Source organism: Antedon mediterranea, chromosome 8, assembly GCF_964355755.1.
Source record: "Antedon mediterranea chromosome 8, ecAntMedi1.1, whole genome shotgun sequence".
Taxonomy (NCBI): domain Eukaryota; kingdom Metazoa; phylum Echinodermata; class Crinoidea; order Comatulida; family Antedonidae; genus Antedon; species Antedon mediterranea.
In genome coordinates this window covers 23,901,326-23,964,793 of record NC_092677.1, presented here as the reverse complement: position 1 = coordinate 23,964,793, position 63,468 = coordinate 23,901,326, and the positions used below count along the sequence as shown (strand labels likewise).

Below are 63,468 nucleotides of genomic sequence, written 5' to 3'. Positions count from 1 at the left end.
TTATTTAAATCACTCTGTAACTTTATACAGTCTTCTAATTCATGGATAGGTCTTGAAATGGTATTGTCATCTGCAAATTGAAAAATTGAAGATTCTATACCATATTCAAGATCACTCACATACAATAGAAACAAAAGAGGGCCAAGAACTGACCCCTGGTATTACATTCTTCCAATGCGATACTTCACCTCTATAGATAACTCTTTGTTTTCTATTTAAAAGAAAATTCTGAATCCATTTATTTAAACCTTTGTTTAAGCCAATAGGCCTAATGTTAACTTTTTTAATTAGACGCTTATGGGGTACTTTATCAAAAGCAGATGAAAAATCTAAAAAAATGACATCTAGCCTGCTTGCTTACAATATTTTGCATCTAAACTTTGAGCCCATTGTTAAAGGGCAGCATAACCTACTAACATTTGACAACTAATAAATACGAACTCGAGCCTTCGACGCACACAAATTGTTAGGCCTAAAGACTAGAAAAAATGATAGGAAAACTAAACCACTACAAAATCCTGTTTTACATATTAATTATTATTAAAAGAAAATGACTTGCATCATACAGCAGGCAACTTTCTCGACCAATAAAATGGAAAATTGCAAGAAAATATTATATTAGCATAATTATATTGATTGATTGATCACGTTATGTCACAATAAAAATTCCATATATGCAACAAACAATACACAACAGAAAATCAAACTAAACAAGGATTTTTTCCCTTTGGTGATATTTGTAGATCGTAACAGATAGTTGCGGCGGACATGCTTGTAAAAAGAAGGAATTCTCCTCGTGGCAAACATGTTACTAGCACTAGTGCTTGGTAAGCCTAGCAACATTCTCAATGAGATGAGTATCCCCAAAAAAATAAAAGTTTTTTTGTTTTTTTTTGTTTTTTTTTTGTTTTTTTTAAATTTCATTTCAACACATACATAAAAAAGTTGTTACAGTGTGCGAAATTAGCATACAGCAGTACAAATTAGTACAAAAAGACCTGAACAAATTTAACGTTTAGAAAGTGAATTTTTAAAGACAAAATGTAAAATAATCGATTTATATTATTCCAGGCCATATTAATTTAATGACATGCTATAATAATTGATGATAAATCATGTGTACACAATACTAATAGTTGTTCAGCAACTTATATCCCCTGTTATAAGAAAAAGTTTTTCAAATATAGTAACCAATACGATCTTTTAAGTAGATTCACAAACGAAGATCAGTTAAATATTAGACCAAGGCACTAATACGACGATAACATCCCTCTTTTGGTAGTTCAGTAATCAGATTTGTATGTATCTATTTCATCACCCTGATATTAATTAAGTGATTTGTAAATAGACGGACTCGTGTTCTGACACGTGCGCAGAATGCAATGCAATACAACTAACCGACATTCTATATACCTTTTGGTTTCATTAGTCAAACGGATTATCAAACAATGCACGTGTGCAAATAAAATCAATTGGGAAAATTCATTACTACATTATTGCTCAATTTAATCTGTAATCAATAAACGCTACTTAAAAACGTATGGGCCTTTGCCTGCTATCAATCATCACCACATAACTAACTTAGGGGAAATTTAAATTCTTTGTATTTTTTTTAAATTGAAAGATATGTATACTAAATAGTCAAGTGGCCGCAAATTCAAAATATCGGCGCAGGTTCAAGTCTCACCATAGTACTGGTGGTAGAACAAGTCTTTCATTTTTCATTTCATTTATTTTAATTTTTGTCCCCATAAATATACAATTTACCAAACATGTACAAAGAACAAGAAAAATACAACACACAAAACCACGCAGAGACAGGATTCCTAAAAAGAAGAGAACTTCATCACTATCTAGTAGGTCTGCTATTGCACTGATTGGATAAAAAAAACCACATTTGGAGTATAATTTGTATAAGGTCTGATCTTACAATTGAGGTACAGTAAACGAATCCAGGGCATCTTTCGTGAATAGAGGGTTACTCCGGTCTTCTGGTTCAAATTCAGCCCCTGTTGATATTCAACAGTTATGGGAGGTGTTTCTTAATATCAAGTTCACATGTCCAATCCCAGTAGGCCTATGCTACGTTTGAGCTGCAATAGAGATTGACACACAAAGAACCAAGAAAAGATAAATAAAAGACAAATGAAATGTATACAAATTTAAAACTTAATTTGAAACCAAATTGCAATACGAATAGTAACTTTCATTCATTTGGCATCACGGTCTAAAGTCGCAACAGCATTCCCTGAGATAAAACAATTATCAAATCAATTTGAAAAATTTCTAACAGTATGATTGAAAAAGAATGTAGGCTATTATGTACACTAACAATTGAAAACATCATTGTGTGTGAATTCATTTTTTTTTCCATAAAAATATAAGAGAACTTAAAAAGACCGATAAATGAAATTAGAACAATAATACGTTGAATAGTCACGGATAGTATTAACATCATTTATGTGTAAATCATCATGTTTGTTTGATTTTTTTTTTAAACAAGGCCATATACATGTCTCCAGTCACGTGCTCAAGTTAGTGTTCACCGACCGACCAACCGACCGACATAGCGAGCTATAAAGTCACGTTACACGCGACTAAAAATGCAACGAAAATTACATTCAAATGGTTTAAGATCATCATATCTTCATGAAAATGCTGATCGCTGAATGATTAACTACACCTTGCCACTATAATATTAATTTATAATTTTCTAATTTTCTAATTTTAATATTATAGTAAATCATAAAACATGTTTGCTGCCAACTTTATGATTTTCTAACATAAACTGTTTTTTACATTGCTTTTTTATAATAAGAATAATAAGTTAGTCTATGATCAATTATTTCCTTTTTAAAGCAATCAAATTATATTGAAAACTTATTTACCTTAAGCCTGTACATTTTCATCAAAGTCACGTCCAACAAACTTTAAACATTCGAGCGATGCTGCTTTCGCCAACGTATTTGATCAGTGTGTAAACGAAGATAAGTCTGTAACTGCAGCGGATATTTGACTAACGGTGAATCTTACAATGTCTATATTTGCTATCTAGGATGTCTCAGTTCAAAACAAGATCCGTAAGTTCAATTGGTATTTTTCTTATTAGTAATTAATATCCACTTAAACATTAATAGTCAAACACTTTGCAATTTGATTATCAAACAATTGTGTTTGATATTTATTACAACGATTAATCCAATAATCCAATAATGAATGTAAAAACATATTATAGCCTAATACCAATAATTAGCCTAATACCAATAATTTGTCTAATAATAATATAAAAATGATTATTTCAAACGACTAAGTGAAAGATGTCCCTCAAAAACCACAAAAAATGAAGATTAATAAAACAGGACTTTAAATAGGCCATTTAAAGTTAATCACTTCTGTAAGAATATAATGTTTTCACTTATAATGACTTACTTAATTTTAAAATACAAAAAAAAACCAGTTAAAGTCAATCAAAAATGTATTGACTTCTAGTCAATTTGACATTTTTTTGCTTTAAATTTACATTTTTTCAGGTAGTTTTTCGATCCAATTTTTGTAAAAGTGAATAAGTATAATGTGACATTAAACTGCCATATTCAACAAAAATATTTATAAATGTTTTCTTCATGGTGACAAGTTAATCTTTAATCTGGAGAACGATAATTATACACGAGAATGTGTTTTGATGTTGCGGATTGATTTGTATTATAAAAGAGAAAAAGACGAAGGTTTACAATGGTTTTAGTAGAAATGTTTACCTTTGAAACATCCTAAAATAAACTACAGTAATTATTAACTTTTAGCTGTGAAAAAAAAGACCAACATGTCGGATATTTCTTTATATCAATAGTTATTTTTTTTATTTTCTGTGTTCTGCCTTTCGTCGAAAGATGTATTGTTCTCCATTACATGAATAAGATCAAACTTTGAATATGACGTTTGTAGTTTTAAGAAAGTTATTCACTTCGAAGAAAAACAAGGCCATACGGTATAGGAGGGCTGTGTGTTAGTGTTTACCAACCGACCGACCGACCAACCGACCGACATAGTGAGCTAGAGTCCGATAAATTAAAGATTTATATAAAATAAAATTTAACTTCAAAACCGTTGTCTGAGAGTTAATTGTAAGTAAGTTTTAGGGTTTTTTTGACAATAACATGGAAAAATGTGTAGACATATTTTCATTTTACAGAGGACATTATCATTAAAGTCACAATACAAATATGCAGTTAAACAAAATGTATTTTGTATCACTGAAATAAAAACAAAGATGTAAGATTGTAGAAACACGTTTTATTTTTAATAACAATATTAACAACTCAACAAAACAAATTCAACAAATTGAAAAAGATTACTGTTTGGACAAACAAATAAAGGCAAACGAGCTGTAGGCCCATTTCAAAAGGAATTAACATACTTGAATAGAAGTGTCAAAAGTTCAACATTTCGGCGATATTGCAGTATGTCGCTGATTATTTTATTTATAATTCACATTGACATATTATTTCTGTTATATATACAATATTACAATACAATATTATATTACTGTAGGCCTGCCTATTGCTTCTAATTTTCTTACCACTTCTAAAGGTATGTTAAAGTCAAAATACTACCACTATTTTACAGGTTACATCAACTATAGACATTTAGAGAATTAAACATAATATAAACATAATTTTCTTCAGAATTTTTTATTATAGTTTTATTCAGGACTTTTGAATACGACATGTTTTGTGCTAGCAGGGAAAAGTGAAATTACAATTGATTTCACTCTTTCGTCCATGGTGCTAGTTATGTTTCTGTAAATATTTACTTAGTCTATTTGCCACCGACAAACGCAACATAATCTAAGAACCTTTATTTGAAACACCCTCTTCAATAAACTAGGTCTAACAATCAATCATAATAACTATTACAGTACTCTATTAACAATGAAATACAGAACCTTTTGGGCTTCTTATAGGCGATGGAGTGTCTTAAGTAAACCTTCCTTTATACACCAACGATCGTGAATTGACAAAGTTTCCAATACACAACATCCTGAATACACAACAACAATACGTATAACAACCGAATTAAACACTACAAACACTACCGTAACAGCTAAGAAAGTTTTGTTTGACATTCAGACGGGAGCTATGTAATAGCTTTTTAAGTTTATATAGTGATCGGACTATTTAAACTTTGGCTTAGTAAATGCTTCTACCATCATCCATCACTCCTGTGTTTGCAATAATGGACAAAAAAGCACCTGCTGATTCATAATGTGAACATTAAAGAACTACGTCACAATCTAAACATAGGGCATCTATTAAAGATGTATTGTCTTCCAATACAAAATGAAGATTAATTAAATCAGACTTTGAATAGGTTATTTTGTAGTTTTAATAAAGTTAATCCCTTCCGTTAAAAAAAAACCGGGGAAAAAAATGTTTTGTCATAATATAACATGAAAAAATAAATGGTAAAATTCAACCAAAATCCAATTGGCTGGCAGCCAGTTTGACTATTTTTTGCTTTCGAGTTGTCTTGGTAATAGACCTTATCAATGACTTCACTAAAGCTAGCAGATATTATAATAAAACTTAAGTTTGCAAAACCTGAATTTGCCACTGGTTATAATTTGGGTTGCATGTCTCTAACACTAGTTACTGGAAGCATTGTGTTGTTCATATGCAGGGTCATATGATTATAAAACTATTATTTGATTCGCTGATAAAACTTCAGCATACTAGACAAATGGCTTAACTTCTGAAAACTAGTTTTGCCGAAGTTTGTCAACAACTGGTCTACTCTGGTAAAGTGCCAAACTCGAGTTTGAAAATTAAAGTTTGCTGTAGTAGAGACTTAAGACACTAAAAGTAATATTTAATGTATAACTATATATCATAACTCAAACTAAGGTTGATTTAATATCTTCAAACATCTTAAGTTTATTTAAACAATTAGCTGATGGAACTGACTGACTGAAGAATACATAATAATTACTAATATGCAAGTGTAAAATTTTAGTTCAAAACACAATGGTACTGTGACTTGCAAATGCTCAAATTAAAGTTAAACTATTTGCAGATGGTTTTACTGCATTGTGTACACTTTCGGCTAGATCATCAATATAAAAGATGTCTAATCATCTTTGAAATATTGCGTCAAAGGTCCAAACATCATTGATTGTCGTGCGTGAAGCATAAATCTCTGCATAGCCTGAATATCGACTAAACTTGTAGAGTTTTGAATAAACGGTGGAATGCAGTAACTTGGCAGAACAGGCCCACTTGGTCGACATGCTTGCAACACGTTATGTATCTGGGACTCTTGGTTCAGATGGTTAGGATACCTCATTAGTGTGCTGAGGTGGGGATTAAAAGCTGGTAATACGTTACCTGACGATTGGAAAGGTGACCATTGTAAACACATCGGTTCTTCTTTATCTGGTTGTTTAACTGCGTATATCGGGACGGGTCTGACGGACCGAGGACACAACACGGGACTAGAAGTTTGTGTTAACATTGTAAAATTACTCGAACTGCTTTGAACAGATTTGATACTTTCTGGTCGGTAACTTTGCGATAGTTCTGTACCAAGAATCTGATCAATACTGAACGCACTTGAAAACTTTTTTCGGCGTGAAATTTCAGCCAATTGTGGATTACTGCTACTTAATGAAGAGTTGTGTTTAGGCCTACTTTTTATCTTCTTTCGTCGCCGCCGAAATACACCGTCAGCGAAGGTATACTCACTCTTTTCGTTAATTGCCCAATAGTTGTCCTTACCCCAAGGTCTAGTAGGATCACGAAGAATCTTGACAAAACATTCGTTCAATGACAAATTATGCCGAACAGAGTTCCTCCAACCCGTATAAGAACCTCTGAAGAATGGAAACCGATTCATAAGGTATTCGTTGATTTCGGCTAAAGTTAATTTTCCACTTCTTGAATCCTTGATGGCCATTGCTATCAACGCAATGTACGAATATGGAGGTTTAGGATGACGATGGTATGCCGTCTTTGAAGTTAACTTTATCATTTGCTCCTGGTTTCCTTCTGATGTAACTAACTCATTTAGAAGTGAAATATCAGTTTGATCTTTTTTAATGTTTTTTACAGAGTATTTTTCCAAACAATTATTCTCTGCTAGTTTCTGTAACGACGATTTCGAGAGGTCAATAGGCTCAATGCTAATTAAGCTCTCCATAGTTTCAGCAAACTTTTATTCCAAAACTTCAAGAATAAGGATGATGCAGTTTTCTTCAACTGTTTTATCTTAAAGGAGTTTATTATGTAACACCGATTCTAATAAACATTTAGTGTTCCTGAATCTACTGTGAGGTAAACGCTATGCATCTATTTATATATCTTCTAGGCCCATCTGAATATTCATCTCATATCTTTAGCTTGATATCTTCATTATAGAGGTATAAGTCCAATGATTGGAGAAGTTTTCTTTAGTAAATACTTTAGCTCCACCTTATTTGAATTAGAATTACCTGCGCATTGCATGTTATTTGAGTACAGACGCACACTCATGAGATGTTGGCAAACGGATTAACAACAAGGAAGATTCTTGCAATGTAAATAAGATTGCATGTTATTTGATTTTATACGATAGAGGCTTACACTTTGTAGATAGCAAATGTATAATCTCATTGTTGGTTTAACAATTTTATATAACTTATCATCTTTTAATTTCTTCACTAGCTCTGTTATTAAAAAAAGGTAAAATATGGTCATTAATTGATTAAGATGTTACGCTTATGTATCTCTTGGGTGAGTGGGACCGACGTAGGCCAATTCAGATTACATTAAACTGCTGCAGAATCCTCAATGCGGGTGCGTATTAGAAACAAGGCCATATACATGGCTGCAGTCGCGTGCTCAAGTTAGTGTTTACCGACCAACCGACCGACATAGTGAGCTGTAGAGTCGCGTTGCACGTGACTAAAAATGGATAATCCTAAAGCTACAGTTCTAATACGGCTAGCGCCCCGGCATTTGACTGGAGAATCCGGGCTGGATTACCTCTTTCGATCACACACGGACGTTTTATATGGAATCGTCCGAAATGAGTACAGTGCATGCATTTACATGGCGCCATTGAACACGTTATGACTTTCCCCTTTTCCACAAAACGGCTCTATTTTCTAAATTTCATACATTATTCAGAAATACGCCACTCTAATGTGCTATTATTTGTTTTTATATAACACCTATATAAATTCCTGTCATTTGATTGGACGAATGTGGGTCACATGGCGTGCAATAGTACGCACTATTCAACGATCGTTAAATAGTACTTTTTGAAACATTTTTGTTTGTTATTTAGATGTTATATAAAACAAATAATGAATGTTTTGTATTCGTGTAATGGTACAAATAATGGCACTTGGTGAATGATGAAAGGTTATATCAACTCGGCTTTGCCTCGTTGATATAACCTTTCATCATTCACCTCGTGCCATTATTTGTACCATTGCACTCATAAACATTCATTATTTGTATAATATTCCATGTAGCCTAATAAAGTGATTAAGAACCTGTTATATTTTACATACACAAACTAGTTTAATTTCATTGAACTTTACACAAAACAAACTAGGTAAATAGATAATACACACATTCGTTAATAAAAATACATAAAAAAGTCTAATAAAAAAATTTAAAAAAAAAACAATGTTTTTTTTACCTTTTGTTACTTCAAAGCTCTTTTTATTAATCGGTAGGCCTAAAGTGAAGGACAATATAATTATAAAAGAATACAAAAATTATACATTATTATTTATAAATAATCGTTTTGGATGGGAAATAATCGGATAAAAGAATACATTTTTTAATTTAAAAAAATGATACTTTGCAACATTCTTTAATAATAATACGACGACTTTCTGACATGGGTAAAATTGTATCTTAAAAAAGTAACGCCCTCTATGGGTAAACTTTCTTATTTGAATAATAATTATCCATGCTTTCTATAGAGGGGGCTACATTGGAAATTGGTATAATTGTTAGCTTTTTGCTTATTCTAACAATATTTCACGGTTAAAATGTAAAAACCAAATCAATCATGCCACAGAAGGGAAGATAACTTTAATCAAGATATCTAATTAATATCCTATTTGTCACTTTATCTTTGAGATCAGAGGATTGTCATTTTTTCCCCAGTAGTTTGTATTTGGATGTATAATTAATTACAGTAATGTGAAACTTTTTACACTCACAAAGTATAATGTAAAAAATAGGCAAAAGATTGAGGATTGATAACCAATAAATCGATAGATAATAAATTGGGGCGGGTGGGAGTGGGGGCGTTGGTGTATTTATGCAGGATGATAAATAATCTTACAAAATAGCGGTCTTCGAATATTTTTTCCGGTTAACTATACTTTATTGATAACTTCAATGGAAATTGGTTGACAACATAATTCAACGAACTTTGTATAGAAAATCTTCTTTCGAAGAAAACTCACAGCGTTTCTAAGCAGAAACGAACAATCTAAAATGCATCGTTTGTGTTGCAAAGAAAGTGGCGGTAATTTATTAACACGGTTAATAATCGGTTATTGTTTTCTTCGTAGCAGAACAGGACCCACAGAACTGTATTTAAGATATTTAAAATAATAATGAAAATACATTATTCAATCGGTCAGTTAGATTCTTTTCATTTACATAATGTTTATTTATATAGGGACCTAACGTGAACATTGGGTTAAGTTAAGCACTTAAAATGTTTAGGCCTTACACCATTTAGGCCTACTGTCTGTCCAAACATATATTGGCATGTCAGCATTTTGGGGCGATTTTCTTGAAGACATGGCTGCAGTCGCGTGCTCAAATTAGTGTTTACCGACCGACCGACCGACCAACCAACATGTAGCTGTATACACAGGCGCCTATATCCACTTCCTCACTTACTTAACGTACTGCCTAAATTTTGTTAATAGCGCCAACTATCTTTCAACATTCTAAATATTACAATAACAAGCATCGGTCCAGGGACTAGACCTGTAAACTTGATTATTCTTAGTATTCTTATATCCTATTCATTAATACTATACCTGTCAAGTTACCTGTCAAGTTACCTGTCAAGTTACCTGATCCATGTTTATTCTATATTTTATAAAAAAACAAAATATTGCTTTGTTAAAAAGAACTAGATTCAACATAAAATATTATTAGATATATTTTTCATTCAAATCTGCCTTATAATTAGTCGATTTGGTTTTTTTTAAACATAATTGTAAGATAATAGTAATTTATGCAAACTAATATTTTTCACTGTTAATACATTTAATTGCAGCAAACAAAACGAACAAGTATTCAATTAAAATTTTATTGAATGCTTGTTAATATAATGTATAATGTATATAATGTATAAGTCTGGAAAAGAAGTAAAAACTACAGTTGGTCTCTACAGGCTTGTTTCGTGAGTCAGAGACTATGATGACAACAATCAATTACAACGTTGCTTATTTACTTGTAGAATTAGCATTTACAGGTGATGTGTTTTGGAATGTCAGCTGTTATGTAACAATGCTTTCTTTCTGTGCCGGCAGGCGGACACAAGTTTGTTACGTTTGTTTAATGTCGATAATTCAGGGTGGCGGATGACAAATCATTTCTCTTTGAGGCCGCGGTTGCATTTTTACTATGTATATTAGCATAGCAAACAATGTAATTATGATGAATTAGATTAGGTAATGTATAATTGTAAAATTCATAATGAATGAAAACATTTTAAAGATAATGAAATACAAGTGGGAAACCCAAAAACACAAAATAATTTATTTATATTACCACTAGAAATACAATCACCAGTATTACTAAAATAAAGTTAAAATATTATTGATTGATGTCTACGTACAATAAAAAAAACCGTAATATTGTCTCTTGTACTTTTTTGTAATAATATATTTCTTAGCAATGTGCCGAAGTTAATATTAACTTCTATTAATTTGTGGGGCATGTTAGGTGGTTGTAACTAGGTCACTCTCGACCTAGTTCTAACATAATGAAGTATAATGTACCATATATTCAATAATAAAAGAAGTTGCTATATGTAGGTTTGTGCCACTTTAGATTGATCAAAACACTGGTACCCCCACCTGGCGTGCATTCGCCAAAAGCATAAATCTAAGTTCATTAGTTAACATTAATAAATGAAATTATATAATTATAATAAACCTTTTCTGTATCAAAAATGTACGATCAAATACAAGTTTGACAAAAAAAAGTGATGTGCCCAAATATGGTAGTGATATGCCGAAATATGGTAGTGATATGACATCATCATGACCATATATGGGCACATCACATTTTTCTGACACATAAAATTTGATGGTGTAGACAGAGAATACAATTAACCTTTTTCTGTATCAAAAATATGCGATCAAATAAAAGTAAGTAACAGTAGGCCTAATTACCAACATTTTTAAACTAGTTTGACTAAAAAAAAGTGATGTGCCCAAATATGGTAGTGATATGACATCAGCATGACCATATATGGGGACATCTCGTTTTTTGACACATAAAGTTTGATAGTGTAGACAGAGCTTTAGACCTATATAATTATTATTTATGTAAAATGTGAAATTACTTATTATTGTGTTTGTGTATATGGGATACGTAGTACGTAATTACCAATTAAGTAAATCGGCTTAATATTCAGGAATAGAGGATCATCGGTTGCATAAGTTTATTGCACTCACACAAAAAATAAAACATTTAATATACATTTCAGAGTGTGTGGGTGTTGATGACATATTTGAAATGAATGACACAGAAGAGAAATCTTCACAATTGTTGAAAATGACTAAATTATTTTCTTTTATTCAAGAATTGTCTGCTCTACTTGCATTCACTTGGTTTTAATATGGGTTAAGTAGGTTTAATAATAATTTACGACATTATTACAAAAATAGGCTTTCTTGTCTACCATTTGCATAAATATACATAAATTTGCTTTTTTTAAAAAAAAATTAAGAGTTTTTTTAAATACTATTATTATATAGCCACAAACAAAAGTTGAAAATTACATAAGAAGGTTAATTATTATGACGGTATTGATTGATATTTTTGCTCACTCTTTTTTTGCATTTTATTGTTTTATTGCAGTTTTATGCCATTTTTAATCCATTGTTCTTGTTGTGATGTATACATAATTATGTTTACAATGATTTTGACCAAATAATATGAACGAATGATACCTTTGCAGCTCAAAAACCAAAAAACAACGAAGCTATCGAAGAGTGACAAGGAAGCTTCAGAGACAATGTGGAAAACGTATAAATTATACAGAATTGACAATACTTACAGAATCAGGGTTTTTCTAATATATGTATTTCCTAGATTTCCTAGATTATTTAGGTCTGGTATTAGTTTAATGTTTCAAAATAAACATTTGACGGTATGTATACATCATTATAATAATTATGTATATAATAATAATAATAACAAGTGTTCTTTGCCTGTTATAATAATATTTTGTTGTTGTCTTGTGTGAGTTCATCTCACGTTTATTTAAATTCTCATTGGTGAATATATTATATACATATAAGTACATTTGTGACAATTAAAATTAAGTGTTTAAAGTAGTTAAAATACAGGTATATTTACATAATAAGATGCTTGAATTCAGTATTAACCATATTTGTTTTCATTAAAATTTTAGATACGATGTTAATTAAAATGTCAAAATGAAAAATGGCGGTAAAATACATGATTAAAATTTTCTTGTAAAACTATCTTATATTTATGATCTTATTTGTGTTCGAGTAGAGAGGCTATAAACTCAGGGGAGGAAAATGTAGTATCCTCACTTTTCACCAAGATAAAAAGGATGAAATGAAAAAAGAGGGATGCAAAAGTTTGAAAGTTAGATATTTAGAATGATAGCATGCAATGATATATTTATTTAATTTTATAATATTATGTATCATACATCTATCAGAATAATTATAATATCATATTAAAACCCAAACACATGTTTGAAAGAACATTATTCTACCTAAATGTTTTATTAAAATCCTTAACCTTCATAATTATCTAAATCGTTTAATAATTTACAAGTTTTGTGCACGAACAACAGTTAAACAGATAAAATGAAAGCAAAGTGTTGGTAGAGTACCACTTATCTGTCGCATAACGAAATGCATTCGTGTTAAGAGCTTCTACTAAAAATAGGTCATTTTTATAGGTTTAAAAGTTCCATACACTTTTGTATAAAGGCCTTTTCACACAGAACTTCGGCAATATTGCGGTAAGCAAGCCGGCGTTATTGCCGGTCTAGACCCATTCACACAGAAGGTAATATTAAGAGACATTCACAGTATACACGTATACCTAGACCTACTAATATTTTGTTGTTATTCGTATGTCCAGGCTTACAATATTGGAGTCATACGACCTACGATACTTTTTACTAAGTCTAAAAAACCAGAAAATTGAGAAGGATCCAAAATTGGCATTAGGCAGGGAAGAGGGAAATTACACTCTTCCCTGGTTTTAAAGGTTTTTTATTTATTTTTTTTAAATTTTTATTTTATTCAGTCAAAACCAACAGCGATAAATACCGCCACTAACAGGTTTGAAACATAAAACAATACAACATCAAAAATGGTTAACAATAAAATATAGATAAACAATATATATATATATATATATATATAGGATAGATCAGCATGCCATAAACAATTTCAATTTAAAATTCATATTAATCAAACAGGTTATGCAGGCTGTTCAAGAAGAACACATAATCATCCTCTTAAAATAGCCAATGTTAAACCAAAAATATTCAATGTATTAAAAATGGGCCTCAAAATTAATTAATTAGGATTAATTGAGTCTTCTTTATGGTGTATAGTTATTATCCGAGAAGACTTTGTACCATCAGAGTTGATTTCGAATCCATGCCGATATTGTTGGCTCTTCAGTTAGGTAAACGGCGCCCCCTTTTTAATCATACGTAACGAACAGTGTTAACAATTTTAGTATTTATCAACGTTTCTGTATAACAAAATAAGAATGATTCAAATTATGCCTACAGTCCATAATTAGTCCTCTCCATAATATTTGTTTAATTGTTTTCGAGTTTGATTGGAGAGGAGAGAGAGTAGCCTAAGATTACACACTTCTCTGGCATAGTCGGCTGGCTATTTACACATTTTTCACACTTTTCATTCGTTCATTCCTTCATCACATTAGGCCTACCCTGCAAAAAAGAATATTAGGCTTGTCTTAAAATAATGGCCCTAGACATTTCTTGATCTTAGTTTAAATGAAGTATGCCTAAACGTTATTTTAGAATGTCCGAATATAAAACATGGCCTTTAGTATACAGAAAAGAGTGAAATCTAGATGAATGCCATCCTTTTCCAAAGTAAACTGCTAAGCCATAGGCCTACCACGCGAAGATTCTCGTTCGGTATCTCAGTCGTCTACCGACGGTACACACTCAGCAGTATCGTACCTGTTGACGGCTGCAATCCCATACCATATAGCAGCACCTAACTCCTAAATAGTAACTAAACGTAAATTATCTCTCACTAATAGTATCATATATGACGAAGATTGCTGTCAGAAGACGTGATACTGTAAAATGTTTATTGTCGCTAGACATGATGCCGCTCATGTACCTCTCCCGTTAACAGCTGCATGTAAATTGCACACTGACGTTGTCAATCATTTTACCGCATTGTCTGGGAATAATAATTCATATTATAAAATATTCATAAATCATTCAAATTAATGTAAGAATTCGAAACCGGGTTTATTAATTATTATTTATTAATATTACCTTTATTGTATGTTAATAACACCCGATTTGATATAAATCATAATACATTGTCAATTAAGCCTACATAAGAATATTCCTGACAGTTGATCTGTTTCGTATCTCGAATTTGTTTCTTTTAAAATAACACTTTAATAAAATAAGTTTACGAAGAAAGTACAGCACTTTTATTATTCTTTCTATCAGCACCTGATACAGTACTGCCAAACAGATCGTACCGTACTCCATTATAATAGATAATCAAGATGAGGTAGACCCTAACTTGTTGCAAAGATGTCGATAGCATGAGGTTCCAAGAAATAAATGCTAGGCCTACTGAGATATCTTTCACGTACGCCCTATATAACGATTCTTTTAGACGTGATTGCTTTCCTGTGAATGGATAATCATTATTGTAGTCCTAATTAGGCCTAAGCTTACTCCCTACATGAATAATGCTTTATCACGATACGACGCCTATCGACTGATAAACCATGACTATTTCCAGGTCATCAAATCGCCCCTAGATACTGATAAACTGTATAATAATTATGTTTTAAATACAATTAATGGATTGGAGGGCCATTGGTATTGCTGAATTTAACCCCTCGTCTCCAATGTTTGGAACCCCCCCCCCCCCTCCCCCACGTAATAATGTGCTGAAATATAGGCCTAAACATTTGACCGTTTATCCAACAAAAGAGCAATATCGGTATGGATTCGAAGTCAACTGATGGTATTATCAATGATAAACATGGAATCATGTGATTTCATTTATTTTATATGGCCTAAATGAATTCTGGTATGACATTTCTGGCACATTCTCATTAAAAAAAAAATCTGATTATTTTTTATAAAGACATAACTTTTAAATTATGACCTACTTGAAAACTTCAGAATCTTTTCTCTTATCATTATTTATTGAAAATGAATGATTTACTACTCTTTCTGTAACTCCCACAAACGATGCCCATAACCAAGCTAAGTAAATACAGCGAACGAAATTAAAATATCGGCGTAACACTTATTACCTTGTTAGTGAGGGGTGTATAAACAAACATACCCTGTATAAAAAACCAAACAAAATTGGCGATATATTCCTTTCAAGATATTCATACAGATTAGTTTTGAAGCGACGAATTGTTATTGAAGCGACATCTTGCAGTTGGTTATAAAAAAAACAAATTGTATTTATTTACCGTATATTTTTAATGATACCGTAGAACCTCTATTTAAAGAGACACCTTCGGGACCTAACATCCCTCTTATTACAAGCTTCCTCGAATACATTTTCCTACATAGACATGCCAGTTGTTATATTAAATAGCATTTCTATGAGCTTTCTACATAATACATTTTAAAGGTTTTATTTGATCATTTGGTGGGGTTTTTTTTCTTTCGCAAATATACAGTTTCAGGGGCATTTAACTTTTTCTTATATTACCAAGTGGCCTGTAATTTACATAAAGGTGTAGTTGCAGTAACACACCTTCATATTGAAATATACCGTTGTTTAAAGAAAAAGCCTACGTTCAGATACGATTATCATTCAATATCCTTTGTCACGATCTGAACCTGCCTAAATCTTCATTCTAGTTTTTTGCCTTTGAACAATACATATCTTAATACATAAACTTAAGAAAACGCCGAACGACTTCATAAGTTTGAAACAAAAATTAAAAAAGCTGAATTAGGTTTCATTTTATTCATATCATATGAAATGTATTTCTTTTGTTTCAGGACATGGTTCAGAAAATGTGCGTTTTTGCGATTTTTTGTTTGTTTTTTGTAAACTTTGTAAACTTGATTTTCGGAAATACATTTTGAAAAGTATGTAGGCCTACAATCAAATATTCAAATGTTGGAAGATCAGATGAGGAAAATTACGGCCTGTATGTTTGTGAATTGATCAAAAGAGCTTTATTAAGATAAAAAAATAAGAACATTTGAACAAAATTAAGCAAAATGTGACTGGTTCTTGATTTCTGATCAGCTGATTTAGGTCGTAAAACAATGTAGGCCTAGCTTTAATCTGGACTCAACCTGTACGACCTCATTTTGACAACTGACGCGTGATAAGCAGGCCTTTTAAACCGGCCTAATGGAAGCAACGTTGATGTTATGTATTTTCAGTATCTATCCCCAGTCCATCGATCACGATATTAAATACCACCAACTTTCTGTGTGGCCAACCTTTTAAAATCTTGTACATTTCAGAATTCAAACTAACAAAAGAGAGCACGATTCCCACGTTTAACGGCATACAAACACAAATCTAAAAAACTAGTCTCATAATACCCTAATACATTTTTATTGAAATAATACACCTTTAGAAATCAGAAAGAATATATATATATAATTATGAATACTTTAATATACAAATAAATACGGTACTCTGCATAAGCTAAACATTATCAAATTAAAAAGTATGCTATAGGCCTAAAACTTTTGAAATAACACACTTTTTAAAATCCGAAGTAAATACATAAACATGATAACATGAAGTTGTGAACTAATGTCCTATCTCTTGCATCATTTAATGAAAAAAATGTAACACCTTTGAGCAGAAAATTATCAAATTATCAAAATTATCAAAATTATCAAAAAGTTAAAAACAATACAATAAATGACATTTCACATATCGCGTCATAAAATTCATATCATCAAAAGGTTGCATAAACGGCGTTCCATATGTACGCGTTTCATACGAGTATCCACTATCCTAGCATGGGGCATTGTAAACTGTTTAGTGAGGTTACTGACAGGTTGACATTGCCATTGATGCTGGCCAAATGTTACTTTAGCTGATAAAACCACCAATTGACTAATGACATGCCCGCCTACTGTACACCGTATAGTTGTATTGTTTATTTATCATTCTGCTCACACTTCTCAAAAAGGTTCCCAATCAAATTGTTTGTTTTTGTAAAGGTGGTATCCAGCCTGCAATTGTAGTTACAAACTTTATTGTACTATCGCAACTGTATTTTTTTAAACTTTTATTCTTCACAAAATTATTTCTTTATTTTATTATTAAATAATAAAATAAAGAAATAATTTACTTCTACAGAAAAAAAAACGAACAGGAGATAATAATTTTACTTATAAAAATTTTTTTTTTTTTATATAAAACAAGTATTATTTTCTAGATAGATATTTCTTTTTCTATCCAATTGTTAGTCTCAGAGTCATATATTCAACAACAAAATGTTCAGTCAAAAAAACCCAAAAAATAATTGTTTTTTTCTTTGTTTTTTTTGATGGAAATAATCTTCATTTTCACGTTTTTATGGGAACATAGGCTATATTATTAAATCTTTAAAAAATGTTTAGGGACAAAATATATCTTTAATGCGATATACAAATAAAACTAATTCAGTAGACTATTAAATCAGTTCATTATTGAAGAAACAATAATTATGTTGATATTATTTTATTTACATTATCTTAATTGATATCTGTCTATATATAATTTCTCGGTGGGCGTGTTTGATCGTTAAAGGGCAAATCCTCACTGGGATCTAATAAAAAATGCCACTCCCAGTGAATAGTGCAAAATAGATTTCACCCAAAGTTCAATATTTTAACTTTTATAGGTCCTACAGTACGGTTGGATTTTAATAGATATGTTATTGTAACATATGTAGATGATCTATAGAGCCAGGTAATATAAATTATTGACTATCAATAGAAATTAGAGCAATGAAAAATACGGTTTTATAGGAGCAGACGTTATCAAACGATTTCAACAGCAATTACCGAGCCGATGTTTATTGTAGTTAACACGCAAAAGCATGTTCCGGCCAACCATCTCGGTGAACACGCTGGCCTAGCAGGTTTTACGTCCTATTCCTCAACTATACTCGGCAATTATAGGATAATTTATGCCCGAAGTGGATTCATACAGGGAGGTCGCATTTATTCTGTCTTTCTAAATCAGCTAGGCCTCCGTCATTAATTTGTTCTGTCGAGAATTATCACGCTTCCAAGTCTTATGACACGTTACTTAACGTATGATTTACAGAGACTCTGGCTTAATTCAAATCGTCACATATCGTAGGCGATTTTTTTTTTCTCCAGAATATGAAACAATTGAAAGCAAATCACAAACTTGATGAGTTGGATGTAATTAACGAGCCACGATAGACAGCCGCTGAATGATTTAGATTTTTCCCAATCGACAAATAAAAAATGGTACCAATCATTGCCACTCTGTACATGTTAGTTCGACCTTTAATTTCTCCAATGGTAGAATGGATATGCAACGAATGTTACAGATGCCTGGTTCAAGTCTCTTAAAATTAAGAAATATGCCTACAGTTGTATAATACAGAAATATATAAAATGGTGCCAAACAAAAATGACACATATATTAAATGTCTTTAAATAACAAATAAACAAACAGCACAGTTAAACGTAACAAAACATTTCCAATCAATGGGCTTTTCGGTTGATGACCGCAATTTTTTTCTTTAAAAATTCGGCATATTTTGTCAACAAGAAAATAACTTATTTAGTGGAACACATTTTATCTATCTATTTATTATTTTCATAGACGACGACGAAACAGTACTGTATCCGGATCCGCCATAATACTGTAATTTAGTAGTGTACGGTAATGAATTTGGGAGTTGTTAAAGATGTATTGTCCCCCAAAATCATGAAAAATAAAGATTTTTAAAATCGGACTTTGAATAGGCCATTTTGCAGTTTTAATGAAGTTGTTCACTTCCATAAGAAAAAAAACGGGGGAAAAAATTATTTCACCTATAAAAAGACAAAATAAACAGTTAAATTACCCAAAAACTCATTGTCTTCCAGACAATTTGACCATTTTTTGCTTTAAATTACATTTTTCTCAGGTAAATAAATTTTTTTCAGACCCAATTTTTTGTGAGAGTGAATAACTATTATGCGACATTAAAATAACATATTCAACAACAAAAATTAAAAAAATATTTTTTTTAGGGGGACAATATATCTTTAATAGATATTCATAACTATAATAATTATTATTCTTATCATATTCATTATATCATTAAATATCCTGATCATAGGTAGATAATTTGGCCTAGAGGTAATTACAAACTAATCACTATAGGTTTCAAGCGTATTAATAAAGTCAATTAATTTCCTCGCAACAAAAGCTGACACGCCGATAGTCTGGCCGAACAAATTAAAGAAATGAAATAACGAAATCAATCTAAATACTACAAAAATATCTTACATAAACCATACCAAATCAAATCTGAATCTTCGAAGATATTTAATGAATAATAATTCGGGTGGTTGAATTAGCTTAACTTTTTATTTTTTAGAACAAACAATTGCCAAAAAAATAAAATCATTCTAAACAAGGCGAATCCAGTGGTTAGCGGTCCCATCCGGCCAGGTTATCCTTTAAATTTCGAAAAATAGTGGTAAGCTAGTTTCACACTTTTAAAATCGAGGCTAACGTTACTAGACCAATAATGATCTACCTGTATCTGTACCATGATCTACCTTTGCAAGGTGAAAAAAAAGGAAACAAAAACATTCCTTGCTTGAAGATACACTTGTTTGTGAAGCTCTCTATGCTACTCAACGAATTAAAATTACTTAATAAAACAATTATATAATATTCTCATTCTATATTATTTACAGACATACAGAGCCCTCATTTGGTAAGCTGCCTCGCGGAATCTCACCTACAGTAATACATACAGCATATTTCTATCTATCTATGGTCGAGACGTCTAAGTCGCGGACGACAATGGATGAAACTAAGACATGGACCGTCTAAAGCACCTTTGGCTGGTCCTATCATCTCTCGTTCAGTGACCATCTTGACCAGGAGAGGCATTAAGCCAATACGTCTGATATGAGGCATTTACAGTACTATAGATGCAGGGGCTGCCGTAAGAGTCAGCAGTGCTGATCTCAAATTCTTAATGGGACCCCGGCTCCATATACAGCACCCGTTAATTTCAGTTTCACACTCTAACCGGGCCCAATGTTGTGATCTGAAGAGAACAGATGTTTCAACGTGGTAAAGCCAAAGAAATACACCGATTATGATTATGTATGTTGAGAAGAAAGAAACAAAATACGGTGTCTCTACAAGATATAATATGAAATTATACAATTTATCAACCCTCATCATCAGATACATCAACACAATCAACGATGACACCATAATCATTTTATTTATTCTACGTATGTACCTTTCTTATTATTATTTATAAAAAAAACCACTTTTCATCGGCTATTCTTATTTTTGTCTCGCTAGGTAAAATATCTATTCTTATTTTATTTCTGTAGGCCTAATTAATTGGGCATTGGACAAACATTTCTAAGTATGTAATGAATATAATCTGTTTGTTTTAATATCAATTCTTAAACGGTTGTTAGGCTGACTTGATAAAGATGAAAGAGCTCGGTATTTTCGCCAACATTCAGTGAATAGAATGGTTTGGTGGTACAATACTATCAAATATCTTGTATTATCAAATGATATAGAAATTGATGAAATAAATAAACTGGCATCACGTGACCCACGACTCATAAACATAACCATGTAATTTTAATGTTAATAATGAATAACATCCGTCAGTACCACACGGACGGACGAATTCGTTTCTACGAACGCGTCATCAAGCAAAGTTGACTTTTCGACCGGTAAAAACCACTGGCTGTTGTTGCGGTCAAATTTGACAAGCCTAAACATCCATGCATCAATACTTTACTCGTTTTTGACAGGTATAAAGCGTTGTTATAACAAGCTCATATAACCATCATACTCGCGAATATGAACCCACTGCGCTCTAGTGTTACTTTTAAAACTGCTGGCACATTGTGTAGTAAATCGGTTTAAAATAAACGTGCAGAAATATTATTTACTTTAGACAAACGAACATAAAACCAAATTGGCCAGTAAGTACAGTACCGCCCACTGTTATCTGCAGCCCCGGGGTCGACCATGGTATGTAAACGAATATCATGTCTAATATTATGGAATTGAAAGATTTTATCGTATAATTACTTCACTTTTTATGTAACTTAAGTGAGAGTTGGGAATTTTCATTGCAATTTCAATTCTACGAATATCTAATGAGGCCCTCAATTTTTGCTTCATAACGGTTTTATATTTTCATGTTTTAATAGAAAAATGTTGATTTTATTTATTTATTTGGCCAAAAAGAAACAATGAAAACAGGTCAAGAACAAAAGTGACATAGGTTATTATGACTCAATGAGTCAGTAATTCCTTTATACAATAAAAATATATAAATTCGGTAATTATGAAAAACACTTATAAATTAAGTAAAACACAAAAACAACCAAAGTATAATTTTAAGATTTCAGGATGAAAATAAGATTTAAATTAAATTAAAAAGTACAATAATGTTGTTGCGGGTTTCAATTTATCAATGAATAATTGCATTAAAGAAATAGCCCAACAAAAAAATATAAATAATTTCCATTTTCTTATAGAGTCATTTAACATTTAAGAAAAAAAGAACTCCTGCAAAATAATTTTATTTGGCAGTACAGATGAAAATATAAATTCGTTTCTTCCACTTGGAAGTAAAAATCTATAAAATGTTAAAACTTCCAATTCATTAAAAATATACCACCCTGAATGACATGGGCAACATCGATTGTACAGTTACAAATCCTCTACCATGTTTTGAAATGAATCTCTATTTTATTCTAATGAAAGTTTATATTCAGCTTTTTATAAGCAACGGTAAATTACTGGAACCTTTTTGGTTTTTGGTTTTTTTCATGACTTTATATCGTCATGTTTAACTTCAAAAGTTTGAGAATTTTGTTTATGTTCTGAATTAATTGTAATTAACGTTTACGTAATTGTAAAACTTGGCGTTTTCACAAAGTTACAAGATATATTGTAATGTTTATGTTTATAGAATAAAACAATGATTTGATTGATTGATTCACATTATTAATAGTATTGGTTTTTAATCTATCTAGACCATACAGTATTACGCAAGTGCTTAAACTATAGCTACACACATTAATCCACATTTTGAGGTATAAAATTAGATTTTATCTAATTCTAGCTTATACCTCCATGCTTGGTGTAACTGTAGAACAGTTCATTGTCAGATATTTTACAAACTACCGGTAACTTATTTTCCGCCAAATTAAGATTTACAGTTACCGCACCATGCATTGTTTGAAATTACAACCTCTTTTAATATTTACTGTCTTCGAAAACGTTCGATTTAATTACTTTGTCGAGACCGTTCTGAGGATCCCCTGACGGAGTTTGTTTGCCCGTTCATTTTGTTTGTTTATACCAACCTGAACACTTTTCTCCCTATGGTTTCTGATAATGCAATATAACACTGAATCCCAGTTATTAATATTACCATAAGCATGGTCTATTTTGTTAGTTTATCGTTCCGTCAATACGTAATAAGTAAACAGACAGTTATGAGTCTTAATATTATAGCTGATCGCTCTATCGGCAATTCGTACAATATTAACACAAATACTGTAGGGATAGTGATAGATACAGTGCCGCGTGTATCCAAGTTCGTATGTTACGGCACACCCAAAAAAATGATCTCCGAGTCAATTCAGTGGAATAATGGTATTATATAAAAAAACATATATAAAAACACAAGGTTATGTAAGAGATGTATTACATAGCAAAAAATGAAAAAAAAAGTACTTGTATAAGGAAATAAAAGTGGGATGAACCCATGTAAGACAACAAAAGAAATACCGGCAGGCCTAATTATGTTATCCTGTCTAAATATGTTTTAATACATAAATAAAATAAATAAATTATTACTAGCACTTGTTTAAACACACTTTCATGTACATGCCTTTAATAAAGTACAATTTCCTACCAATTTAAATCAGACAGTGTGCTACTCTAAACTTTTTCAAGACTAAAAGTTAAAGTATTTCTTTTTCAAACAAGGTTTTCATTAATTTAAATTATCGCCATTTCTCGTCTATTTTAATTTATGTACATGCGCATTGAGAGCTTGCTTATAATTGTGCGCTATATAAGAATAAACTATTATTATTGAGGATGAACTGTTTGTCTATAATAATAGGCGTAAACGGAAATTGACGATGAAATAAATATCTGAAATGATTACAATATTGAATTACAAAACATCAACTTTCCATAATATAGCTGTAAAGTAGAAGATTTAGAATTGTTTTATACATTCGCCAAAATTATAAATATTATTTAAACATTTGGTTCAAGACATTTACAGTTAGTGAAAGTACACCTATAATTTTTTTAAAGCTGTTTTTACATTGTGTAGAAATATTTTATTATCTCAATAGCGCCAATTGGCAAAAATGGGAGTTGGAAATATATTTTCATATTTGGCATTATAGGGCCTAAATACTAAACGAACATTTTGTGACGAATTGAATTGAATTGAAATACTGTTTTTATACTGGACGACTTTTGACATGAAAGAGTCATCAATAAGGTGAAAAAACCCTTACAAGGGAGAAATCTTTACAACCCACAAAAACGCATCTTCGGCCCCGAACAAACCCTGCTCCGTGACCTAAGCTCACCTTGTCATCAATTATACGAATATTTTATGGTAGAAAAGATGCACCAGCCATTCATGCTGACATTTAGTAGGAAGGCAGTATTTGACTACTCCGTCTTCATCACTACTGGCTACATTAATAAAACAAGATGAAGTCATGTCAATGAGGTAGATTAATCGATCGATGGAGAGAGTCATATTATTATATTGAAAGCTTACTTTGAAGCGTGCAGACGATATCTTGAGAGTTCAACGCGACCGTGTTGTTTATCAGTTTCAATTGAGACGAATTTAGAGAGATAGTGTCCATAAATTTGTGTTAATTTTCATTTATATTGAAATCTAGACAGTATTTATCAAATGTGAAATGTCGATGAAGTCTATACGACATTTATTTGGGACATAATTTCACGAAAACTTTAAGATTTTAAACAGAAATAAAAACAATATTCCAAGGATTACTTTGCACTATTGAAAAGTACGCTAAACATTAAGCTCTGTCTGCACTATCAAACTAGTGCGATGTGCCAAAATATGGCAGTGATATGCCCAAATAAAGTAGTGACATCATCATGTCCATATATGGGCACATCACATTTTTTTCACATAAAGTTTGGTCGACCGTACCGTAGTTCACCACGGAAATACGCAAGAGGCAAAATACTATTCGAAAACATTTTAAAAATGTATACTTTATTAGGCCGACTAATTTAAGAAGTTGGACACAATAAATAGGTATGTTCTATACAGACCACTTTTCCTGACCCGGATGGGCACAAGTACTGTAGTTTCTTTATGAAAATAGAGAAAATTTGTTTGCAGCGACACAACCGGCGTTTGCGACCACGCCGTATTTATTGAAAGTACAAACACTTTTTGTAGAATCTACCCAATATAATATTTTTAATATTCAAATAAATAAACATGCAGTCATTCGTTCATATCTAAATAGAGCGTTCAAAGATTAAACGATCTCTAAAAAGAGGAACCAATGGCAACCCGATATCAGAGGATTAAATGTTAATATACCGGCATTACTGTATGTATTATTTTTCAGCGTATAGTGGAAAATACCGCTGCGCGTGTTATCTATAAATTGAACATATCCTTTGGTTTTCACGGCGAGTCTGAAAAGGGATTACATATTTAATTGAACTTTTGTTTGAGCGTGTGCCTTGATTCCCTAGCCGAGGTAACTCAAGAAATATGTTTAGGTTATACCATTGAATCAGGTGTATTTGTAGACGTCACCGTGTCACTTGCATTACTCGAGGATCAGCGAGCTCGTCCCGCGACTCCTCAAAACAATCCAGGCGTGATTCGCAACAAATTAGAAAAACTTTTTTTTTTATTATCTTCTGTTTGTAATGTGCAATTCTATATCGAAAGTGCATATCAATTCAGTTTGATAACGAAAGAGTATAGTATATTAGAAAATAAAATTTTTATAGATTATGACCTTGATGATGACGTGTAAATTACGTTTACGTCTTAAGAATGGTAGGCCTATACCGTTAATAACAAACATTTACGGCGCAATACAAAATGGAATGATTGGCAGGATTAATGAGAGCCAGAAATACAGTACTTAAAGTGAACAATTATTATTTATATTATAAACTTTCTCAGCTACCGATTCAATGTATGTCGAAGCTGCTCTTTTTAGCCGCTCAATCACATAATATTTATTTAAAAACTAGGCCTACACTTTATACACATTTTTTTATGATTGGTAAACATATTGAGCACTGCTCTTTTTTAAAGTTTAACATTTTATTAAATTATTTATACATATTTAATTGTGCTTGTATTGACCCAGGGTTGGATAACACTTCGTGTTGGGATTCAACCCATGTTAATCTCTCGAACGCACTCTGGTCAATAATGATTATTGTGTCAAAAAGAGCAAAAGAAAAACAATAATTAAAACCACGGATTGTTACTCCATGATTAAAACAAATAAGATGATATTTTTGTTACAATTGTTTTTAAAGCCAATATTTTTTAGTGGCCCATAATTATTTATGTGTCAGATAAGGTTGCTGTTAATTCACTGTTAATTATAGTGATAATTGTTATTACAAACCTCCTGGTTGTAAAATCCTCATAATATGGGTAGCATCTGTGATTAATCTAGCCCTAAGGTGAGAATTGGTAAGTGTTTTTTTTTACGAACGTGTCGCGGTAAATTACCTGATCACCTGGTCCCTTTTTGCCCAGGACAGTTCGTCCTTGATATTGTCAAGGTGTTTTTGGCGAGGTATTCTCAATTACCACGTGGACAATTTAATAATTAATGCACCGGTAACCATTAAGGTTTAAGAAAAAAAACTATTTTCTTCCAACTTCCAATAACACAGGCCCTAATAATATGGGATAAAACAAACAACAATGAAATTCAACAATAAAACCTGCAATTCATGCTTGTATTCGTTCTACAACCTACGCACAAAAAAAATATAATCAAATCAAATCTTTATTCGTTCCATATATAGAAAATGTACATGGAAAATTGTTTTCCTCGATAGAAAAATATGGTAAAACATTCACAATTACATCATACATAGAACAAATTTACAATTTAAAAACATTAATTAAAACATCCATCAACAGTAAAACTTTAAAATATATATTGCATGTGCGCTATTATGATCTAACAATCTTTGAGTTAAAAATATGAATTGAATTTGATACAAAAGACAGTCGGTTTCTTGTCGTATCGTAGCTCTAGGAGTCCGTAGCCGGCCTGACTTGTTCTTATAAAATCTCATATGTAATGGATGTTTCTTATCTTCTAAAATTTTACTTAATTTACTTAGGACCTGTTTTTCATAAATGTATTTTAAATCATTAACCGACCTTTCTTGTGTGTTTCATTTAAATTACCGAACCAAGCAATAAAAGAGATAACTAGTACTGATTGAATAACTGTTTCATAGAATAAGTTCAAAGTAAAAAAGTTAACATTAAATTTATTTAGCTTTCTGAGGAAATATAACCTTTGGTGACCTTTCTTAATTATCTAGGCCGTATTTTTTTCAAAGCTAAGTTGATCATCAATATGTGTACCAAGATATTTGGTTTCATGAACAGGTTCAATTGTCTGATCATTAACTATCAGATAACTTTTCTCATTTTTCTTTTTCCTAAAATCCCATATAATTTCTTTAGTTTTATTAATCTTAATTGTCATTGCGCTATATAAATCCAGGATATTATTATTATTATTTACACATGATTGTAACAGACCAATCACCGAAACAAGTATTAACATTATAAATTCAGTTTTTCTCCATTTATTATTATTCCATATCATTATAGGAATATTCGGTAAAAATTATTATCTCATACCTGTATCATGTAAAAGCCATACACAGACGAGCGGTAGCGCGGTAAACGATAAGCGGAAAACAAAACATATCAATTTCTTGATGATGACCATTTACGCGGTCTGAACCGAAAGCCGCTCAGGATACAGATTCTACGTGGGACGAGACACGCGGTGTAAAACGCTTGTAACGCTATAGCCTATATTATCGAATATTAATATGATACATGTACAGGAGAAAACTATATATAACCAAGTTCCGAGGATTGAGTGAAATCGATCATGTATTTTAAACATGAAAGATCAAGATTAGAAACTCAATTTATTTATTTTGACAAATCTAATGGATTAATAACGCTATGGAGTCATGAATTAACTGACATATTAAATTGAACCTAGAAATAAACTGATTTATAGGTGTGACTAAGGAAGATGAATCCAACTACTGTAGGCCTAATATAATTTCTAATTCGTAAAGCTTTGTCATTAAACACTTCGACCAATGACCCACAGTCGAAACTTTAGACATTAAAGATGTATTGACCCCCTGAAAAATAATGTTTACAACACTTTTTTTTTCATGAGGAAGTGATTAACTTTATTAAAACTACAAAATAAGCTTTTCAAAATCTGATTTAATTTTTCATGTTTTTGGGAGACAATATATCTTTAATATATTCAGTCTTTTAATACGCTAGGGCTTAATAAAGCCCATATAAGCGCTTCACAATATTATTATTCAGGGTCATTTGTAAATCAATGGAAACATACTTACTTAACGTTGCAGCTAATTAAGGACAATATTTTTACTAAAAACAACAAAAAGACCAACTAACAATTATATAAATATATATCATTATTAGTTAATTTTCTCTGCTTGATAGTTTTCATTGGTGAAACATACGCTGAAAGTTTCAATTCTTTGAGTCCAGATCAATTATTGTTAATTTTAGTATATTTGTTTCCCCGAGAAAACCTCATTATTAAGGGGAAAATCTCGGTTTGCTGATAGTGTCCCCTGAATAGGAGTACCTCATAATGTCTTTGGTCCAAAAGGTGTCCCCTTAATAGGACTGTATATTGTAATTATACATTAATATTTTTTACATACATTATGTGAATAATACAAGCATCAGCCTATTGGATATTAGTTACAAACAAAATCATTTATCTTTATGAAAACCATCAGGTATAAATGCGATATTTAAAAATAATGATCCAATAAAGAAAACAAAAACGGGTCTTATTTTACATCTTCCTATCAAAATAAATGGGGAACAAAGTTAATAGGATAGTACAATAATATTTCCCTTAAATGATTGAATTTAGCGTGATAGTTTCCAATCGACAAAGTTGGTTTTGTTGACTATAACTACTGTAATTCAGTAAAATTATTCTAGGCATAATATTATTGGACTCATAATGTAATGTGCTCATGTTATTGCACCCAACAGATTATTTAATGGCCCACCTTAGACGATACAACTTTTTGGGTGGGCTAGCCTCTTATCACTTATGACCAAAGCCCCCTGATACGGAAAAACAAGTAGCCTGTTTGTTTTGCCTTGGTTTTGGCTTGTATACTGCTGAAGTGATATTTTACCACGTACCTGGATTTTCAGTAGTCTTTAATGGGAAACAACTTCCCTCCATTGAAAGCAAGAGAACACAAGGTCTTTGGTCGTTAAACACGTCATTATAGGTATCCCGACATTCTTTAAATGGTAACAATAAAGGAATACTTATATTAGTATTATTATGAAATAATCAAGATAAAAGAAGAAAAAGTTAAGAATACTGATACAAATTGTTTAATGCTTTATCTATACACTATCAAACTTTATGCGACAAACAAATGTGATGTACCCATAAATGGACATGATGATGTCATATTACTACCATTTTTGGGCATACCACTATCATATTTGGGCATGTCACTACCATATTTGGGCACATCACTTTTGTAAAACTAGTTTGATAGTGTAGATAGAGCTTAATATAGGTCTAAAAAATAATAAACAAATCAAAGTTACATAATTTTTGTAAAAAAATAATAAAAAAACAATATTTAAAAAATGTAAAGTTTGTGTCTAAATTAACAGTAAATTGATAGCAAATAATGTTATTATTATTAACTTAAAGATTTATTTATTTTTTTAAAGAAGAGGGAACTATTAATGCATTGATTCATGAGGAATGACTATTTAGCGACAATGATCTTTACAAATCAAAGTTACATAATTTTTGTAAAAAAAATAATAAAAAAACAATATTTATAAAAAATGTAAAGTTTATGGCTTAATTAGCAGTAAATTTATAGCAAATAATGTTATTATTATTAACTTAAAGATTTTTTTTTTAAAGAGGGAACTATTATTGCATTGATTTACTTTGAGGAATGACTATTTGGCGACAATGATCTTTACAAATCAAAGTTACATAATTTTTGAATAATATTATAATATTTTTTGGAATAATATTTGAATATAACATTTATTGAATCTTTTTTTTTTATAATACCATTAATCTTAAAATTTAGAATACCTTTTGTACGCTGACTCAGAATCTTTCTCAATTTTAAAAGCTTTTAATACATGAAGAAAATACTGTTAAAATTAAATAGTTTACCTGAATATGATAGAATAATCATAATCAAATCCCAACCACACTGATTGTACATGATTTACTAGTGTTAATTTACGCCATATTCTCGAATGTAATACATCCGTTACTTGATTTCGTTCATAATGAATGATTAATAGAAGTATTATTTCAACTGTTCGTTCAAAATAATGAAGTCAACAGATTAATATCAGTCTTTCACAATAGATAAACTTTGTTTGAATTTTTTAAAAATCCCGTGTAATTTATACGTATTATTTAGGCCTATATTGTTTGATAGTCAGAGTATACTGTATCTGATAAAAATGTGTTATATGTAAATATAAAAGAAACGAACGAATTTTCTTCATACAAAAATAAATATACTAGTAATAAGTATGGATTGTTATGTGTATGATATACATAACATCAAGTTATGATTTCAGTAAATGTTAACTTTTCATCATGCGTGTCAAGAAGGGTTTCCATAGAGTTAATAATTTGCCACATTTGAGGTGACCGCATGAAGAGGGGACATAAAAAACATTTCAACAGATGACAGAAATTCAAAATATATTACGCCTGTATACAAATAATATTGCTATTAATTATGTATGTCGGACGATTCCAAGTGTTACAGGCCTGTCATGCATTTCGCCACATCTCCGTACATTCGCCGCATCTCCACACATTCGCCGCATCTCCACACATTCGCCGCATCTCCACACATTCGCCGCATCTCCACACATTCGCCGCATCTCCACACATTCGCCGCTTCTCCACACATTCACCGCTTCTCCACACATTCATTGCTTCTCCACACATTCACCGTTTTCCCATACATTCGCCGCGTTTTCCCCACACATTCAACATTGCAGGCCTGGAAACTCAGGAGAGAAGGTGGGGCAGGGCGTGGGGAGGCCGGTGATTCCAACTATCACCTTCACAAACACACGTTGCTATGTTCATGGAAGAGTAACACATTTTACTCTTCTCCTCTATACTATAAATGACATTGTTTACCGTTTTACACCTGTGTCCCCGCCTATGCCTCTTAAAATGAACTCAAATGTCATGATGACCATTTACACCTAAGCCTCGTAAACCTTGTCATAATCATTCACACCCTGGCCTAGGCGTATATCAAACTTATTTATCACCCATACCTAGGCCTAAAAATGTCCTCCAGAATTGTCAAATTATCCTTGAAAACTCACCTGTATCCGTCACACCTACCACGTAGGAATACCAGTAATACCTAATTGCTTGATTCGCTAAATAACAGTCATACAAGTTATGCCATTTGGTTTGCATCCACCTTACTACAAGGATTGCCTTGGTCGTATGTCTTTCTTAATATGCAAATTAGGTATTTGGATATTTGGCATACTGTATTTATTTTGTTAATGGAATAAAACAACTATCCAAATGCAACAATGTTACTGTACTTCCATTCATAGTTTCAAATTGTATTACTGTAGGCCTCTACAAAACATAGTTTTCTAATTTTTCATATTCCTTATCGATATTGATCTAGGCCTAATTGTTCTATAGTTTAACCTTTCCTTTTTAGTTAAGTATGCCTAAGGTGTTATTGTTTTAAACAGGACTCTATTGAAAACTAATTGTACCACATTATTTCTGAATTACTTTATCCTGTATAATCTAATCATGTTTAAAAAAATAGATAAATAAAAAAATGTCAAGTAAAAAGGAAACCATTAATCTTGTTCGTTTACGTTAAAAGAGAAAGCAATATTTAACACACACAGTATTTATTTTATCGTAAATTATTTATACTGTATTTTATATTCGGGCCAATGACCTGTATATAATAAAGTTATAACGTTACCGGGACCTTTTAGGGAACACCCCTATTTAACTAACGATGGGAAATAACTCTCTAGGGACATAAAAGAGAGGTAACTTTTCTGAGAAACGAATGTAAAATATTGTTTTATTACGGCCAACCTGATTCATGTGGAAATATTAGAAAAACACTTGGTGTTCCGTTAATAGAGGCTCTATTACAACAGCATTTGACATTTTGCATAAGAGTAGGCCTATGCGGATTTAAATTGATGTTGAAAATATCCCCAATTCAGGTTTCTTGGTTGCTATCAATTTGTATTTGCTTTTAATTTTTTTTTAATGATTGAAATCAAATAAAGTTACCAAGATATATAATTATAAAAAATATTATATTTTATATAATTGATTGATAACTAATATAACTAATATAATTATCGTCTCTGTCAAATTGTAATAGGCCTATTCTATATCAATAACAAATGAATGAATTGTGAGATGTTTTAATCTCATTTAATTAGTAGGCAAATTAATAAAATTATTCATCATTGTTGTATTGTCTAAAAATATTTTTTTTTTGCTGGTCCACAGAAAAAAATTACATAAATTAATTGAAAATAAACAAGACTGTACTGATTACTATTACCAAAGATAATATTACTCATTAAGTAAGTAAGTTAACTTATTTCTCCATTTGACTTTTGTAAGACGTTGTCTATAATTTTTTAGTCTAAAACGAATTTTGTTGATATATAGTATGAACAAAAGACAAAAATAGTCATGTTGGTGAAATTTATGTTTATTTCTATAGCCACTATACACAGAAAAAGAAATCTAGTTTTACTACTTTGATACGGCATATATTGCTTAGTTGTAATTGAATCTAAATAATTTTAACTAAGAAAGCTCTTATAATGTTCAATAATTTCCGTTGATATGATGCGTCATAAAAAGAAATACATACATCTAACATCAATCCACGTCATCATCATCAACGCGTTTACACATGGTATACATATGATATTTTACATAAATCTAAAAAAACAATATAAAGCTCCGTCTACACTATCACAGTTTAACCAAAAAAGTGTGATGTACCCAAATATGGTAGTACAGTAGTATGCCCAAATGTGGTGGTGATATGACATCATCATGTCCATATATGAGCATATCACATAACATTTAATAAGTGTAGACGGAGCTTAATGAAGCATACACAGACATAAAACTCATCAACCCCACGATTGTTTTATTCTAATTCAGTTCGAATCGTCAGTGATAATAACAGGGAGATATAATACACACCCTTTGAACGGGTGAAGAAAATGGCAATGCCATGGGATCGTTCATTAATAGAATCAAATTACCCGGGGAAAATAACTGAATTAATATTTATATCTTGCCTTATATAAGTGATAACGCAATAAACGATAACCAGCTGATATATTATATACAATGGCACCACTTTGTTGACGCGTCAACGTCGATTCTGACGTTAGAGACGTTTAAAAAATCATTATGACTAAATACGTGAATAATAATATGAAGTTTTAAACTGCACATTCAAAACATTTGGTTCTCAGCTGTACCAATCACTAAATTACAATCGGATAATAGAATACGTTTTTAAATATAGTAATAAAAACCTTGATAGAAATCACCTATTTGAGGTTTGGTAAAAAAAAAACACCTTTAATTTTAACAGTTTATATAAAATAGTTACTTTAACAGTTTGTATTTGTAGTTACAATACTCGATGAATAATATATTTAAACTACTTGTTGTAGTTTTTTAATTGCGGAACATTCTATTACGTCACTTTGTTTTGTAAAACACAATGTATTGATACCGTTCAAAAACTGTTTCTCCCGAACACCATTAAGTGTTGTCTCAAAATACTTCTACCTAATTAAAAAAAAAACACACTATATTGTTGTCATTCCATAGAATCCGTCGTATCAGTATAAAATTCACTATACAGTAATATGATGTCTTTGGTTTTATAATAATCATGATAATATTGAAACATTCTGAGAACCGATAGCCTCTTAAGAAATATTTTAATCTGTTTAATTTTAAGTTATGCAAATGTGTAATTACATATAACATCGACATTTCTTCTTTTTTATAATATAGATTTAACAAAATAACATAATAGTTTATATACCAATGTAAAGCATTATTATAATGCACACTTTAATCATCATTTTAATACTGACTTTAATCTATAACTAACACCTTCTTTTAAAAATATGAAAGAGGGTCACAATCACCGCCTACATACACGGAATGTTTTGGGTTCAACATTGAAAGAAATATATAACATTGGGCATTTCTTAACATGTAATACTGTGAAACTACGTATTAGTTACATGGTAATGTTTTGCCTTTAAAAAACACATTTTCATAATTCCTAGGCCTGATAATTGGTGAAAGCAGTCCCCATAGCGAAACACTGTGCCAGGTTCATCGTTAGCAACTACTGTACTGTATGTTTCTTCTTTAGGCCTACTGTTTTCTTTTTTCTACTTTTTGCGTTTCAATTACGGTCGAGTCTGTTCACATTGAGCATAACATTATCTGAATGTGATTTCTCCCTACCAATTATGACGACCAGTCACCACTAACGTAGATTTCGTTAAATCTTTAAGGCCCATTCACACGAGCATGGTGCCTTAACCGGTATCGTCGCTAAGGTTTTTTTTCAGCATTCACTCTTTCCATTTGGCGCATTCATATACTATGTGTATAGCATCATGACACAAAAGTGTTTGATTATATTTGTAACTGTCTTTTTCCATTAGGTCCGTTCACACTGTGCGTAGTATGAACCGACATTGCCTGTGTGGTGTATCGACGTTGTATTAGGGTGGTGAGATAACATAAACTTGCGTTCACACATTGTTGGACTTTCTGTTAGTTCCTGAGTATTCTGCATGTTGCGCATTCCTGTTTAAAGAAAAAAGAATCACCCTTGAAGAAACTTGTTTTTACAAATAAATAATGACAACAGAACTAGATACAGTAGAATGATTATAACTGGTCGTGTGAACACGGTTAATCTTTTAAGTATTATACATATAAAACGCCATGTGCGCCAAAATATTTATCTTTTATTAATTCTAAGTTGAAATTCAGTCTAGAACCTAAACTAATACCGTACACTAAATACCGGATGTATGTAAATAATTTAAAATGAAATGTTCATTGTAATATACTGTATATTATTTCCATTGGGTTAGTTGGTGTTTTTAATCGGGTATAGAAATATGTATTATTACTATTATTAATTCTGCACGCAACACAATATAAAAACAGTATTATGTTCAATAGTATACTATGAATTTTTACTATACTGCACAATTAAGTTGTTTGTTTCCTCTTTATCGTTTTTACATTTTCCTCCTTACTTTTACAGCATTTTTATAAATAATGAATTTATCGTTTTAATAATTTCACAACTAAAAATGAAACTGTTGGATATAAGTGCTAAAGAATTATTGTTTAGGGTGGTGACCTCCTTGATCAATCAATCATGGTTGATTTCTTTACCACCCATGAAGTCAAGTGTAGAGACGATGCGAGTGTTACAATTTGTGTGGAAATAGGCCTAGCAATTTCATCTCGTATTCTACTTGAATGCAGTTTGGCAAGCTTAAAGCTGTAGGCTTTGTGGTATAAAAAACAAACAGAAGCTTTCGTGTTTAACTATCGGTCAATAGACAATTAATTTAGACCACGCCAACAATTCATAAAATAACCCCTTCAGAAAGAGTAAAGAATATTTTGACTCTTCCCTGATTATAATAAAGAAATTGAATGTTAAGAAACACAATATTTTCATGTAGGCCTAAATATACTGATATATTGTAAAATATAAACACGCCTATACCGAAATATTGAAACGATTCCAAGAGCATAAAGAACAGACGAAAATGTATGGCGCGCAGAAAATGATTTATTCAGAAAATATATTTTGTTTCTTAATCTTAATTGTTGAATTGTTAGGCCTACAGAAAATGTTGAATAGTTTTTTGCTCAACAATAAATCTATCATTATTATTATTTTATTGACTTACAGGTGGCAATTGAAGTCGTATTAAACATTAGCCGGGTCATAATCATATTTCTCATACCACTTCCCCTCCCCCACAAAATTGTTCCCGCGCCACTGTACAACAATACTGTGTTGACATTTAACTTTTTGCAAGCTTCAAATTAAAATAACAAATCTGTTATCAATTCTATTTATGTCTATCTAGTTGATGGAATTTATATTGAGACGTACGTCGCAGTACTAGATTACTGTAACTATTTAAAGATATCAATTTTATCACAAGAACAAAACTAAGTAGTCACAATGCATAAAAGGTTCACTTTAAATGGGTAGAACGTGATTAATGTATCGATACATTAATCACGATATTAAAACACTAAAGTAAATATTAAAACAAATATACTAGTTTTGATTATTAATAAAAAGAAACAAGGGTGCTATTAAAATTGTCAATATTACAGAACACTGAATTAAATTATATATTTGATTTAAGTACAGTAAGATGTTCATCAGATATTATTTTGAAAACACCGAAATATAACTATAATTGGCCTATGTATTATATAAATAATGGAAACAATTACTGTTATGTCAAAGTAAAATATAAAAAATAATTGTCCAGTAGAAGAAATTCCTAGATACGGATCACGTGACGTTATCGCTCACGGATAACATGTGAATGCTGTCAGTGAATGTTGACAGGTTTTAATTTTTACGGTATACGAAATTCGCTTCTTCTTTTAATGTGATTACAAGATAAAACATTCAAATAATAAGAGACCAGAAGAACATCTGACGATGATACACCACAGGTGTGAAGTTATCATGAACGAAGCAAGCCGTGCGCACTGATGATGGCGCAGGTGTATTTTTTAAATCTAACCAGAAACAGCTTAACTCGCAAAAAACCTACACCGATAGAAAAAGAGAGGTACGATATGTCTAAAACAGCAAGGACACAATCGGAGAGAACAAAAGCAACTGGGCCATTTTTCACTGATAGATAAAGACAGGCCTAGCTGGTGGGCCGGTTAGGCAATACACACAACCATTTCACCGTCCGATACAAACAGGGTTAGCAAGTACCAGCTAAACAGCAAAAGCATTATTCACTGACAGAATAGATATGTCATTAGAATTATCATCTAAAGAGAATCAATCAGCCACGCAAAATCATTCTTCATCAATAGATAGGTGCATACCTCCTGACCCGGCATGGTTTGCCAGCCTAAGTCAAAGACCTCAAGTAAAATGGTTTCATAACTTGAACCAAAGGAACCCTTATCACACATTCATGTCATACTGGTATTAATCAAGTGTGGTGATGTCATGCCCTATCTTAATTTGTCTCTTGAACAACATCAAACAAGAGCAAACAACTGAACATTTTACAGTGTATAAACAGAGTTAGCAATATTAGGCCTACATACAAATTTCCAGTATCTAAAGTCTAGTACAGGCAGTAGTATATCGCTTACATTCCACAATTTATAGATCTATTTTTTTGTTTTCTCTTTTGTGGCATCGATCGATCGATTTTTCTTGTAATTTAAAAAAAACCCATTTAATCATTTTGTTATCAGTTGGGGGCCTCTCATGTTTAAGCCTACAACATTTTCGTACAATAGAATATAGATTTTGAATAATAAATGAATGAATGAATGAACAATTGAACGGCACTCAGGCACAACAAAATTCTGAAAAATATTACGGGGAAAAATGTTTACATCTTTAATGTTTTAATTGGATTTTCAGTGATATTTTGCTGTTAACAATAACATTGCACATCCAAAAGTAAAATTTTGGTGAGTTATAATTAAACCTGTAAAATTCTATATTGATATTCAAAACAATTTAACAGCTTATTAATTAATTTGTTAAAACCATTTTCACTTTTAATCGATAATGTGCCTGAATACGAGAGATATTTACAAGTTACCGCCCTCATAGGCCTATACTAATACAAACAACATTCAAGGAACTAAACCACGTACAAACGAACGAAGGAAGGAATTACCTACAACTATGGAATAAATAAATTGGACCTCTAATTTAGGACCATGCTACAACAATGAATTACATTTACCAAACTTAAAATCATTAACGTTTTCGGTACTTTGTCTGGAATACATAATAAAAGTGTTTGTTTGCTTTCACCTAACAAAGGCGTTCTTTTTTTTTGTTAGTATGTTTCTATAACATCAAACGGTGTGTCAATTGTTTCCCCTGCGTGCTTCTAGAATCTAGGTTAAAACAATCAGGGAAGTTCCCGTAGCATCTTAACATTATCTTCTTCAGATTTCTCCTTATAGATAGCAAAGCCAAAGTTATCGGTCTGTTTCAACAAAATGTCATACCAATATTGTATGAACGAACTGATTACATGTATTTTAACTTCACCAACGAAATGAACGAACGAATAGAGTTTTCCAAAATATACGCGTAGTTTATCGAAAATGCAACGACGCAGCCACGGGACGGAATCAATCCGGGCTCTATTGTTCTTTCAAGTGTTTCGTTCCTAAATCTGTTCAAATAATTCAGGTGTGTTAATAATTTGACCAGGGTCCTTTAAAGATATTTTTTAGATAACATGACAAGACCTATTCTCAACATTCATGAACGAAAAAAACAAAAGTTCATCAGTTCTCGTACATATGTGTCCAATAGATTTAAACACAAAGAGACATGATATAACAAATATTCAACAATAACAATATTTCCTGTTTTTCATGCTCAATAATATGCATTTCTTCTAATTCTGTTCTAATTTTGGTTATATCATTTTAGTGTTTTTTTCTATTTCTGTTGGCGCTCGTGAAAAAAGTATATTTAACTTAATACAATGTTAGCTGAAAAAAACAAAAACTTGAAGAAAAAAATAGAGAATAGTTGAATCTGTTTTAAATGTTTCTATTTTCTGCTCAATTCCAGTAAATATCATTATTATATTAATTTATCAATTGTAATTTATATTTGTAACTCCATTGTTCCAATGATTAATGGGGATATTATAAATCATTTTTAATATTGATCGTAGTTTGATTAAAAATTGGCATGCTCTTATGAAACTATATTGTAAATTACTTTATAACATTTTGTCTTTTTTTAATTTGTTAAATTAATTTTTCTTTCTTCGTATTTTGACGTATTTTTGTTGGACTACAAGTCAACTACACATGACTAACAACTAAACACGGTGTACTTGCATTTTTGGTTTCAACTCCAACAAAATCGTTACCATTGGGACAAAATGGGTGTTATTTTGAACCAAACTGCTTGGTTCTCAATAAAGCGTCGCCACACAGAGTGCGCGCTGTGATAACGTTGCTTGAAAGTCATTGCGCTGCGAAACCTAGCATTGTTTCCATCGACCACCGAATCATTGACCACCTTAAGGTATAAATTACTCGTTACTAACAAGGCGTGTTATGGGTTTGGGGTTTCGTCTCAAACCATCTGTCTTTATTCATTACGTAATCGTGTGCCTGGAAGTATGGCCATACAGCTCAGGTATATTGGAATCCGTTAATTATTGACCACATTCCGATGTTTATCAGGTAGTTAGAGGTCAATGACCTCCATTCAACTGTTTCGAAAACATTAGATGTCTGTGGTACAGTAAAAGTATACCATGTAGAATTTTTCCTAATTTGTCCAAAATTTGTTGTACCAACGGCTCCGTATATCTGGTGTCTCTAGACCGCTTAGCTTGGGCTGATGACTTACTCCTATGTGATAATGTTTAGTAGCCATTATAAAGAAACATACCACTCCCAATATTATTGTTCCCCCAAGATATTTTTTTCCGTGAAATTATTCATATTTCTTCAATGTATTTCAAGTTTGAATTACTGTATATAAGAGAACCACAAACATTGAGGTTTTTACGATGCTTGTTTACTTAACCGCTGTCAGGAAAAAACAGTGGAATTAGCTATCAATGCAAGGGTTCGTATTTTATAACAATACTATACAACACCCGGAGTCACCCTTTAACGCAGGAATTTCTAATCTGTGTATATATTCATATTATTTCTAAATTTAAATTATTAAATTTATGACACCATAATTATTCAAGAAACCGTATTATATATTTATGAGTTTTTAGTATGAATATGATGAGTTTTAATTACATTTTTATTAGAGTCTATCTAATTCTGACTATATTATACAGGAAAATATGAGTTTTTATTAATGACGGATTGTTTTGTTTAAGATAACGTCAATTAAATAAATTTTTTTATGTCGATGAATTTTACTGTAAAAAGAAAATAGCATATCTAGATAAAAGACAAAAAAAATCTAGATAAAAAAACGAAATACATCTACACCATTAAAGATGAAAAGAGTAGACAAAGCATTTCAATCTAACTAAAATGAAACAAGTGATTTGAGAGAGTGGATATTAAAACGGTAACGGTATAACTACATAGATAAGCGTTTACGATGTTGCAGCTTATCAATTCACTTTATTTGTTTATATAAATAGCTACAGGAAGGATTTTATCTCTGATTTTGCATTAGATCAGTCAAGATAATTCGCCAAGGTTCCATGTAGTATCCTCTGCTATTCTTTCAGTAACTGTGTATAAATCCTATCAGAGATGGTACCCCCATACAGGCTGTAAAGAAGGGTGGGGTCTTTTAAAATCTGGTTTCGTGGTTGAGAGATGGAACGTAAACTGATCGAGCACAATTTTTAAAGTAAAAACCAAAATAAATTGATTGACTTTATCTAATTCACACATACGATAATGACTAGGCCTACTGTAGTCACAAGTGCATCAGTAGCATCAAGATGTACACACTGAGTTTACGAGTGCGCAAAGCCTACGTATTTTTTAGCCGCCGCGCGCATATCATTATTGCCACTAAATTATAATTGAATCATCATTTATATCAGCAGCGTATGCATGTACTGTATATATATATATATACAGCAATAATATGTGGGCTATCAACATTGTAAAGGTCAAAAAGTTGTTCGTACATGTTTGCCGTATGATACCGTAACAAAGCACCATTTTGTTAATTTATTCCACTTTTCGTCATGTTTTGACGTAATTCTTATATACTCAGTAGGCATATATCCAGGGCTACACCATGTAGGCCTATATCCAGGGCTACACAATGTAGGCCTCTATCCAGGGCTACACAATGTAGGCCTATTTCCTAACAGAGCAACCCGCAGAAATTGGTGATCTAGATGGATGAACGCTTAGGCTAGCAATCGTGAGGCTGAGATGGTATTGTGCCTGGTCTGAAATTGTTTTAAAAGTGTGCACAATGTGCCGAGTAGCCAACAAAATGACATCATCAGAGCAAGACAAATCATCACTGTTGTAACAAGAAATACAGTAAGATATAAAGAAACTGAGAGCAATAGAAACTAGCACACAGAAGACAGAATAATATCTTTACTGAGTTACAGATATTTCTAACAACTACAATCATAGTTTTGTTGATCATTGATCGGTTTTCTGTTTCTCCTTATAATTTCAATAATTTCCCCGTTTCGTTATATTCTACGATTGGTTAATTTCATAACGAACGTTAACGTTTTGCGACATAGCGCACTTGCACAATTAGAGCGGTGTCTTTAATATGACATTTTTAAATTTGACAGTGACACAATAAAAATAAGGAACGAAAACCGAAATCGGACGCAATAATTCTGACATGCGCACACCAAACAATATCTTCCAAGAGGGAAAAAAACCTCACGTGACCAGAAAGAAAGTCGAACAAGCACTATGTATAAAGGTAGTCTTGCTTACGTGTTATGCCTATCATCATAAGTTCATATCACGCTGTCTATTAATTAGTACGACACTTCCTATAATTCCCTTGAATGATGAAATACTTATTCTTTAATTTTGTAACCTGATCCCGTGGGAATGTTCCCATGAAAGTGTCATTAATTCAAAATGTAATTTTTCCTAGAAAATATATTAAAACGTATAAGATGAATACAAAATACATATTAATACACCAAAAATATTTAAAAAATGCTTTTTTGGTCTATCGATATATATTTTAGTGTCTATAAAGTTGAGTGAGGGGAAGGGTCACGTGTTTGATTTTAGAAAGCCTTGGTCTGAATTTCATTCTATAATTTCAAAATGATATTATGTATAGCACGGTGTAACGTATATACTGTACACAATTTCCATAAATTGCATATTGCAAGGGAGTGATGCGACTATGGACAACTTTATCTTTAAATTCTATGTATGGATAATTAATACATAATTATTTCCCATAGGCCTACATTTACGAAAATCAAGGAGTACATTAGGTGCGCGAACGCCTCCACAGCCACAATTAATTTGAATTGAATTGAATTGAATTGAATTGAAATTTATATTTATACTGGGTAACCTCTTCAGTCAAAGACTGGTCTCCCAGAGGGCCCAGTTGGTGTTCAGTGGCTGTGATGTACTAATACACCGGGGTAACCCCCTACTCGTCTCGAAAGATGTACTAGGTTCTTTAAAGTGCACACGAGCTAGATGTGTACACTGGACCTACGGTTTATAGTCCTTATCCGAGAAGACTCGTTCTACCACCAGAACCATGGAGTGAGTGAGCCTCGAACCCCTGCCGATGTTATGGCTACGTAATTACGGTTCCACTGTCTTAACCGCTCGGCCACTCACTCACTCACTCACTCAATTTGTGCTTGTATCACTTTTTTTTCAACTAAATTATATCAAGTGAGAACATCTGTTACTAATACAACAAAAACATCCAACCTTTCTTTTTTAGTTTGAAAATGATAATACTAATTTTTGTTTGTGATTTGATTTCATTTGATTGTGGGCCTTCTTGAAGATACCCGCCTCTAGTATAATGAAGGTTATAACAGGGAGTTGTAAAATATTTATTTTACACTTGGTTAATTAGCCTATATTTAGCATAAAAACATTAATAAACAAAGAAAAGTTTCTATAATTTGTAAGCCTGCCTGAAATAAGTTAAGACAGCAATAAAACGTAATTAAAAACTGATTAAATCCATTTATGTTTAAAGAATAATAAGTATAAACGTTGATCAGGAATTATCATTTTTCCTAAAGATCAATCGTTACCCTAAGTTATTACAATCTACTTATTTTACCTAGACCAAACCTTTTAGCCAGAAAAGCATATACTGTGAAAAAACCCACGCCGTTAAAACACAATAAATTTGTGATTTATTACTTAAGAAACTCACGAATTTAATATTGTAAAATCATTTGAAATAGATATTTGATTGCAACGTAAGGGAATAGAAAGTGTTTGACACTAGAAACGTACCAAATGGAGAGAAAGTTGGCTATAATGAATCAGTCATTTGCGCGGTGTTATCTTTCGGAGCTTAATTAAACGGCCTGGATTTTTATGATGAACCAAGGAGTTGAAGATATCGCCAGGCAAAACGCGAGACGCCTGTCGCGCTTCAAAAGAACAAAGCGTCAAAACCTTGAAGCAAAAAGTCTGACTGTCATAATATTCAATTTTTATTATTCCCATATAGAAATAAGAGAACCCCTATTAAGAGGACAACTTTGGGACCGCAGCACATTTTCATTTTAAGGGACACTAACCAACCAAAATCGTCCACGCAAAAGGCGGGATTTTCACGGGAGGGGAAAAATCAATGAAATATTTCAAAATGAACAAATAAAAATTTAAACTGTGTTTATTGTTTTAACATTTTTGTTAAGAATAAGACATTCTGGATCCTTCACTGATTGGTTTTATTGAAATTTGAAACATATTGGGTGTGGGTATATAACATATTTGCCTCCTGCTTGTGACCCACGAACAGTTATGTTTCGAGCCCAGAACGGCCCTTATTTGACCAAAATACTTCTCCAATTTTTGTGCTGCCTGTGCTAAAGCTTTTGAAAAAGTAGGCCTACACAAACAATGGAAACGTGGTGATATCATCATGTAAAGGTTGAAGTTCCCTTGCTATTACAGATTGAATGCCTCATATTCAAGGAGTCAATGCGTCAATTTTGACAGTGAACGAAGATAGAATTTTATATCAATTAGTATTATAAAAAAATAACCATCTAAATAGATTCTAATTATTTTGATCTTTTTTTGTGTTCCGGAAAGATAGTGTTCCCGTAATGGGGTTGAATTGACCAAAATTTGACCCACTTCCAAGTATCCCCCGTCAACTTAAAAGGGGTGTCCTCTCTTAGGGCTGGAAGTGAGAACTCCCGTTTCATGAGAACTCTGCGTACGGGTGTACCAAGAAAGGTTCTACTGCCGATATTAAAATAATATATTCAGCTAGAATTATGTAATGTCACCGTTATATAACGAGAGATCATAGGTAATTACTGGCACTTTAAAACCTCTAACATGTTAATTATTTACTACTTCAACACCTGTAGGCCTAATATGTTCGATTTAATTTAATTTTCGTATATTGTTTTAGGCAGATCGTGCATATATCATCCAATGATGCTAATGGGTGATATATAATTACACAGTAATGTTTCAAAATATGAACGATTACGACAGTGTTAATGTGATACCAGTAACGATGTTCATCTCATATATCACGGTAATGAAATAAGCGTGATTTTTTATGCTAAGTAAACCCATAGGACTGCTCTGATTTCGCGATATGAACTCCCTATAGGCTCTAACCCTAGGTCTTACTTCAAATGCTGTTAGTCGTATTGTCTGGTTTATGTTTATCTTATATTCAATTGACATTGCACAATGTATTCTGCCTTCGTTGTTCTATAAAAGCTTTTCACAAAGTGGTGGTAGAGACTGTAGTATGGTACTGTACCAACTATACCCATGTTCCCCCTCACTTCAACATAAAAAAAAACGACTTATATCAAATTTCTTTGCCATTAATTAAATGAATTACACAACTGCTGATAAAGCTAAGGCACATTTCTTTCTTCAGAGCCGGCCAGTCAAACATTTACCCCTGAGGAGTGCGTAAAAATAAACATTTGTTTTTCTGAAGTTGGGAGGGGTCGAAGGACCCCTTCAATTTGCCTATAAAGTCTTATCAACAACATAATGTGCAAATAAATGCACAGTAGAATAAACTGTTATATAGACCAACAAACCTAGATATATAAGTCATTCACCCTTTACTAACATTCCATTTTAAAACTTAATATTATTCATATTCATCAAAATATTCTTTGAAACAAAACTCTATCTATTGTACCACACCTGTCGTCTATCTATTTTTGGCAAACGCACTGATCGGAGAAAGGGATTTTCATAGTTACAGGTATTAACAGTTAAAAGGTATATGAACTTAAACAAGGCTAATACCACCTAACACAGTATTGCATTGTAAAAGCTTCCGTAGGAAGATATTGTGATCCCGTCTCACTTTTCTATGTCATTCACATATTTAATAACCAATGGATTTCTGCAGATTGAGGTTCGATATGATTACTGTATAACCAGCTATAAAGTAATATAATCCGTAGAGTACAAACTCATTTGTTTGGTTGGATATATATCGTGTGATACAATAACAAAATCATGCATTTCGTTATTGTACCCGATTCGCAGTGTGTACCCCACATATTACAATATTTGGCAAGTATCATAGGAATGTTTGGTAATTACTGTACAACATCTCATTGTATCCTATGTGGTGTGTGTATCACATGTGGTGCCTGTGCAACACTCAAAACGTTTACCTCTCTCCACCCAGGTGTACAAATGGGTACCTGGCAAAGTCAAGACACAACTTTGCGCTGATTACTAGCTGCATTTATGGGTATATGTTTCTATACGTGTTGATCCAGAAATGACCGGGGTAATTTTATCTAAAACGTCTATAATAAAGGTTTCACAATATTAGGTGCTTTATCTAGGATATTATGTAAGATGTGGTTAAGGGTTAACTTATTTTTGGATAATACTGCATGTGAAACACATGTGATATTGTATTACTAAATATTCCATGATACTGGAGACATCTCGATACAGTTACCGAGAATCAGATGGTTATTGTGTCGTCTCAGATGAAAATGTATCCAAAACAAAAACTTAGCTAGTACGGTACTATACATGTTTTTTTTTCAGCATGTTCTGTGTGAACATGGATCAACAAAAATTGATAGGCGCCAATGTCCGTCTATATTCAGTGTATAAAGTGAACAAGGATTGGTTAAATTGTCAGCCTTACTATATATTCAGAAATTCAAATCGGAATCCAGTCGAACAGTTTCAGTTTATCCACCAAAACACTTAAGTGCTATTTCTGTTTTAATTGTGAGAACATTATGAAATGACAACTATTAAGAGAAATCCCAAGTAAATATCAATATCACTTTTGGAAGAACCCGGCTGTTTAAACCAAAATATTTACAATTCGGAAGTAATAATGACGACATCAGGCATTCAGTATACACAAATGCTACTACAATCACACAATCGATTGCCCCTTAAATTTGTAATTGCCTTAAATTTTATAGTTTTTGGCCTGTTATTCAGACTTTTAAGTCTCTACCAGAAATACACGATTTCTACTAATTGTAAACACACTGAGCAGCCCGGAATCGGTTCAGTGGCCGTAGGTTTTTCGGCCACATTAATAAGTTTTGCACCGGAATAAGTTAGTGTTAATGGTTCCTATCCTTAAATACACCCATTTCGTGACTTTTATCCGGCCACCGACCAAGAAGTTGGTATCAATGTGAACGAAGCTTAAAGTAGGTCTATTATGGGCGGATCATTGTAAAATACGATCAAAAACAAAATCACTGAATGCTAGTCGATTCTGATACTGATATCTATATCTAATGAATGTCATATTTACATAGCGCTTTATTTATTTACCAATGTATGGACAAACTGATGTTGGCCCAACACTACATACAAGAGGTATCTGCCAATTTTAGTATGGTGGACGCACGATAAATACTAATCGACGCTATTAATATTATCAAATGGGATGAAAAATGGAAAAAACGCTCCTAAAAAAGGAGAAAAGATTATGAGGCTGTTTTTAGTGTATGCAGTGCTATTTTATTTTAGTTTTGATTGTATATAAAAGGCAACTTATGACAATAACTCTGTTAACTTTGTTATTGCCGTTGTTACAATTCTTGTTGAACAAGCATTGGCGTTGCTGCTTGTTAAATCGTCATATTTCGTTAAGGCCCATTTACGCTAGGACGATGATCGACGATAAATAGACAAATATGCATTTTTCATACATAAAACAAAAGAAATATAAAACTTTTCATTGTAGAACTATAGAATAACGATCATGCTTCCTTTGATGAAAATAATATTTTCACACGTTCAATCAAATGACGTCATGATTAGTAAGAGCAATGATATCAGGACAATACAACAATTTTATTGTTTTTATTGATCATGACGTCATTTGAATGGAATTTTAAAAATAATATTTTTATCAAATGATTATCGTATAAATAAATAGTTCTATAACGAAAACCTTTCTAATTTCTTTTGTTTTATGTAAACAAAAAATGCATGCCTTATATATTTATCGTCGATCGTTATCGTCATATAGTGTAAATGGGCCTTTACTTTTATTTAAAAAAAAATCCTTCATATTATATTCTAAAAGAAGTATACATTTTGTATGTGTTATCTGCCCAAAAACAATACCGCGTCCAATGTTCGCACTCTACACACCATGTTGAAACAACCAAACTGACAAATACAGTTTAACTACCAATAACGGTTTTGGGGAACAAAGGTAAATTAAGTTAGAAAGGAAAGGTATAACGATAAAAGGAAACCGACTAGTAGTCATGAGAACCGTAAATGACTGAAAATATTGTCAGTCACATCGTTACACGCCGTTTATGAGGTCTACTGATAGATCAAAGAAAATAATTGGCCTAAAAAGATGGTAAAAACAAATTATGAGTTTCGATTTACAACAATCAATTCCAAAACCAACAGCGCAGTGCCACAGTACTTTCAGGAAAAACAATGAAAAGGGTAATATAATAAAAGTGAGATTAAAAGATTAAGATTTAAAAAGAGGGGTATTAGAAAGAAAAATACCAAATATGTTTAATAAAAGTGAAATTGTGACGTCAATATCAAAATAAAGCAAAATGCTTTATCACGCGTGTAAAAAAAAATCTAAATTTGAGTGGTCAAGTGTGAAAATATCTTCATATATTATATTTATATTAATTTTTAAACCAATATTGTAATGTACAATGTATAGAAATAAAATAGTTATATATACATAAATATATATTATATAATGAACAGTAGGCCCTATGCATTAAACAAAACAAAAGTGAGTACGGTATACAGTTTACAAAAACCCAAGGTCAAATAAAAGAATTTTTATATAGATAACTTTATAACCATTGAAGCGTAAAGTAGTGCTTAAAGCAAATAATTAATTTTGATAAATTAAAAGATAATTTCAAATCATGAACGTGAAATTAACATTTTTTATTTGCTAGAACTTTCCCCAGGAAAATAGGTTTTCTAAATTATCTTGAATTTCGATTATTGGTAATAATACAGCAACTAACATCAGTTTTGTGAATGTTCTTATAAATTATGTATTTTTTGTTTACGTTTACACAAAATTAATAACATTACATAAGTTTCCACAAATCATTAAAGCAGAATTGTTGTTGATGATAGACCTATTAATTATTTTTATTTTGAAAGACTGATAGGTCTGTTTCAAAAAGAACTCAAAAAAATTAAGAGAATAAAAAAGATGCGTGATCAATTTAATTTACAATCAGGTTAATTTTTTACAACTAAGCTAAGCATTTTTGTAAAGAATGTCCAGGTTTTACAAATTGCACGTAGGCTCCATGAGATTTTAATACCATTTTACCAGGTACTGAATGTATTATATCGACCAAGTACCAATAGACATAAGATACGGCATTGTTATCGATAACGATTTCCGAATATACGAACACGATATTCTACAACGGCAATTAAATTGTGATAATATATATTACATACCATTTATAATATTACATTAAAATATAACTTTATATTACATATTAGTAAGCCTCTGCATTAAAACAGCATACTCTAGTACGGTGTGAAGTATAAAACCTGAAACTGCGGGGCTGTTTTATGTCAAGCGACGGTAACAGGGACCATTAATTGGCATACAGTTTTGTCAAGTATCGCAACAAAGGAGTTTATATATAAGTTAGTTTTAAACAGTCAGAAAGTTATGCTAAATTAATGTATAAAATAATACATCAAGACATAGTAATCTAATTAAAAATATCTAAAGCGGGAATTTTACATCATTTTTAGGAAAGTTGTTAAACTTTAAGTTTAGTTTTAGTAACGGTACTTACCCGGGTGAATTCCATGGGCACATATTATTGCCAAGTCGGTGGTTATGAATCAACTTACTAATAACTATAGGCCTAAGTATGCTATTTACGCGAACAATGTATCGTAACAAAAGTAGTTTAACATTTAAATGACCACCACCGATTTTATTTCTTCAACTCCGAACCACTGGACCTCTCATGTCAAATACTATAAGACCGAGACCTCAATCTCGAAGCAAATTGACACACATTTTATTAACTTTCTTTGTAGTGGCATGTAAATACCTTTAGGGTTGGGCATTTACTATCTCGCGGGATTTGTGCAAAAGGGTCTGCGGTAATGGTCGACTGTTGGTTTTACTTTGATTGGCATTCTGACAGAAAATCTCAAAACCCAAACGAGTGTAAGCCATCAAAATATACATTTCAATTTCTGGTGTTGATGTATTTTATTCTTCTAAATAAAACGTTATCAAATGATATTCTACTTCAAATGGGCCTATCACCGATTGCGATAAATACAACGTAACACAGATTTGCTACCGAAAGTTTAAAACAATATTCAATACACTGAAGTCAAGTAGACCTAGTTGTTATTTCACGTCCCCTCTGGCACAAAATTTGGACAGAGCCTCGTGGAATTGTTAGTGTTTGGTATTTAAAACAACAGAATATTAAAAAGCACGAATCACACCATTTAACAGCTATAGATAGCTGTATAATTATTACTTCTTTCATAACATTAATTAATTCGTTTTATGCAGAAAGTTAGAAAAAAAGTAATTAAAACAGGATGTGTAATACTAATTAATTACAATTATTACATATTAAACAGTATTTATTCTGAAAGTTCAGATAACATCAATTGAATCTTACGATTTTTCTAAGAACTATAACTTTTTGCTAATCTAATTTTAAGTAATCGAGAACTCTGAGAACCCATGAATACGCCAATGGGTGAAGACGATACCAATGTGCTTTCCACGTATCTGGTTACATGTACCTAATGGCCAATGCATGCAGAAACCCTTAATATAACATCAGACAGTGACGGTACGTATCATCATCTAATTAGATCGATGAGCAAACCGAAAAAGAAAAAAAAATGCACTCGACTTCTTATTTCCCGCCGGCGAAATGCGTTAATCCAGCTTATGAAATTGTCATTCATTCGCAATAAAGCTCAATTAACTAGGCCTAGCTTCGTGCACAACGTGACTAGATAGTAAGGATCCTGCACCGATATAAAATAGCCCAATTGGCGGTCGTGTATGTTGCGTCAACAAGATAGGCACAGGGATCAGAGAAGGTCTCGTACGGCCTACTGCAGCTGGTGTGAAGATTTTTCTCGGAGGACTATCAGAAGATGAAATGTACATGTTATTCCACATAATAATCTATCAAAAGCACGTAGTAAACCATAGCCCTAAGGATCCAAAAACGCATCATATTTTAAGGAATATGAATTTGCAATGATAATCATGTTGAAATGGTTGTACAACAGTAAAAGTATATAATGTGATCATTCCAACACGGTCAATCAATAAGGCATACCTTTTACGATATTGTTGTCGTCTGATATTCATCCACAAAATGATGAAGGCTTACTCAAAGAAATGCACATCAATAAACCCTCCTATCTTTAAAAAATCCTTTTTTTGTAGATTATTCACAATATAATTCCTTATTTAAACAAAACTACCTCTCCAGAAATAAGTTCCTACTCGTGCCGACAGTTACCAGAGTCTGGCTGTATAAGCTCAGCATTCTGTGTTATGATGAACTGGGTTTGAATAGAAAGAGAATGTAAATAAATTCTCAGCTTGAAGCTATAATCTAACTTAAACATTCGGTTGTGAATTTGTAAATAGATACGCTAAAATGTTATCCCCTCACAGATAGCTAACCGCCTTCACAGACCAGTTTGTTTAGCTCACAAATCGGAACATATAAACTGTTTGAATTACCAACCAATATGACGGAGTAGACGGCTAAGCTAAGTTTATTGAATATGTTCAATTATTTATTTAGAATTAAACATTTTTGTTTAAACGAAACGGGTAGTGTTAATATGAGAGGTGCGTATTCGACTTGACGAAAGAGCAAGTAACTCAATATTTATCAACAAAACAAAACAATGAACTTGAATACGTTTACTCTTAACATCCCAGTGAAAATAATCAAAATCGAATATTTGTATATATTGATTACCTTCCATCTAATCCTCTCATTCATTGGAAATGTGTGTCTAATTTTTTTTTATAGAAACAAAACATAAAACGGAATCTTTTTTCCCAGAAATGATTTGAGAAGACGCCCAAACTTCCGCCTACAGTACCATCCTCAATAGCCTAATAATCTATCCACTTGAACCAAAATAATAATCACCATCTTCAAGCATAAACAGATAATATATCGGACAATATCAAAATTACGGTTTATAAACAGGAATAATATAAATATAAACTTCTGAATGAATTCTTATTACTAATGTTGCAAATTATTCGGACAGTCTTACGAAACTAAACGAAGAGTGGTATAACCTGCTCGGTCTGGACGAAATTATTTTCAAAAGAAATTAAAAATTATCTATCGATAAACATATCTCATTTATACTTTGTAAAAAATAGGTTACTTTACTGGTCGCTAGGCAACGTAAAACGTCCTATAAATGCAGACGCACGCATTCATGTCACGTGGCACTGAAATGCGAAAGTGGCCCGTTTACGTTTTACTAAATTCTCGTACGACGAAACAAGACGGAAACTTCAGGGCCGTTTCATGTGACAGTAACAGGCCTATCCACAACACAATTTTTTTGGATAGGCCAACACTTAACTATTACCTGAACCTAACCCTCTACATAGCTTAAACCACGTCGTCCGTAACATTTGAGATTGGGAAGTTAGCACAAGCGCTGCTTGCCGAAAAGCATTGACATGTAGCCTTATATGAATGTACTGTATAGGGAACGAAAGGTTGTAGTTATGAGAAAAATAACTGGATGTGCTGTTTATTGTCTCTATACGGCGATAATCGGGTGAAATATCTACTTTGGTTTAGTAAACCGTTTGGTGAATGATGCTGTTTCAAATACAGAGCTGAGGTAATCTAGATAGACAATTAATGATAACGAAGTTAATTGAACGCACAAGTACGACCAAATCGGTAGGAAAGCGCACGTTTAAATGAAAATAATGACAGGTACAATTGATGTTTTCAGAAAGCGACGTTTTTGGGGTTTTGATAGCAAGATTTCGTGCTTCGGTTAAGAATGTAGACGGAAGCTTTTATATTACGAAATACACTGATGGTATAAACATGTCAAAAAAAATTATACAATAGTTTTTATAAATCTGAACATTTTAAATCATCATCCTGAAATTCATAAGAAAATGTAACAAATAATAATTATTATAATAACAAAGAAACAAATGTATTAAAAGAAATCTTCATGAAAAATATTATAAAATAAAAATATTAAAAAAATTTTCTCCAATGTCTATCTATAAAACATTATATATGTGTCTGTGCCACATTAGATATTATTTGCCTCAAAAACACATGTTTAATGAGGAACTCAAGGGAGGGTTTTCATTAATTTTCTATGTAATTTATTTGACTTTTAGGGTTTCTCTTTCCGCATTGTTATTTTAAAGAGACAACAAAAGATGAATCGAAATGGGAGCCGCGAGATGGGATAGATCTAGCTTTACACGGTTGCAATTTATCGTAGCTAGTATAGCCTATATAAAAATACAATTCCGTGCCGAAAATCTAGCCACACACGTTGAACCTAAAAGTAAATTGGTGTTAAACCTGTAACCATCCAGGGTAGAACATGAATTTACTTGTCAAAGCTAAATCGTAATTCTTTCAAATGAGTTAGCCGACTCTATAGTTTTCGCGGTCTTATCATTCTTAACGAGTTGTTGTGTACGAAAGGTAGTGCGACTTGGTATGCAAACGAATAAATCAAAACCTTAACTGTGCAATTGAATTGGACAATTACAGAAAGATTAACAGAACATTGGAGTAAGGAATTCAAGATATCACGTGATAATAAATATCTTCTTTTAATGTCCATCATAAATAACAAAGGTGTGGTGGTCAACTTGAAAAACCGAAAGTATTAAAAATGAAGTTGTTAAAACAGATTCCAGTCATTGCACTGCCAAGTGATTCGCTATTTTTTACAAAAATATATTTGTGTTTTTATACGTTATGCAATATGGAAGCTCCATTGTTTCAAATATCGTCTTTTTTTAAAACAAATTAATGTATTAATCACTTTTGTTCAGAAATATGGCAACTATTGATACGATTAAATTGGATAGAATAAGATGTTAGCCGGAGTAGGCCTATGTTTGCCTTAATAAGGCCAATTTACACAGACGAGCGGTAACGATAATCTAAGCTATTTCTTATGATCATTTACACACAACGCGGAGCGGACGGGCGGTTTCAACCTGAGCCCAGGATAGATACGGATTTTATTGAGACAAACTACGCGGTTTTCGGCTTACCGTTCGTGTAAATTGGCCTTAGAGCTATATTCACATTGTTCAATACTGTGATGATATTCCATTATTTTAACAACACGGCGTCGGCTTCCGTTCTGTGAAACCGGACAAGTGTGAATGTATCTTTAGGTGGCACATACCCTTAAACCCCATAACCCCCATTCTCGATAATGATGTGACGCGGTACCCGTTATTAGTATGTCATCACACAAGTCACGACACGAGAGCCACGGCTACAGAGAAATTAAGAACGAGTAAGCGGCTTTGGACATTTCATGGATACTCTTAAAATCATGCAACAAGAGTAAATTTCTACGAAATATTTTGGCCCGCACCTCTCGGACCCACATGGTGCATGTTCATGTCACAATGTATATCATGGCGCCTGCATTATGTTATTATGCTTAATACAGGCGTCACATGTGATCAATATGTGTTACAGAAGTTTCCTATAATGATACTGGTCGGACACACCTATAATAATCGGCAAGTGAAAATGGCTTGTCGTTTAATGGCCATTCGTTCGAGTCAGGAGTTCAAACCCAGGTTAAATTTGTTATTGTATTGTTCTTTATTTTATGTTCTCCCTCATAATTACATTGAAATGTTTTATTAACAAATAATCAATCATTCTGTTACACTTACCAATAATAATTGAATAATACTAGAAAATATATAGGTTTACCACCCAATTATCATTACTGTATCACATTTTTTCAGTGATATGCCTACAATGTAACAAGGTTAAATATTATCTTTATTGATAATGTTATTAATTTTTAAATTTTACATATGACACCGTGTTTAGGATTTTGCCTAATAATCCTATACCATTGCCTTGATACAGTGAATAGACTACTTCTTACGGTTAAACAGCATGCTTTAAAAAAGGTGTTCGTCACGAACGTTATAGTTTTATATATTGAATTCGTGATTGATCAGTATATATAACATAATAAAAATAAAGTCGATGGGTAATCCGCGGATGACATAATATAGAGAGAAATGAATGCCTGGAAAATAGCCGCGGATCACCTAATATTAAACAAGAAACTGTAATGAGAGCCACAATGAATTACAAACGATGTATAGGCCTACACGCAATTCAAATGTCGCTCTCTAAACACGCAATACGAATTAGTGGCGGATCTTGGATTTAGAAATATAGGGGTGGACCGAAGTGCCTAACAATTATGTGTGAGCTATATTTTACATCCAGGATGCTGGTTGGTGCTCAGACTGTACCAAAATTATCTTATAACGAAGATCACCTATAATTTGTCAACATAAAATAATAAATCTGTAATCTGTATATTTATACAGAACTGTGTATTTTACTTCGTGTTTTAAATATTTTACTGATTGTATTCAATTTTTATATTAAGTTGCCATGAGAAAAACCAATTTCAAATCTTTCGTTGACGAACTATTTGACAACTTAAAGTTATCTTGTATCTTGTATAAATACTGTACAAAAATGCATAGTTTGATAACCGTCGTGCTTTGTAATTAAGAAAAACAAAATAAAAAATTAAGATGCGTTTTAAGCTGCTTGTATTTTGCTGCCATTGCTATTTCAATGTAGAATATTTATACAATAAACAAATAGTTTATTTTGCTTCATGTTTATGCCATACACCCGCACCAATCGTTATCTTTATTCATTTGTCCCAAAGAGCATCAAGTTTTTCAATATGAATCATATGATATAATGCAAAGTAATACATTGAAATAAAAAAAAATATATAAGAATAATAATGGAGTAATAATAATTATAAAAACGACGACGAAAATGATATCTTTAATTGTATATTTATGAATATTCTGGTGTGTTTATAAATATTTTTATTTGTATATGTCTTCTCTTTATATGAATTGTTTTTATGGTACTACTTTTTGTAATAATCATTTCTATGTTAATGCGTACATTCTACCTTCTACAACATACAAGTATTTTTTATAGGCCTAGATGTTCTTACTTTCGTTTTTCAAATAAGTCCACTGACTTTAATTTAATTTATTGAATTTGTAAAATAGACAATTGTTACTTTTTTATACCATTTGATGCTCCTGTGTTTTTTTACTACTGTATATTAATTTACTTACTATAACTGTTTAGCTGATTGTATTTTGAGATAATTTGAATAAAAATGGAGCGTAAATTGCAAAAACCTAACAAAAACAGCTTTTTGAAACTAATTATTATTTGCACAAATTGAATTTGGTTGGAAATATGCCTAAAGAATTTAGATATCAACATTTACTAAAAGTTAACTTTAATAAATGCATATGATATATTACATTTTTAATATTTAATTTTAAAATTTATAAATATTTTGAAAAATGTAGGTAGGATAGGATTATTATTTTTGGTTACACAACTCAAGTATTTATTTAACCAATTAAATGAAATTGAAAACCAGTTAGGTCTATTTTTGTTTCTCTTTATGAATAGGCCTAATATTGCTTGGTTATAATAATGTTTTTGTATTCAATTCAACCTGTTTTAAAATAAAATCATAATTTTATGTCGCTAATAAATCCAATGATTGAATATCGAATTAAAACAATGATATAGGGCCTATTTGTATGAACGAATTACGAAATAAAAGAAAGTTAACTTTAATAAATTATATATTGCATTATTTATTTTTAAAGTATAATTATAGATATTAGGACTTAGCACAGATTCCATGACAAATGCAATAGTTATTCTTTCCTTATCTAATGCAGGCAAGGATTATTATTTTTGGTTACACCCAAATAAAATATAAAATTATAATTTTACGTCACTAATCAGTCCAGTGATCGAATATCGGATTAAAACACTGAATCAGAATCAGAATAATTTTATTAATCTCCAAAGGAAAAATTAATTTGCTCAGAATTAAGTGTAGGCACGTGACATACCATATTTGAGTTTAGGACGGTTACATTGTTAAAAACGTATTTGTTATAGAATTTTTAATAGTACAGTTCATGCACATTTCAATATCAATTTGCCTCGACACAGAATTATGTTCAAAATGGAAACAAAGCAAACGAAGGAAGACTAAATAATAAAGTGAAATTAAAACCGGTCTGAACCATTTTAATATTTATTTTACTAAACGTTCAAACATGGCATTTAGCAATTCCTTCTTTTTAAAACTTGTGATGATGATATAAATAAAACCTATCATCTTATCTTCCATGGATTATGTAAATAACTGCAAGGTAGACCACCCAAATACTTTTTAGAGTGAGCGACAAGGATGAATTTAAAGCAAAATGAGTACGACGAAATCTGTACATAAATTCAGAAGTATAATAATAATAGTCTTATGTAGCGCTCAACATAATGTTTCTTTACTTTGCTTTACACACAAACATTATACATAAAATATCATAAGGTAACCAAAAAAAATTTTTTTTACCAAAACCATTGTGTATTTTGGCTCCATCCCGAATTCAAAATGTTATAATACTATAATTAATAATACAAAATATATATAATAATAATTATAATATTCGTTAAAAATACGATTCAAATAAGGGTTTGAAAATAGCTACAATATCAATTTAATGACCTTCAGGTTCTGACAAACGGCCTGACCAACCTCTTATATAGGGGCCCTTGAAAACAACTCAGTGACCCCACGAATCGCTCGCTTTGCGCGCGACGACTGCAATGATCTAGTGCTGGTGATGCAATGTATATGCCTCTTACAAATACTAGTGTGTTTAATTATTAACTTAATGCTCAAAATATCAATTACCTCGTAATATTTTTTCGTTACATATTCATCTCTATATTGCGATTTAATAATAACCATTACTGTTTTTTACCAATGCGACACCCAAACAGTTTACGTTAATTTTGTTTTCACTAATCATGCGGTATATTGCTCAAGAAAACAACAATAAATATGACATTTAAATGTTCTTAATCACGTAGAGTTGTGTTGATGTGTGGTTGACTTAACAAGGTGATATACTTTTAGTGTACTGTACATAATTGCTGTGTTCCGACTAGACTATTCGTTCTTGTGGTTAAATACAGCAGTTCCTGTATTAGACGAAACTCTTTTTAAAAAAATGGACCTTACCGTATTTAATTTTCCGGTAAAGCTTAGGTGGATGTAATAATATAATAATTTGTGTGTTACGTAGTAAAGTCCGGTTAAATTGAAAAGGGCAATGTGTTAAGGGTTGTCGCTTCAAAGAAAGGTTATCCGAAGTTAACGTTTATCTCTTTTAAAAATTGGTAATGAATAACTATCAATTTGGTTTTACTTTACTATTAAATACCGGTTGGTTCATAATCAGAAGCATAATGCATGGTTGGACTGAAACAATTATAACTAGTAATATGAGCTGGATAGTAATCGGATAAAGAGTGATTGCACAGGGTTTGTAAATGAGTAATTTGTTGGCAACAATGCATGAAGAAGTTAACGTAAATAGAACTCAGTCAGGGTTATAGGCCTGTACGATACCAAACAACCTATCTTTACATAGTTTTTTTTTACATTACGTTATGAGAATAAAACCTATAGCTCAGTAGTATAATATAATATTAATACATGCTCTGCCAGTCTATGTCATTATTTATATGCAACATACTTTAAAAAAATCAGGTATAATACACAGCATCGGTTATATACATTCCTTCATAATATTAGCCTTTAATAGGAGTAGACACATTTCGCTATTAGTGGACTATATAAACTAAGTTGATAAGTTAGATACCCGCATCATTGTATTGTAATTTGCCTTTGAGCCAATACACAAAATATAAAAATGTGTAGGACATCACACTCATTTCATTATACCTATACCACTGTTACAAACGCCATATAGAATAGGAGATTTCTCATACATATCTGATATTACCATCAATACACAGGTTTAGTACAGCACTTAATTTAACAATATTGTATACTTAATACTTCAACCCTCTCTCCATGATTCAATATCATGGATACGCTGCAGTGCTTAATAATTCACTAACTAAAGTAATATTGACGAATGTTTTGAAAGTGTTCGTAGCGAAATAATGCACATATTGTATTAAAGTTAATTATTATGCATTTGGAAATAGATTGATTGAATGATATAACATACCATGATGTGACAGGTCCGTTGGTTCAGTGTTATGCCCCGTAGAAACATGTGGAAGTGGGCTAAGGTACTGGCTCTGGTCTGTGGCTTGCATGGCCTGGATAGGTGATGTGTTTCCCCCGTTGCAATCTGCTAGTTGCTGCTTGATGTATCGACCACCGCTACCAAATCCCGTCGGCCAACACGAGGCCGCTGCATACGACATAACCTGGTTATCAACAACTCCATTTGCCTGTGAAAAATACATGCCTTGGTGGTTTGTTGGTGATGCCGCATTGCTTGCTTGTAGAGGAGGCCCACCATAGTCCTGATTTGACATTGAAACAGCACAAGTCGACATGTAGCCGCCGGCGACACCGCCTCCGCCTCCATTTGGGGAATTGGAACCTAGGTTTACAGGGAAACCCATCATGTTCATTCCCATATTGTCATAATTATTATTGTTTGTGTTTCCCATGGAACATGCCATGTTTGATAAAGCAGCAGAATTGGGGTTTTGACCGAACATATCAAGTGGAGATCCGCCTAGCATTGGGGTTCCATGCATTCCCGTCATTGCGTTCATCATGGCATACGGGGGTCTGAGGGCTTGACACTTGCGACGAAATCCTCTTGGACGTCTGCGAAACGACCCCTCCTCAAACATAAACTCACTAGCAGGATCTATTGTCCAGTAATGTCCCTTTCCAGGTCGGCCTAAGCCTTTGGGTAGTTTGATGAAACATTCATTTAGTGACAGATTGTGACGAACTGAATTTTTCCAGCCTTGGTACGCACCACGGAAAAACGGAAAACGCTGCATTAGAAACTGATAAATTTCACTTAAAGTAAGCCGTTTTGTTGGTGAACTCTGTATTGCCATGACTATTAAAGCAATGTATGAATAAGGTGGTTTCTCGTGGCGACGGATTCCAGCTCCTACCTTTTTACCGGCATTTGGTTTATCGGTAGGAGAATCGGCTGTTACCTCTGCTGATAAGTCTGTATCGTCTTTGGTATTTGAGTGAATTTGCTGTGTAGATGATGACAAACTGTCGTCCAAATCAGTGCATTCTGACTTGATTAACGGTGGCGAGGTTTGCTGCATCTGTGCTACCTGCATAGTCGTGTGCAATACCTGGTGGTTGTGAGCCGTTATCGTCTGCTGCTGTGTGTGTATTGGCGGCGGCTGCTGTTGCATTGACGAAACGGCCATTCTTTCCTGAATCGTCATTTGGAAAAAGTAAAATCACGATACTATTGTAAATAAAGAAGTTTACCTGGATAGTCCTCGGGCTATACTGTGATGAGCAACGTGTTGCTACCAATATCTCAAAGATAAATACTTTTTGGTAGTTTTATCTGTATCGTTTATATTTTAACTGGTGACTCATTAAGGAAACATTGACGTAGAACCCCAAAAACACAGTTGACGTCCCATAAAGAACCGGAATAAAATACACATAAAAACTCAATGAACAGAGTGGATGAGTTAGCGGGTGGTTGTATACACGACCGAGTAAACGATTGTAATGTTTGGTTGAGGAGTTTGTTGGTAGAGTTGTAGAAGAGCGCCAACTCAGTCCGAAAGTAGAGTGAGAAATGGGCGATCCAATGTCCCGCCCCCCACGTCGAAAACAGAGCAATGTTTTTAGCGCTGACATACGAGAACGAGCATTATCGTGTCAAATACAGGCATTAAGAGCGAGGTTACACACTGTCAACATAGAAACTAGCCTTTTTTCGGGTAAAAGGTCAATCGGATCCCGTATCATACATTAAATAGACAATTACCTTGTTGTACTAGTAGTAGAAAAAACATAACAATAGTATGTTCAACGAAAACATCGAATCATAAGCATCATTAAAATGAATAAGACAATTTAAATATATTTACCTATAAATTGTTGAATTTAAAATAAAAAGCATAACAAAATATGTATTGTTAGACATAGCTACAATACAGTTACTACTGTATATTCAACTTAACTGAAGTTAATCAACATAGGGAAGTCAGCCAGTGTTTGAAAAACTCCTACAATGTTTGGGAAAATATCACCGAAAGAAATATTCTTTAGCCAGAGGAAACAACTTGAGTTTTATTGTTTTAAATTCTTTTTTCCTCTAATATTTAACTAAAACATAATTTTACTTTTTTCAAACTTTTATTTCAATCATCCATGCTATAATTTACTAGATTTAGTTTGATATTAATCTAACTCTTTCATATTTATTTTTTATGATTCTATAGGCCTAAAAAATACGTTTTGGAAAAAAACCCATAAAACTATAGATACTATGTTTAATAGAGCATGAACCCAGTCAGAGGAATACCATTAAAACAATCGTTTTTTAAGGGTCGTATTCGTCATATTTACGTTACTTTAAAGTTGTATTGTCTCTCAAAACTTGAACAATGAGACGAACAAAATCAAATTTTGCATAGACTATATGTTATAATAAAGTTATTAAAAAGCTATAAATAAATCAGTACGATAAAATACAATATATCAATACAGCAACATCGGCAAGGGTTCGAGGCCGACTCGCTCCTAGTTCTGGTGGTGGAACAAGTCTTCTCGGATAAGGACTATAAACCGTAGGTCCAGTGTACACAGTTATAACCTGTGTGTACTTTAAAGAAACCCAGTTCATTATTCGAAAAAGAGTAGGGGGTTACCCCGGTGAACTGGTTCACACAATAGCCCCTGTATCAGGGGGATTACCACCTATCTGATAGGACAGTGATTAATTCACTATTGGTAATCCTTGGCCACATTGCCTAAAGACATAAAATAAATAAATAATAAATAAATAAACAAAATCAACATGGCCTAGTCTGTGTTGATCTGTGTGATTGCTTACGTTTTAATTTTCGGGTAAACAATCAACAACAAATGACAATGATGAAGCTGAGGATTGTTATTTTGAGAGAAATACATTTATTTTAAAATTAAATTGAAGTTATAGACACAAAACAATAAGTTATAATAATAAGTAATAATTTAAAAATTACTATTAGTTGATGTTACTAAATATTTTCTTTTTTAATTTAAGATATTTTTTTGTAATCTTACGTATCAATAATAAATAAATAGCAAATTGTATTAATCGTTGCAGTTGTTGACCAATGACTGTAAACCACGAAATGAAGCCCATGGGCGGCTTTTTTGTTGTTGGTATTCTTAGGTAGGCTTATTTTTTTAGTTACTTAGGTAGGCTTCTTTTTTTAGTTACTTAGGTGTAGGCTTCTTTTTTTAGCTAATAATAATATAGTTTATTTTTTTACATGAATTTCAGTTTTGATTTCTAGGCTTAGTAACTAATCGCTGATTATTGTTTAAATCGTTATCTGTTAGGCCTAACAGTAACTAATTAATCAACAATAAATAGTCTCGACTGAGTATATTATGCCTTCGAGTAATCGTTCTCATAACTCGAAACTATAGTTGCTCACAGGTTTATAATGGAAATAACCCCCACGAGAACGGATACACATCATGATAACTGGTAAAGCCTGGCACATTGACGTCTGAAGGGAGACATGTGATATCTTCTCTTGTCTCACAGGGCCTAGGCAATAGACGTGAACTACCTCACTGTATCCTCATTACCATCCGTTAAGGTTGACGTTTTATAACCATTTTTCAAGCTGAATATCACCCTCTTTGTTGGTTGTCATTCGATCCGAACACCTAGCATTTTATAACCCGATCTCAATCGAGCGACCCGCGAGTACGCTACATCACAACATGATAATTGCGTTTTATATTCACGTGCGATGCATCGCCTTCATAAAGTTTTATGAAGCCGTTTCGGATAGTTTCGTGGGTCATTGACTGTACTGAACCACTCTTTATATATTACAATAGAGCATGTAGGCCTATTCGTTCGTGTAATCATTTTCTCACTTTTTTTAAACACTCGAACAAATACTGAATTATATACAGTTACCGTACACTAAATATAATCCTAAAAAGAAAATGGGGACGAAATAAAAAGGAAAAAAATCCTGCGAAATCCTTTGTTAGAAAATTACGAAAAACAAAATAAATTTTAATGCTGATATTGAAAATTCCATATCTACTACTGTAGTCGTTCTTGGATAACGTCACGTGTCTTGAGCATACTTTGTTGTATCAAACGTTTTTAAGTAAGCAATGTCTTTATTTTTTTTCATAGGAATCCAAGGTCGAGAAAATCACCAATTACAGGCTGGATAAACTATAATATATCGTGCTTACAAACGCAACGCAAGGACGTCAGCGCAACGCAAGTAATTTGACCAATAATAAGCGATGGATTATTTGAACCGTTGCTTGCCATTGGTCATTTCGCCTGCGTTGCGCGTACGTCTTTGTTTCGCTAGAGTAGGAACCTCGCAGGTGTCTCATTTGAGCGTAGAGAATGGGGTATAAGAAAGAGTTACAACCCTGACAAAAGGTAGGATTGAACCGCTAGGAGCACCT

General features: G+C 32.2%; 1 protein-coding gene across 1 annotated transcript; it reads right to left on the bottom strand.

Annotated features, from left to right (window-relative positions):
- Positions 1 to 32,847: 32,847 nt before the first annotated feature.
- On the bottom strand, positions 32,848 to 60,504 carry LOC140056275 (forkhead box protein F1-like). Its single transcript, XM_072101590.1, has 2 exons — positions 59,024 to 60,504; positions 32,848 to 34,983 (listed from the first exon to the last, which is right to left on the bottom strand). The coding sequence occupies exons 1-2, from the start codon at positions 60,231 to 60,233 to the stop codon at positions 34,835 to 34,837; spliced, it is 1,359 nt and encodes a 452-aa protein (XP_071957691.1). The 5' UTR covers positions 60,234 to 60,504; the 3' UTR covers positions 32,848 to 34,834.
- Positions 60,505 to 63,468: the final 2,964 nt, after the last annotated feature.

Coding starts and splice junctions, on each gene's coding strand:
- LOC140056275 (XM_072101590.1), bottom strand. CDS start 60,233: ATGACGATTCAGGAAAGAATGGCCGTTTCGTCAATGCAACAGCAGCCG. Junction 34,984..59,023: donor AACGGACCTGTCACATCATG/GTATGTTATATC, acceptor TTCTTTAAACAG/GAATGCGCAACATGCAGAAT.